Below are 72,089 nucleotides of genomic sequence, written 5' to 3'. Positions count from 1 at the left end.
TAGGGTGCTTCATGTTAACAGATTGAAACCATATGTTGACAGGGCAGACATAGGCTTGCTCATGGCTACTGATGAAGGACACGAGGAAGAGAGTGACCCTGTCCCAGACCTGCTCTCTCAGAACACTGATGATGGATCAGTTGATGGAGTAGCCTTGGCAGGTAGCCTCACTGATCAGCAGCAAACTGATTGCAAACAAGTTCTACAACAGTATAGGCATATGTTTTCACTGACTCCAAGTCAGACTACCTGGGGCACTCATGAAGTGAACACTGGGGACAGTCTGCCTGTTAAAAATATGATTTACAGGCAACCTGATCATGTCAGGGACTGTAACAGGACAGAAGTCAGGAAAATGTTGAATCTGGCAGTGATTGAAACTTCAGATAGCAATTGGGCCAGTCCTGCAGTCCTAGTACCCAAACCTCACACCCAGGGTGGTAAGAGAGAGATGAGGTTTTATGTAGACTACAGATGTCTCAAGGTAGTCACTAGGACTGATGCCCATCCAATTCGTAGAGCAGATGAGCTCATAGATACATTGGCATCTGCCACATTTCTGAGCACATTTGATCTGACAGCTGGCTACTGGCAAATCATACTAGCCAAGGAGGCCAAGCCAAAAACAGCATTTTCAACCCCTAGTGGACATTATCAGTTTGTGGTTATGCACTTTGGTCTGAAAAATGCACCTGCCACATTTCAAAGGTTTGTGAATAAAGTATTATCCGGCCTGGATGCCTAAGCTCAGATTATCTAGATGCTATTGCTGTCTTTAGCTCCACCTGGGAAGGTCACCTGATCCACCTGAAAAATGTGTTTGCCAGATAGGGCAGAGTCAGGTTGTGTACCTGGGCCACCTTGTAGGTGGAGGCCAGGTTCAACCATTGCTGAGCAAAATCCAGACCATAATGGACGGGTTGCTCCAACCACCCAGGCTCAGGTCAGAGCTTTTTTGGGCCTGACTGTATACTATCAGAGATTTGTCAAGAGGTATGGATCCATTGTGACACCCCTGAATGACTTAACTTCTTTTTTATTTTAATTTTAATTTTATTTTTTATCCTCATATACCATTATTGGTAAGTCTTGATGGGAAACTGGTAACCTTCGCGCTGTTTGGTCGTCCTGATCCGGCCCTTGTTGTTATGCTTGACCAAAAGCGGGATAGGTGAACCTAGTCCCTCAAGTAGCCACTGCTTTCCCATCCATACTCCGTTTCACAGTTTAACTGGTGCCCCGTGCTACTTTGGAGTCAAGGGAACCGGCAAGGCTCCAGATAAATCATTGGAAAACCAATCAACTGTGTTGCCATGCCTCGAGGGCCGCCCAAACTTTAACCAAACTTGTAGGATCGCATGCCAAGTCGGACTTACTGGTAAGGATGATTTGTCGTAAGCAGCATGGGAAGGTGGGGGGGGGGCTGTGTCCTTCCAGGCTCTACATATTTCTCACCTTGCAAGGAGGATGACATAAAAGACAAGTTTTGTAGAGGGGTCATTGATGTTATAGCCCATACTTAGCCCCGTCAGGATGGTAGTTATAGTTATTACCAAGGGGATCCCCTAGAACCTCTCCAAAGAAATCGATGATTTTCTCCCAGTAACCTTTCAATTCGGGACAGTCAGCAAACATGTGAACATCGTCAGCTTCCGGATGGCTACATCTCGGGCAACAATGCTCTAGCTTGGTGATCTTCGCTAATTTCTTAGGAGTTATATAAACCCGATACATAGTATATAGATGATTTCTTTTTAACGTTGCGGGTTTAACTACTGAATGTAGAATAGCAAAAGAGTCAAGCCACCAGTCTCTAATGTTAATAATATCCGTGGTTAACTTATTCATCCAGAGTTTTTTCAGTTCAGGTTCAGTTACATCGTCCTCCTCGAGCATCGATGTATACCAGTATGCAATTTTACTCTTCCACCTTCCTCTTCTAGTTACAGCGTCAAATCTTGGGTTTGGGGTTTTGTTACCCTCCCTTCTGGTTGACCACCAACCAGACAGCTGGTAGTACTTGAACCTGGTGAGTGATCCCTCTGTCAAATTGGAAAGAGCGTCCCATGTCAGGAGCTGGGTTCCTTCCTGTAGGTCCCCCCAGTGTTCCAGTCCTGCTGCCTTCAATGGTCGAGACAGTTGGTCGTCAAGACAGGCTGGTGTCCCAGGGGAATCCCATATCGGGGCCTGCGCTGCATAGTAGGGAATGTTAAGCCTCTTCCTGACAAATACCCAGTTTCTAACCACAGTCCCCAGAATCTTAAGCCTGACCTTCTTGAAGAATTTTGGGTCCCCAAACTTAAACAAGAAAGAGTCCTGCCCCTGGGGGATATCCTGCAATAATGCTAGAAATAATAAACCCATGGAAGTTTGGTCAGTTTTGCCGGCCATTAGTCTAAAGTGTTTGAAGTGGAAGGCATGGCAGTAGATGTATAGGTCAGGGAAGGCTAATCCTCCAGTCTTTAAGCTTCTTCTAAGCTTCTTCCAAGCTATTGGAGGGGCTTTCGTGTTCCAGATAAAGGATCCCAATTTCCCTTGTAGCTTCTTAATTGTTATCAAGGGAAAGGATAAGGGTATTGAATTAAATAAAAAGGTGATCTTAGGGAGGATAAGCATCTTGAGTAGGTTCACCCGCCCAAAGATATTTAATGGGAGAGATGACCAGCGATGGAGTAGGGCTGTAGTATCTTTTATAACCCTGTCTAGATTGACTTTTGGGATGTCCTCTATTTTTTTGACTAAGTGTACTCCCAGATACCTCATTTTTGTCCTACAACCTGCCGTAGCTACCACCTGATTCCATTCCATGATCTCAGTGTTATCCTTATTGATTGAATACCCAGAGATCTCACCAAAACTTTCTGCTAGTTGTATTAGTCTAGGTATGGCTACTCCCGGGTTTGAGGTGTACATCAACAGGTCGTCAGCATAAAGTGCAAATTTTAATTCCAGGTCGGCGATCTTAAATGATTTAATGAGGGGGTCCGACCTGAGTGAGCAAACAAAAGGCTCAATATACAAGTCAAATAAAAGAGGGGATAGGGGGCAGCCCTGTCTGGTTCCTCGAGCTATAAATATCTGATCTGTGAGAGAGCCATTGAATAAAATTTTAGCTAGTGGTGCGTGGTATAGGGATTTAATCGCGGTTATAAAATTAATAGGAAAACCAAATTTTGCCAGAGCCAGCCATAGATATTCCCACTCTACCTGGTCGAATGCTTTAGCAGCATCGACAGCTACAATAGTCAGGGGCAGCTTTTTCTCAATGGCGACATCTATTGCAGCAATGACTTGGAAAGTTAATTCATTGAGTTGCCGCTCAGGGATAAACCCCCTTTGGTCACCGTGGACAATAGATTTGATTGCCTTGGCCAGTCTTGTTGCTAATACACCCGCGAAGATCTTATAATCTACATTTAGTAGAGAGATAGGTCTATACGACTCTACCTTGCGAGGATCTTTATTCTGTTCAAGTATTAGAGTGACTGTGGCCTCTGCCCATGACTTAGGAGCCAGCTCTCCCCGTAGCAGGATTTCATTGAATAATATCGTTAAGCTTATAACAATTTGGTCTATAACGGTCCTATATAGCTCTACCGGAAGCCCGTCGGGACCTGCCGCTTTGCCGTTAACCATTTTTAAGATCTGAGCCCTTACCTCTCCTTCCCTTATCTCGGAGCTAAGGAAAGATCTATCTGCCTCTGATAATTCAGGGAGCTGGACTTTACTTAGCCAGTTTCCAGCCTGCCGTCCACTCTGGGGCAGAGTAGTACTATACAGGGATTGCATATGGGTTTTGACTTCCTCTCTAATGAGATCATCATCGTATGTGGTTTCCCCTGTACTAGCCTTGGATAAGCTGTCAATCTGATTCCTAGTTTCCACTTGAGCCTTCCACGCCAGGAGGCGACCACATTTCTCCCCGTATGAGAAGGATTGAAGTTTACTCGCATCCCACCTGTGTTTCAAAATTCTGTCTAGCTCTGCTTGATATTCCGCCCGTAGGATATCAAGTTCTTTTTGTAGAGTGAGTCTAGTCTCTAGCTGGCCTAAGGAAGCCTTCTGGAGTTCCTGTTCCTTTAGTTTAAGTCTCAGGAGTTGGTCTTCCTTCTTCTCTCTTGAAAGCTTATTCCTCCTGATCGTCAGGGTGCTCAACCAGCCTCTTATGAAGACTTTATATGTTTCCCAGACTATCTGTTTGCTTGCTGACCCAACATTAGTCCTAAAAAACTCTTCTGACTGGGTTGCCAGATCTTGCTTAACAGCCTCTTCCAGAAGGAGTGTTCTGTCTAGAGTCCACCTTCTCTGCTGGATCTGCTGTTTAAGTCGAATTACTATCTCGACAGCAGAATGATCGGACAGGATAGCCGGGGCGTAAGATATGGTGTCTACTGCCGAGAAAAGGGTTTTATCGAGTAGAAAGAAATCTATCCTTGAGTGGTGTCCATGCCTTCTGCTATAAAAAGAATATTCCCTTTTCCCTGTGTTTTTGAGCCTCCAGATATCTATGAGGTTAAAATCCCTCATAATGTTCTTAAATTCCAATCTGGACTTTTGGGGAGGAGTGAATCTAACTTTAGAGGTACGATCTAGATCTTTATCAAATATCAGATTAAAATCACCCCCTATAATTACCGATCCGTCCGTCTCTACTAGGCTGTTTTTTAGTTTCGTGAGGGCCCCTGGCGCGTCCTGATTAGGCCCATAATAAACTGCACAAGTGAGGGGAGTTTGTCCTGCTATTAACGAGGCCACCAACCATCTCCCAGAATGGTCCGTTTCGCATTTCGATACCCTAATCCCTGCATTAACTCTGATTAATATGGCCACCCCTCTTGTGCTACCACTTTGTTCAGAACAGAGAATATCCTGGATCCACCTACATTTTTTAAATGCCGTCTTACATTCTGCTTTCTCTAGGTGTGTCTCCTCCAGTAGGCAAATGTGTGCTCCTGAATTGTATAAATAATCTGTTACCCTGTGTACCTTTCTCCTATCCCTCAATCCATTTACATTCCAACTAAAAACTTTTAACTTATGTGTCATATTGGCCATAAGAACCGATTTCTAGAGAAAAAGGCGCGTACCCAGCACCCAGTAAGTATAGTGTATCTGTTATATATATGAGGATTATTTTTTCCATTTTTTAACCTTACCACCCCCCAGCCTCCCACCCACCTCCCCTGAGGAACCCCCCCATACCTGTTTTGGCGATCATGTCGCCATGTGAGCGCTCTCCATACCCAGTCGGATACTCCCTCCAATAAAACGAAAGGTAGGCACCAAAATGTGATTCTACTTTAAATGTATGTACCTATATGGATAAGCTGAGCTTACCCTTTTTTGTGCAAGAATTATATATTTATTTATTTACTTTATTTATAGATTTATTTATTTTTTCCTCCCCCTGCTCCTTTTTTTTTTGCAATCGAGCGCGGCTGTCAGGAGTCGAAAGAGACCGAGGAGACCGGACCTGCATGTGGCAAAAGTCGAGGCGGTTTCTAGCCCGTGTCTGCCTCAGTGCTCCTTTATGTTGTGACTCCAGCAGCAACAGCAACAACAGTAAACGGTCAGTGAAGGGGGCATGGGGACATAAGCTGGGGTCTGAGCTCTTAACTCAAGGAGGTGGCGCTTATCTAGTAAAAGTCAATCCCCCCTGGGTGGTGTCTGGGGTGTCTGGGTGTGCTGGTTGTGCCGATCAAGTGGGTAATGCAGATACTGCCATAGCTACCTGGTACTCGGTGCAGTACGAGGGGAAGGACCTGGGCGCAATTTCCTTCTCTACACAATCACCCCCCCCTTGCCCTCGCCCACAAGCAGATACAGCTGGCAATACAGTGGGAGAGAAGTGCGACACCCGGCTATATACACTCCCTGCACTCCCTGCACCAGCAGCCCAGGTGGCACCTGTTAGGAACAGATACCAGCTCAGGTCCTATCTGGAGCAACAAAAGTCCGAGGGTGGGTACCAGAGTGCGTCTAAAGCAGCAGCAACACCACTTACCCCAAAGAAAAAGGGGAGGAAAGATAAGGAGAAAAGGGACCGACCCGGGAGAACAGGCGAGTCCAAAAAAACAAAACTACCTGGCATGTTTTCGTCAAAACCCGCACCCTCTCTAAAGGCATATTTCAAAATTATGGAGCAAGTTGTCGACCCTAAGGGGAAAAAACCCCCTCTCCCATCCTCTGTCTCCGTGCCCAACAATTTGGTTAGTACCTCAAATGTAAAACCCACTACTCAACTCAATGGGTCTCAGTCGGGCAGCAGGTACACTGTATTAGCTGACATGGAGGATTCAATGGATATAGCGGACATAGAGGACCAGATGGAAAATGAACAAGAAACTCAAAAAACTACGGCGGGGCCGGTTTCTGCTATCAGTCAGGAAGAGATGCCTGTAGTAAGAATGGTGGAAGTGGTGAAAGCTCATGGTTCAGCAGAAGCAGAAGAGGTAACTGGGATTAAGATTCCCGATGGAGGCCTCTCACAGCTTGAGGCACTCCTTTTCAACCTTAGAGGCGATCTACTGTCCAATTTGATACCTCGGAAGCAAATCAAAAGAGCATACAAGATCAGTGCGCTAACTTGGAGACTAAATTAGACGATGTTTGTAAACGGACCACTGTGCTGGAAGAAGATGTCTCTTTGCTCACAGGGGCTTCCAAGAGGCATGAAAGGGACATCGAGACACTTAGAACTCAGAATAGGGCACTCCAGATGGACGTAGAAAGGCTAGAAATCCACTCTAGGAGGAACAACCTGAAGTTCTTAAAGATTCCGGAAGGTGCGGAAAATGGGGACGTAAAGGGCTTGGTGTGTAAGCTCCTCAGGGAGGGAGTGCTCAAAGACGGTCCTGAGATAGACTTAGAATCAGAAATACAGAGGGCGCACAGAGACCCTTTTAGGCGCCACGCTGACAGGGCCGCCCCGAGGAAAATCATAGTTAATTTCCACACATTTACTGTAAAGGAGCTGATTCTGAGCAAGGCACTGTCAGATAAAACCCTCCAAATAGGCTCAGTTCACTACCTCATTCGCTTTGATGTGGGGAGGGTTACGGCCCAACGACAATGGGAACTGGGTAATCGGATGCCAGATTTAAGAAGTATGGGCGCTCAGGTGCAAATGAAATTTCCGGGCCTTCTTGAGGGTGGTATGGAGAAACAAAACACACAACTTCACTTCCCCCGAAGAAGTGGACACCTTCTTAACTTTAATGCGAGATAGTTCCCATTAAGCTCACAAAGGTTATCAAATGTCACAAAGGATCTTAGGGCTCTAAGTATCATGGCTTATTCCTATGGCTCTTGCCCCTATTATCCCTCCCGGAGTAGCATAAAAAAAAAAAGAGAAAAAATATCACACATATTTAAAACCTCACATATATCGGGAGATAGGGAAATTAAAAAAAAATGACTTAACTTCTAAAAGAATGCCTAAGAAAGTTCAGTGGACAGTCAGCTGTCAAAAGGCATTTAATGACCTGAAGCAGGTCATGTGCACTCAACCAATTTTGCAAAGTCCTAAGTACTCCAAAGAATTCATTGTCCAAATAGATGCATCTGAGTAGGAGGTAGGGGCTCTGCTGTCACAATTGAATGAGGAAGGTCAGGACCTGCAAGTAGCTTTTATTAGGAGAAGGCTGACCACTAGAGAGAAACGTTTGTCAGCTATTGAGAGGGAGGCCTTTGCTATAGTTTTGGCTCCGAAGAAGCTGAGACCATACTTGTTTGGCTCTCACTACACAGTTCAGGCAGACCATAAGCCCCTCTTATGGCTAAAACAGATGAAGGGTGAGTACCCCAAACTTTTGAGGTGGTCCATTTCCCTACAGGAGATGGACTATACAGTGGAACATAGACCTGGGAGTAACCATGCCAATGCAGATGGACTCTCCAGATATTTTCACTTAGAACATGAAGACTCAACTTGCCAAGGTTAGTTTAATGTCCCTGCGTTTGGGGGGAGGTTGTGTAGGAGAGTAGGATCTGCTGCGTATGGTTACCCCCACTTTTTGCTGTGTTTCACTGTTTTTTTAACTTTAGTCTGGCTGTGGCCCTGCTAATCAGGACCACAGCCTAGCTGTTCTCTCTCTAAATTGGTTACCTGTACATTAGGCACACTCCAGATTGGTTACTGGGTTACCCTTGTGAGTCCCTAGTATATGGTACCTTAGGTACCAAGGGCATAGGTACCCCAGAGACCTACCAAGGGCTGAAGCATGTATTATGCCTCCCCTCGGAAGCCTTCCAAAATGACACCACTGGTCTGCACTTGCAGCCTGGGTAAGGTGGTATAAGCACCCCTTACTTAGATATAGTATACCTATATCTACATATATATATATATTCACTGAAAAAACCATAGGTTATAGACCATATATAGTTAGGAATTAGCATTTACAAAACCTTGAAAATTCACTGAAAAAAACATAGGTTATAGACCATATATAGTTAGGAATTAGCATTTAAAAAACCTTATTTTACTCACACAAAACCATTGAAATTCCATATATAGTTAGTTGCACTAACTATATATCGCGCACCCGCAATCCACTGCTGATGATGTCACATATTACATCATTCATGACATGGTCAGTGACATCACTGATGACATCACTGATGACATCTCAAATGACATCACTGATGACATCACTGATGACATCATCCAGTGACTGTGTGTTTCTGTAAAGTTTAAATATGTTTTAAATATTGAAGAATGAGTAGATGTATAACTGTCTGGACGAAGGATTTAGTAGGTGCATGACTGAATGTATGAGTGAGTGATTAAATGTGTCTCACTGAGTGCATGGGTTAGTGACTAAACTGTCTTAATTTGTGCATCATTATGTCTGTTGTTCTGTAAACTGCTGCATGTGTTGATCAGTAGCTATATGATTAACTATATGGGTTATTGATTGATTGTCCAAGTATTTGTATGGGAGACTGAGTGTGTGTGTGGCTGGCTGGGAGGTGTGTGACTCTGTGCAGATCAATGTGTACTTGTATCAATGATTGTATAAGAAAGTAAGTATGTGTTAGTATATGTTTGAAAATGTAAGGTGCTCTATGTTTAACTGTATAGACAAGAAAATGGAAGTGTGATTGATTCTTTACAGGACTGACTAGGTGTGTGAGTAACTCCATGGATGAGTGGCAGAGTGTGAGTGTCTGTATAGGTGTATGAGTGCATATGATAGTGTTGTAAAGATGAGTGATTGTATGTATGAATGATTGTATGGGTGAATGAGTGAATGTGTGTGTAGACGTAGGAATCAGTGAGTACGTATGTAGTAACTAGTATTGGTGTGTCAATGGTTTCAAAAATTATACTCTGTATTTAACACTGGGCGAAACAGAGGTTATATTAAAATGTGAGGAGATGCATTGTATTGTCACATGAATGATATCATCAGTGATGTGGTCATTGATGTCAAATGAGATGTCATCAGTGATGTCATCAGTGATGTCATTTGAGATGTCATCAGTGATGTCTTCAGTGATGTCACTGACCATGTCATGAATGATGTAATATGTGACATCATCAGCAGTGGATTGCGGGTGCGCGATATATAGTTAGTGCAACTAACTATATATGGAATTTCAATGGTTTTGTGTGAGTAAAATAAGGTTTTTTAAATGCTAATTCCTAACTATATATGGTCTATAACCTATGGTTTTTTCAGTGAATTTTCAAGGTTTTGTAAATGCTAATTCCTAACTATATATGGTCTATAACCTATGGTTTTTTCAGTGAATTTCAATGGTTTTTTAATAGCAAATATCATAAGCTGTCGAATGTCAAGTACGTGGTAAGTGAAAACATTTTCGTGTTTATGCACACTGATCTGCTTTGAATGGTGCCCCCCCCTCATTTCTAGTAGGAGTACTCTCTCTTTGCACATAGTGAAGGGTAGTTAACGCAGGCCTTTGCCCCCGTTGTAATACGTCGTGCCTGCTTCTCTCTCCATTTGATTGATTGTTATCCAAGTATTTACTGTTTTAGAATTGGTTCTCTTTGGTTCATTCTCTATTTACAAACAAACACAGAGTCGCAATACTCTGTTTAGTCTTTGCAGATAACGAAAAATCGTGTAAAAAAAAAAGAAAGGAATCGAGCAAAATCAGTAGGCCACTAATGGGATCTCTTTTTGACCTCGCTAAAATAGAAACATTAGGAACAACCCCTCATGACAAATACAAAACTAGTGAAATGAACTGAACTCCACACAATGATGGCTGCAAAACAGCTCGGCTCCGCCACCCACCCCGCCCAAAATAACGATAAAGAGCGGCTGCCATGATTGGTTGCGGAATGGCCACGACGGAGCTACGAAATGGTGCTGCTCTCATGCTAACCCCAGCTTCAGTCTGAAACATCCAGAAACACTGTAGACTACCAATTCGATCAGTTCCGGTAGCGCCCCAATGTAACCCGGTAGAGAAGAACTAGCCCTCCCCTCTTTGACTAATGGTTCTTGTTGCCTGTCCCTTCTGTTGTCATTTAACAGAACTGTTTAGCCTGCTGAAAGGGGTTGTGTTCCGACCGCTGGTTGGTGGAGACATTTTGACTATATTCTGGACCTGCGTTGTCGCGTAATGCGTCATATGACGCGCCGCGTTAGCGCATCCGGAAGTCATCCGGGGCGCGCAGCGCGTAACGTAAGCATAACAAGTCATGTGACTTGTTAATAAAACTTTTCATTGGTTCATTTTACTTTTCTTATTCTAATGATGAAAGGCTTGGTCATATGACCTAAAAATTACGCTTTTTATTACTTCCGAACATTATTTTTTCTTAAATATATGTTATAATGTTCCAGGCTAATGTACTTTCCCGGAAAATTTACAACTGTCCTGCAAGTAAAATATATTCTTTTTTCGAGAAAAAGAGCGTTTCTTCGTCCCATGACGGAGCCGTTGAGCAAAAGAGGGTCGACCTGCTGTCTTAGTCGCCGATACGCCTGAATATGAGATTCTTATCGATCACTTTATGTTGCAGGAATAGAAAACACAACAGCCCTTGACCATTTATCTTTACTGCGTTCCTTCGTATTATACCTTTTACCCTTCATGTAATTGGTCTGCTTTATTTCACTTGCCTTTTAATGATTCTAAAACAGTGACTATTATTAAAAACTTTACCAATGTATATACTACTACCATGTTTTCTTTTAAAAACCTTTATTGTGAAAATTTCATTATACAAATACGAGCCTATAACCACGTGGGCCGGCCACGGAGCAAACTGTAATCGTATATGATGAGTAGACATTTACACTGTAGAGGAACGTAACGGGCGGGCCATTAGGTTGCAAGAACTAAGGTGTCTAACAGTTACGGAATAGGTGGACGTACATTTTATAATTAAAATACGACAGGGCCAGTTACAATAAAATTATCTAGATATACAATTGCGGGCAAGTACCATGGGTGACGTTAATTCGAACTTTCAATAGTACAGTAATCAATAACACATCAGAACTTAATATCAATAGGGATGTCGAAATATTCAATCAATTCTCGTCCCCGCCCGCCATGTGCTTCAAAACTGCATACGTATCTCGTGATTTCAAGGTTCTGCAACCAGTACACAACAAGGAGTTACGAGTCCCATTTATTCCGGCGCCATTTTGGGCGAGGACGGGCAGGTCCAGGATATAGTCAAAATGTCTCTACCAACCATCGACTATGATGATGTTCATATGCTGTATTTATTAGAGTAAAACTCATCTGTCCACATGAAATTAATTTGCCACAATCTAAACATGTCATTTTAATCTTTCCAAAGTTCTTCTAAATATTTGGGACCGTTTCCCTTGCCTCTGATGCTGTCAGTGCCACTTCTTTGATGAATGTACTAGCAGGTCAGGGGTTCTCCTCCAAATCTCTCTTTTATGCAGCACTATAATTAATTGGTGCCACCTCTCCATATGACGATGCATGGTATAGTTCATCGTGGCAGATGAAGCGTGTAACGTACCGGGCATTTACCTTTTTTTGCATGTACAGGAAAGGAAAAAAAAAACGAGCGTCCGAGTTCTAAGGTGTCCCAGGGCCATTTTAGTGGACCAGGCCCAAATCCAAAGAACAGGCCGCCATTTTGAGAGTCCTGTTGCAGCCGCCTGTTGCTGTAGCATCAAGAGCAGCCGAAACTCAGCTGAATGGCAACTGAAACGGTAAAGGGGCGCCCCACTACAGCAGACGAGCCTCCACCTAGGAAGGCCCGTTCACGCCGCCCCCCCCCCTTCGGGCACCCCACGCCGTTATTCGGAGCAGTATTGTAGGATGGCCACACCAGTGCGGCAACTTGCTAGACATCACCTCGGTGGTAACCGAATCTCAGCTCCTTTTGGTGTCTTCTCTTCAGAAAATATTGTTGCGCTGCCTTTGGCCCCATTCGCACATCTGTCCGCTACTGACGCCATCTCACAGGCTAATGGGGCGCCCCACGCCGAGTTTCAGCATTGTAGGATGACAACACCAGTACAGCAACTTGCTAGACACCACCTCGGTGCCATCCGGATTTTGGCATCTCAACGCCTAGTGGTGTCTTCTATTCGGAAAATATTGTTGCGCTGCCTTTGGCCCCATTCGCACATCGGTCCGCTACTGACACCATCTCACAGGCCAACAGGGCGCCCCACGCCGACTTTTACCATTGTAGGATGGCCACACCAGTGCCACAACTTGCTAGACACCACCTCGGTGCCATCCGGATCTTGGCATCTCAGCGCCTTGTGGTGTCTTTTATTCAGAAAACATTGTTGCGCTGCCTTTGGCCCCATTCGCACATCGGTCCGCTACTGACGCCATCTCACAGGCCAACGGGGCGCCCCACGCCGACTTTCAACATTGTAGGATGGCCACACCAGTGCACCTTACTAGACACCACCTCGGTGCCATCCGGATCTTGGCGCGTTGTGCTGCCTTCGGCCTATTCGCACATCGGTCCGCTACTGACGCCATCTCACAGGCTAATGGGGCGCCCCACGCCGAGTTTCAGCATTGTAGGATGACCACACCAGTACAGCAACTTGCTAGACATCACCTCGGTGCCATCCGGATCTCGGCGCCCCACTGCAGATGAAGTGCCTCTCAACTATGAAACCACCACGGTGACATCCGGATCGTGGCGCGTTGTGCTGCCTTCGGCCTATTCGCACATCGGTCCGCTACTGACGCCATCTCACAGGCTAATGGGGCGCCCCACGCCGAGTTTCAGCATTGTAGGATGACCACACCAGTACAGCAACTTGCTAGACATCACCTCGGTGCCATCCGGATCTCGGCGCCCCACTGCAGATGAAGTGCCTCTCAACTATGAAACCACCACGGTGACATCCGGATCTTGGCGCCTTGTGCTGGTTCCGGCCTATTCACACATCGGTCCGCTACTGACGCCATCTCACAGGCTAATGGGGCGCCCCACGCCGAGTTTCAGCATTGTAGGATGACCACACCAGTACAGCAACTTGCTAGACATCACCTCGGTGCCATCCGGATCTTGGCATCTCAACGCCTAGTGGTATCTTCCATACAGAAAATATTGTTGCGCTGCCTTTGGCCCCATTCGCACATTGGTCCGCAACTGACACCATCTCACAGGCCAACAGGGCGCCCCACGCCGACTTTTACCATTGTAGGATGGCCACACCAGTACAGCAACTTGCTAGACATCACCTCGGTGCCATCCGGATCTTGGCATCTCAGCGCCTTGTGGTGTCAGTCAGAAAATGTTGTTGCGCTGCCTTTGGCCCCATTCGCACATCAGTCCGCTACTGACACCATCTCACAGGCCAACAGGGCGCCCCACGCCGACTTTTACCATTGTAGGATGGCCACACCAGTGCCACAACTTGCTAGACACCACCTCGGTGCCATCCGGATCTTGGCATCTCAGCGCCTTGTGGTGTCTTCTATTCCGAAAATATTGTTGCGCTGCCTTTGGCCCCATTCGCACATCGGTCCGCTACTGACGCCATCTCACAGGCCAACGGGGCGCCCCACGCCGACTTTCAACATTGTAGGATGGCCACACCAGTGCGGCAACTTACTAGACACCACCTCGGTGCCATCCGGATCTTGGCGCGTTGTGCTGCCTTCGGCCTATTCGCACATCGGTCCGCTACTGACGCAAACTCACAGGCCAATGGGGCGCCCCACGCCGACTTTCAGCATTGTAGGATGGCCACACCAGTGCTGCAACTTGCTGGACACCACCTCGGTGCCATCCGGATCTTGGCGCGTTGTGTTGCCTTCGGCCTATTCGCACATCGGTCCGCTACTGACGCCGCCTCACGTGCCAACGTATTTTCTCCGCATTTTATACCCTATGCCGCATAACAGGTCATGTGACTTGTTTATAAAACTTTTCATTGGTTCATTTTACTTTTGGTTTCCTAATGATGGAAGGCTTGATCATATGACCTAAAAACAACACTTTTCATTGGATGAAAACTTTTTTTTTTCCCCAAACGATGAAAGCCCCACCTTGTTTCTGGATGTTTCAGACTGAAGCTGGCGTCAGCATGAGAGCACCACCATCTCGTAGCTCCGTCGTGGTCATTCCGTGAGCAATCATGGCAGCCGCTCCCCACCAGAAGCCTACAGGAGTCGGGGGCCCCCAAAACTTTTGATGAATCCTCAAGGCGGAGGGGACGCTTTCGAGAATGGGGTCCAAGACCTAGCAGACAAGCGTCCGATTTCCAAGGTGTCCCAGGGCCATTTCAGTTGACCAGGCCCAAAAAGGAAACAGCCTGCCGCCATTTTGAGAGTCCTGTGACAGCCGCCTATCGCTGCACCGCAAGAGTGGGCGCAACTCAGCTGAATTGCGGCTTTTGACACAGTGGACCAAAAACGGACGGAATGGCAACTGAAACGGTAAAGGGGTGCCCCACTACAACAGATGAGACTCCACCTGCAGAGGCCCGTTCACGCCGCCTCCCCCGGGGCGCCCCACGCCGTTATTCGGAGCAGCATTGTAGGATACCAAAACCAGTGCGGCAACTTACTGGACATCACCTTGGTGCCATCGTTCTGCTGCCTTGGAACTATTCGCACAACAGTTTGCTACTGATGACCCACCCCCCGCGACGCCCCACGCCAGAAATCTGGACGTTGTGCTGCGTTGGGACTATTCGCACAGCCGACCGCTACTTCGTTGTTTTTCCCTAAAAATGTTTATATGTTATTACTGTTTTTGTTTTCTTGTATATATTTATAAGTTATTAAAGTTTTATAATCTTACTACTTTGTCGGAGTGCTATATATTTTTAATGTGACACATAATTGTAAAAACTTTGATGTACAAAGAGTCATCCCTGGAATCTTCCGCTTCAGGCTCGGTCCCCTCCCCAATCACAATACAGGATGGTTTTCAGATAATAGGAACGCGTCTGCTGTGACGGATCTCATCGAGTGTGGGCCTTGATCTACTATAACTCCTTTGAAGAGGGGTGATTCTTTACAGCTGGGGACATAAACTACATCTGCAGGGCTAGCTGATACCCTAGGACCGGCCTGGACAATCGGACACAGAGGAAAAGGAGTGTCAGAGGGTGCGGTAGTGAATAGGGCGAAAGGGAGGTGTCGGGCGGGCACAGGGTGTGATTCTCAGGGAAGAGCAGCGCAGATGGGGGGAGATTTATTACCCATGCATAAGACAGAGAGCGGGGGTGACCACTGCCTGGGGGAGATGCTTGCGAGGGTGGGGAGCCATGCTAAGGATCGACACCGTGCACAGAGTGGGTCTGGTCAAGGCATCTAAAATGGCTGCCGTGCACGACAAAAGTGTGGCATTTGAAAAAAGACAAGATGGCGCAGACAATGTTTTTCAACACTTCCTGATTTCCTTCGAATCGAACGTTAACAGACGTTGGGGCATATTACCAAAGTTAAGCGATATTTATCCCTAACGATGCTTAGCAACGATTTTTTTACCGCTAAGCATCGTCAGAAATTATCGCAGATAAACCTTGCTATTATCAAGGTTTATCGCAAATACGATAAAAAACGACCGCAATGCATTAATATCGCTGAAAACTCAGCGATATTCATGCATTACCGAGCTATTGCTCTTAGCCATGTTATCCACCTCCCATTGGATAACATGGCTAAGAACTGCTCAGGGCAGCTGCTAGCTTTTGGAGATATTCGCGCTTATCGCGAATATTTCCAAAAGTTGATAATAGGAGATAGCGATGTTAGCGACTGTTTCCAGTCGCTAACATCTTGGCATGCCCACTTTGCATGTCATTAGTGATAAATATCACTCACATGCAAAGTGGGGCCCAAGATGGTCGCTATCTCCTACTAGCCGTCGCTAACTGGTGTTAGCAACAGCTAGGTAATACAGATATAATTTTATCTCCGCGAAGCGGAGCGCTGTTACAGATATATATCTTGTTTTTGAACGTTAATTTCTCAAAATCCACTGAAGCACATATATTGAGACCTAGCAAAGGCACATCGAGCTACCAGTCCCTACAATTTTGCCAAGTTTCGTGCAAATCCATTCAGCCGTTCGATTATCATTATTATAAATTTTTTTTTTTGCCCCGCGGGGCCCTTTTAAAACCTCCACATCAAACCTAAGAGGTCAAGGAGGATCTACTATGCCCCCTTATGGTCATTTGCCCCTTCGCTTTGGCCTCCTCTTGTCTCTCGATCCTACCGAGAGACAAGATGGCGGCCGCTACGGACTGTTTGCAATGTTTACAGACGCCGGAGAACCAATCAGCTTCGCAAACCTCCGTTACGCGAAGCGGAGCGCTGTTACAGATATATATCTTTTTTTGAACGTTAATTTCTCAAAATCCACTGGAGCACATATATTGAGACCTAGCAAAGGCACATCGGGCTACCAGTCCCTAATATTTTACCAAGTTTCGTGCAAATCCATTCAGCCGTTCGATTATTATTATTATTTTTTTTTTTTGCCCCGCGGGGCCCTTTTAAAACCTCCACATCAAACCTAAGGGGTCAGCGAGGATCTACTATGCCCCCTTATGGTCATTTGCCCCTTCGCTTTGGCCTCCTCTTGTCTCTCGATCCTCCGGAGAGACAAGATGGCGGCTGCTACGGACTGTTTGGAATGTTCACAGACGCCGGAGAACCAATCAGCTTCGCCTCACAAAGCTCCGTACCGCGAAAAGTCCGCGAACCGGAGCGCTGCCCGGTCCGCTGTTACAGATATATATCTTTTTTTGAACGTTAATTTCTCAAAATCCACTGGAGCACATATATTGAGACCTAGCAAAGGCACATCGGGCTACCAGTCCCTACAATTTTGCCAAGTTTCGTGCAAATCCATTCAGCCGTTCGGGCTAAAAGTGAGGCCAACCGCCCTATGGAAAACTCAATGTTAAAAACACGTTTTGGGACCCCCTTTTTTCTCGGCCCCCCCTTGATGAACCCCCCCCAAATTTTCAAGGGCTGCTCAGAAACAAAATGTGCCATTTTCCTTAAAATTTCAGCCAATTCCGTCCACAAACGCCAAAGTTATTAGACATAGAATTTTCAAAAATCCCATAGAGAAAAAATCCTAACTATATATACCTACTGGCGACCGCCAGTAGGTAATATATATATATATATATATATATATATACACATATTAACCTATAAGTCACTCCTATGGCAGGCCTTGACAATCCTGGAAGCAGAGTGCTTCGTTTTGTGTGATAGGGTGCACTAGCATGAGCCGAGCCCCTCTGCAGCTTTTGGAATCCCATCCTTATAGCTGTTCTATGATATAGCCATACCATATACTCTTAAGTGCATTATAATACACACAGTTAATGCTACCTTTGGAATGGCTTTATCAAAACACAAAATGGATGCTGCTGCCACAGGCACAAGTGTGACCTCCTGCTGCTGAATTAAACTCTGGCAAGGGAGGCCTGGACAATATGTTTCCAGTCCAGTTAGGTGCCAGTGCCTCCCCAGACAGGCTTTAGTGGTGGGTTGCATTCAGTGAATGCTTTTCAGACACTGCCTGGGTCACACAAGGTGTCTCATGCATTTCCCAGCTCAAACCGGTTGCTGGGGTACTCTGCCCCAGCTCTGGCACGAAACTGGACAAAGGGGAAGGGGTGTAAGCACCCCCTCCCATAGGTCCTCCCATAGGTGGGACCCTAGAGTTAGTCCAACCCCTAAACTTGGAATAAGTATAGGAACCCAGTCACTAGGACTTTAGATTACCCTGGATGAAACTCTGAAACATAAATGTTGGACCTTCGACATTCTATATTGACTGAAAGATGGAAGAAATCTCCCTTGGGGTCAAGGAGTGACTCCCCTCTTCAAACAGGCATCAAAGAAGCATCTAGCCGGTCTGCATTTTCGAGGCACCCGCCAGATCCCAAAGAATCTGCAGGCTGACATGAGTCCCCAGCGAAGCTGAGACCTGTAGCTATCACGAGAGACTTGGGACCGGAACTCCTGGACATCCTGCACGTTTGCTAGTGCATCAACTTCCCGAGCTTTCCTGAAGTTGTGCATTGGACTACTTGTAGTACAAGCCCTGAGCACCTTTTGCATTGAAGATTGTGGGCCTACACTCCGCTAGTGTACCTTGGGCCCGCTTTCAGCATTGCAGCTTGAGGCGCCTTTGTGATCCCTAGTCCATTGGCTAGTGGGTCCCCATGAAGGAATCTACTTTGTTTCTTGGGCTTTTCTTGTTGCTCCAGATTTGCCCTGATTCCCTTCCAAAGGGTGAGTTCCTCAGACCTTGCTGCTCTGCACCGAAGCCAATCTTGTCATCTTCCATGGGTTGTTTTTGCCAGGGCTTTTTAGGTCCAATTCGGATACCGACACTGCAGCACTCAACATTTCACAATGTACAGCTCGAATCCATCTCCTGGTTTTCAGCAACACCTCCTGGAACTCGTGGCTGAAGAGTGAAGCTTCACCCACTTCACCTAAAAGCCCCCAACATCTGCTGGCATCTTCCTGTCACCATCCTGGTCACTGGCTAGTGACCCAGAATCTGTCCCTCTGCTTTCAGGTTCTTCAGATCTCCGATCCACCCTTGGATCCATCCGGACACTTCTCCTGGACACCTGCAGCACTTCTTTGCAGCTCTCCTTTGGAATCGACGGCGAAACCCGACATGAAAAGACACCTATGCAACCGGCTTCCCTGGGTCAGGTAACAAGAGTACTTTGGTGCTCCCATGAGTCATGACTCTTGAAGTGTCCAGTACTGAAAGGGTTTCACGGTAGTCCACTCCTCAGTGTCCTTAAACTTTAACTTTTGCTATAGAAGTCAATGGTGATTCGTGGCTGTGTTTAGACACTGCACGCGTCCCTCGTGGGTCTCCTGTGTCCCTACCTTGGGTGGTTCCTGGTTGCCCCAGAGGTTCTACAGGCCCTAGGCCTAACTTCTATCCCTCACATGGTTCTTATACCACTTTCTTAGTATATGATTTGTGAGGCCCCTAGGGCAAAACGTATACTGTGCTAATTTACTGTGTGCTATTTAAGTTCTTGTATTGTACTTTTGCCTCTAGACTCATAAAGAGACTAGAGGGGTTGTGTTTAGAATAAATACATATATTTTATATATATACCTGGTGTGGTGCTCTTTCAGTTGATCATTCAAGAGATTATAGATTGGTAAAACAAGCTGCTTTACATTCCTTGAAGACTTAGCCTGAAGGCTCCTCTCCACAGCTACCACTAGGACAGCTTTCTAAAAAGGTTGTCTACACCTACAATCAATAAAGGTCTTTTGGACTGGTGCAAGGTGCCCACTAGAATAGTGGACATCATATGCCAGGCCAACTTCTCACACAGTGTAATCATAATGTGAGGTAGTGCAGTGAAGATTTACAACAATAACTTGAATGTGTTTCATGTATATTGGACAGTGTTCCACGCACATAAAAGGATATCAACTGCCTCCTAATTGTGCATACTGCAAATACCTGAGGAGTTTATTGCTGTATAAACAGATATAGGTGGAGACTAAGGGGCAGTTTTAGTGAGGACTTGTGTTGCCCTTGCATGATGAAAGTTGTCCAAAGCAAGGCAAGTCCTTATCTGGGATTTACTAAGCTACACACAACTACATTGTGTTATTTAGTAAGCTCTGCCTTGCTTTAATTTATGTTGGGTAGGCATTACATGGGTGGAGCATGGCCATTCCCGTTCATCCATCAATCTATTTTGAAGTAAACCCATATTTACAAACACTTTTAAACCTCGGTTTGCACAAAAATAATGTGCCAACCCAACAAAGGCATAAAGAGAAGAATTTGGAGAAATATCTTTAGTTCTCATCATTAATTCCTCTTTCTACATGTGCTGCATTCTGAAGCACACAAAGAAAGACAAAATAAGCCTCTATGGATTGCTTTTGTGCAAAGATGAATATGCCTCTAAGTATTGCCTTTGTGCACAAAAGTAGGCCTTCCAGCACAAAAGCAATCTAGCCAGTAAAGCAGACACCCTTGCACTATGGTGCAAGGTTGCCTGCATTGGGGCTAGGTAGCACGCTGTGCGCCACCATAAAGAGAGAGAAGAAATGCTCCATATCTTTGTAAATATAGATCATTTATGCACTCTCCTTTTTACACAATGCAACGCAATTGTGATGTTTGAAAGACTATTAAATCTGCCCTCAAGTTTTCTTATTAGGTCATGGAGCTCTGAGTTAACTGAAATAGCTGATTTATGAACATATGTAAGTAAGTGATGCCCTTCATGCAGTGGCAGCAGCTTCAAACAAAAAGTGGAGATTGGGGGGGGGGGAGTGGGAGGTATTAGGGCACGAAAGGGGGATCACAGGGAGGGAGTTTAATACAAATAATTAAAAAACGTATCTGCAGCTGCCTTTCCGCCTCCCACGTCACGCCTCAGTTTTCCTGATCTTAGCCATAACTTGGATAATATCACACACTCCCTGTGCAATCCCAGCGCTACTCTCACACTATGAGAGCAGTGTTCGGATTGGCTTGCGCCGGCTGAAATGACGCTCAGCTCAGGACAGTCTATGCTGTCTCTTGGGCATGGCTGTTCAATTTAGTGAATTACTAAGGTTTTTAAAAGCAAATTCCTAACTATAACTTTCCTGAAACCTCTGTATTATCAGTGAATTCGTAAGGTTTTTAAAATGCTAATTTTTAACTATGCCTACTTAAGTAGGACATGTACAGAAAGAGGAAGAAAGGCACAGAAAGAAGCAGGAGAAGTGCAGAAAGATGCAACAAAGGTGCAGAAAGAGGAACAAATGTGCAGAAATAGCAAGAAAATTTCAATGAGGCATGATCCAATTGACATTTTGAATAATTTTTGGTACAGTCCAAAAAATCAATTTTCTGATGAAAAACGATGACTCCGGACCTGTCGAACGTTCCCAAAATGGTCAATATGGATGAAATTTTAACATTTATTCTTTTGACTCTAAATGACTGATAGCAAGAAAAATGTAGAAAGAAGCAACAGAAGTCCAGAAAAAGGAAGAAATATGCAGAAAGAAGCAATAGAAGTGAGAAAATAAGCAACAGGGGTACAGAAAGAGGCCTACTTGAACAGTACCTTTCCAGAGACTCATTCAAAGTAGCCTAATCACTAATCCTTCTCCCAAGATGTCTTAAACCTCACTTTTCCCCTTGGAGGTTCACTATTCATCATCTGCTCAAAATGTTAGGCCTTCCAAATGTAAAACAGCAATCCTAACTTGTCACTATTGTAAATCTCGCCAAGTTTGTTAAGGTGCATAACTCATGTAAGAAAACATGTACAAGTAGTCATATACCTCAGACACAAGACCATGCAGACTTTTAAACTTGACAGCTTGCACTTCCTATTTGAGTGCAGAAAGAGGCAAGAGAAGCTCAGAAATAAGCAAGAGAGTTACAGAAACAGGCAACAGAGGTGCAGAAAGAGGGAACAAGGGGTAGAGACAAAGAAGAGCAGTGCAGAAAGAACCAACAGAGGTGCAGAAGGAGGCAAGAGGGATGCAGAAAGAGTCAAGTGTAAAAATGTACAAGAAGGTACAGAAAGAAGCAGTGCAGAAAGAAACACCTGAGGTGCAGAAGAGGCAAGAGTGTCAAAGAAAGTGGCAAGATTGGTGCACAAAGAGGGGAAAAGGGTACAGAAAGAGGCAAGAGGGATGCAGAAAGAAGCAGGAGAGGTACATAAAGAAGCAACAGAGGTATAAAAAGAGGCAAGAGAAGTACATAAAGAGGCTAGAGAGTTGCAGAAACAGACAAAGGCGGTGCAGAAAGAGGGAACGGGGTGCAGACAGAGGCAAGAGAAGTACAGAAAGAGGGAAGAGTAGTACAGAAAGAGGCAAGAGGTATGCAGAAAGAGGGAAGGATAGTGCAGAAAGAAGCAACAGAGATGCAAAAAGAGGCAAGAGAACTACAGAAAGAGACAAGAGAGATGCATAAACAGGTAAAAGAGGTGGCAAAAGAGGGAACAGGGGTGCAGACAGAGGCAAGAGAGATACAGAAAGAGGGAAGAGGGGTGCACAAAGAGACATGAGAGCTAGATAAATGTGCACAAGAGGTGCAGAAAGAAGCAAAAGCAGCACAGAAAAAAAAGAGGCAAGAGTGGTATAGACATTTGCAAAAGAGGTGCAGAAAGAAGCAAGAGTTGTACAGAAAGAACCAACACAGGTGTAGAAGGAGGCAAGAGGGGTACAGAAAGAGGCAAGAAGGATGCGGGTATTTGCAAAAGAGGTGCAAAAAGAAGTAAGAGCAGTGCAGAAAGAAAGCAACAGAGGTACATAAGGAGGCAACAGAACTGCAGAAAGAGGCAAAAAAGTTGCAGAAACAGGGAAGTCAGTTCCAGAAAAAGGGAACAGGGGTGCAGAACGAAGCAGCAGAAGTGAAGAAATGAGCAATAGAGGTGCAGCAATTGGCAAGAGGGGTGCAGAAAGAGGCAAGAGAAGTCCAGAAAGAAGCAAGAGAGGTGAAGAAAGAGGAAAGAGAAGTGCAGAAAGAAGCAAGACATGCGTACAAACAGTCAAAAGAGGTGCAGAAAGAGGGAACAGGGGTGCAGACAGAAAGGACGCTCTGCTCAGGACAGTCTATGCTGTATCTTGAGCCTGGCTGTTCAATTTAGTGTATTACTAAGGTTTTTAAAAGCAAGTTCCTAACTATAACGTTCCTGAAACCTCTGTATTATCAGTCAATTTCTAAGGTTTTTAAAATGCTAATTTTTAACTCTGCCTACTTAAGTAGGACATGTACAGAAAGAGGGCGAAAGGCACAGAAAGAAGCAGGAGAAGTGCAGAAAAATGCAACAAAGGTACAGAAAGAGGAAGAAATGTGAAGAAATAGCAAGAAAAATATAGAAAGAAGCAACAGAAGTCCAGAAAAAGGAAGAAAGATGCAGAAAGAAGCAAGAGAAGTGAGAAAATAAGCAACAGGGGTACAGAAAGAGACCTACTTGAACAGTACCTTTCCAGAGACTCATACAAAGTAGCCTAATCACTAATCCTTCTCCCAAGATGTCTTAAACCTCAATTTTCCCCTTGGAGGTTCACTATTCATCATCTGCTCAAAACGTTAGGCCTTTCAAATGTAAAACAGCAATCCTAACTTGTCACTATTGTAAATCTCACCAAGTTTGTTAAGGTATGCATGCATGTGTCGCTGCTTTTACCAAGTAATATGTTACATAAAAATAAACATACAAATACTTGAATACCTGTGCTTTAAACGCCATACTCTGTAAATTTGTGAACAAAACGGTACATGCATTTCTTTCTGCTTATGATACTGGGCACATGGGTATTTAATAGTATATTTGAGGGGCTCTATAGCACCTATATACATAAGACATGTCTGCCTGTGTAACCGAATGACAGAGCAGATCTGATAATATTTGACCACCTTTAAGAGAAGCTACCCACTTTTTAAGCTACCATCTTCAGATGCATAACTTATGTAAGAAAACATGTACAAGTAGTCATATACCTCGGACACAAGACCATGCAGACTTTTAAACTTGAGAGCTTGCACTTCCTATTTGAGTGCAGAAAGAGGCAAGAGAAGCTCAGAAGGAAGCAAGAGAGTTGCAGAAATAGGCAACAGAGGTGCAGAAAGAGGGAACAAGGGTGCAGACAGAGGCAAAAGAGGGGTAGAGACAAAGAAGAGCAGAGCAGAAAGAACCAAAATAGGTGCAGAAGGAGGCAAAATGGGTGCAAAAAGAACCAACAGAGGTGCAGAAGGAGGCAAGAAGGATGCAGAAAGAGTCAAGTGCATTCATTTACAAGAGATGTACAGAAAGAAGCAGTGCAGAAAGAAACACCTGAGGTGCAGAAGAGACAAGAGTGTCAAAGAAAGTGGCAAGATTGGTGCATAAAGAGGGGGAAAGGGTACAGAAAGAGGCAAGAGGGATACAGAAAGAAGCAGGAGAGGTACAGAAAGAAGCAACAGAGGTATAAAAAGAGGCAAGAGAAGTACAGAAAGAGGCTAGAGAGTTGCAGAAACAGGCAAAGGAGGTGCAGAAAGAGGGAACGGGGTGCAGACAGAGGCAAGAGAGGTACAGAAAGAGGGAAGAGTAGTGCAGAAAGAGGCAAGAGGTATGCAGAAAGAGGGATGGATAGTGCAGAAAGAAGCAACAGAGATGCAAAAAGAGGCAAGAGAAATACAGAAGGAGAAAAGAGAGATGCATAAACATGTAAAAGAGGTGCCAAAAGAGGGAACAGGGGTGCAGACAGAGGCAAGAGAGGTACAGAAATAGGGAAGAGGGGTGCACAAAGAGACATGAGGGCTAGAGAAATGTGCATGAGAGGTGCAGAAAGAAGCAAAAGCAGCACAGAAAATAAACAAGAGGCAAGAGTGGTATAGACATTTGCAAAAGAGGTGCAGAAAGAAGCAAGAGTTGTACAGAAAGAACCAACACAGGTGTAGAAGGAGGCAAGAGGGGTACAGAAAGAGGCAAGAAGGATGCGGTTATTTGCAAAAGAGGTGCAAAAAGAAGTAAGAGCAGTGCAGAAAGAACCAACAGATATGTAGAAACAGACAAGAGGGATGCATAAAAAGGCAAGAGAAGTGCAGAAGAAAGCAACAGAGGTACATAAGGAGGCAACAGAACTGCAGAAAGAGGCAAAAAAGTTGCAGAAACAGGGAAGTCAGTTCCAGAAAAAGGGAACAGGGGTGCAGAACGAAGCAGGAGAAGTGCAGAAATGAGCAATAGAGGTGCAGCAATTGGCAAGAGGGGTGCAGAAAGAGGCAAAAATGTCCAGAAAGAAGCAAGAGAGGTGAAGAAAGAGGAAAGAGAAGTGCAGAAAGAGGCAAGACATGCGTACAAACAGTCAAGAGAGGTGCAGAAAGAGGGAACAGGGGTGCAGACAGAAATGACGCTCGGCTCAGGACAGTCTATGCTGTATCTTGAGCCTGGATGTTCAATTTAGTGTATTACTAAGGTTTTTAAAAGCAAGTTCCTAACTATAACGTTCCTGAAACCTCTGTATTATCAGTGAATTTCTAAGGTTTTTAAAATGCTAATTTTTAACTCTGCCTACTTAAGTAGGAGATATACAGAAAGAGGACGAAAGGCACAGAAAGAAGCAGGAGAAGTGCAGAAAGATGCAACAAAGGTACAGAAAGAGGAAGAAATGTGCAGAAATAGCAAGAAAAATATAGAAAGAAGCAACAGAAGTCCAGAAAAAGGAAGAAAGATGCAGAAAGAAGCAAGAGAAGTGAGAAAATAAGCAACAGGGGTACAGAAAGAGACCTACTTGAACAGTACCTTTCCAGAGACTCATACAAAGTAGCCTAATCACTAATCCTTCTCCCAAGATGTCTTAAACCTCACTTTTCCCCTTGGAGGTTCACTATTCATCATCTGCTCAAAATGTTAGGCCTTTCAAATGTAAAACAGCAATCCTAACTTGTCACTATTGTAAATCTCACCAAGTTTGTTAAGGTATGCATGCATGTGTCGCTGCTTTTACCAAGTAATATGTTACATAAAAATAAACATACAAATACTTGAATACCTGTGCTTTAAACACCATACTCTGTAAATTTGTGAACAAAAAGGTACATGCATTTCTTTCTGCTCATGATACAGGGCACATGGGTATTCAATAGTATATTTGAGGTGCTCTATAGCACCTATATACATAAGACATGTCTGCCTGTGTAACCGAATGACAGAGCAGATCTGATAATATTTGACCACCTTTAAGAGAAGCTACCCGTTTTTTAAGCTATCATCTTCAAATGCATAACTTATGTAAGAAAACATGTACAAGTAGCCATATACCTCAGACACAAGACCATGCAGACTTTTAAACTTGAGAGCTTGCACTTCCTATTTGAGTGCAGAAAGAGGCAAGAGAAGCTCAGAAAGAAGCAAGAGAGTTGCAGAAATAGGCAACAGAGGTGCAGAAAGAGGGAACAAGGGTGCAGACAGAGGCAAAAGAGGGGTAGAGACAAAGAAGAGCAGAGCAGAAAGAACCAAAATAGGTGCAGAAGGAGGCAAAATGGGTGCAAAAAGAACCAACAGAGGTGCAGAAGGAGGCAAGAGGGGTGCAGAAAGAGTCAAGAGGGATACAGAAAGAGTCAAGTGCAGACATTTACAAGAGATGTACAGAAAGAAGCAGTGCAGAAAGAAACACCTGAGGTGCAGAAGAGACAAGAGGGGCACAGAAAGAGGCAAGATTGGTGGACAAAGAGGGAAAAAGGGTACAGAAAGTGGCAATATGGATGCAGAAAGAAGCAGGAGAGGTACACAAAGAAGCAACAGAGGTATACAAAGAGGCAAGAGAAGTAGAGAAATAGGCTAGAGAGTTGCAGAAACAGGTAAAGGAGTTGCAGAAAGAGGGAACGGGTGCAGACAGAGGCAAGAGAGGAACAGAAAGAGGGAAGAGTAGTGCAGAAAGAGGCAAGAGGTATGCAGAAAGAGGGAAGGATAGTGCAGAAAGAAGCAACAGATGTGCAAAAAGAGGCATGAGAAGTACAGAAAGTGACAAGAGAGATGCATAAACAGGCAACAGAGGTGCCGACAGAGGGAACAGGGGTGCAGACAGAGGCAAGAGAGGTATAGAAAGAGGGAAGAGGGGTGCAGAAAGAGACATGAGGGCTAGAGAAATGTGCAAGAGAGATGCAGAAAGAAGCAAAATCAGCACAGAAATAAACAACAGGCAAGAGTGGTATAGACATTTGCAAAAGATGGTGCAGAAAGAAGCAAGAGTGGTGCAGAAAGAACTAACAGAGGTGTAGAAGGAGGCAAGAGGGGTACAGAAATAGGCAAGAAGGATGCCGTTATTTGCAAAAGAGGTGCAAAAAGAAGTAAGAGCAGTGCAGAAAGAACCAACAGATATGTAGAAACGGACAAGAGGGATGCATAAGGAGGCAAGAGAAGTGCAGAAGAAAGCAACAGAGGTACATAAGGAGGCAACAGAACTGCAGAAAGAGGCAAAGAAGTTGCAGAAACAGGGAAGTGAGTTCCAGAAAAAGGGAACAGGGGTGCAGAACGAAGCAGGAGAAGTGCAGAAACAAGCAATAGAGGTGCAGCAATTGGCAAGAGGGGTGCAGAAAGAGGCAAGAGAAGTCTAGAAAGAAGCAGGAGAGGTGAAGAAAGAGGAAAGAGAAGTGCAGAAAGAGGCAAGACTTGCATACATACAGGCAAGAGATGTGCAGAAAGAGGGAACAGGGGTGCAGACAGAGGCAAGAGAGGTGCAGAAAAAGGAAAGAGGAGTACAGGAAGAGGGGTACAGAAATAGGCAAGAGGGTTGCAGACATTTGCAAGAGAGGTACAGAAAGAATCAAGAGGAGTGCAGAAAGAACCAACAGAGGTGCAGAAGGAGGCAAGAGGGGTGCACAAAGAGGCAAATGGGATGCGGAAATCTGCAAGAGAGGTGTAGAAAAAAGTAAGAGCAGTGCAGAAAGAACCAACAGATATGCAGAAACAGACAAAAGGGATGCATAAATAGGCAAGAGTATTGCAGAAAGAATCAACAGAGTTGCATAAGGAGGCAACACATCTGCAGAAATAGGCAAGAAAGTTGCAGCAACAGGGTAGTGAGTTCCAGATAAAGGGAACTGGGATGCAGAACGAGACAAGAGACCTGTGGAAACAAGCAATAGAGGTGCAGAAATTAGCAAGAGCGGTGCAGAAAGAGGCAAGAGAAGTCCAGATAGAAACAACAGAGATGCAGAAGGAGGCAAGTGGGGTGCGGAAAGAGGCCAGAGAAGCACAGAAAGAAGCAAACGAGGTACAGAAAGAGGCAAGAGAAGTGCAGACAGAAGCAAAAGAGTTACAGAAAGAGGCAAGAGGGGTGTAGAAAGAAGCAGGAGAGGTGCGGAAAGAGGCAACAGAGGTGCGACAAAGAGGGAAGAAGGGTGCAGAATGAAGCAAAATGGGTGCAGAGAGTAGAAAGAGAGGTGAAGAAAGAGGCAAGAAAAGTGCATAAACAAGCAACAGAGGTGTAGACAAAGACAAGAGGGCTACAGAAAGAGGCAGGAAAAGTCCAGAAAGAAGCAAGAGAGGTGGAGAAAGAGGCAAGAGAGGTGCAGAAAGAAGAAACAGTTTGCAGACAGAGGCGAGAGAGGTGCAGAAAAAAAGGAAGAGGGGTACAGAAATAGGCAAGAGGGGAACAGACATTTGCAATAGAGGTGCAGAAAGAGTCAAGAGCAGTGCAGAAAGAACCAACAGAGGAGCAGGACGAGGCAAGAGGGGTACAGAAAGAGGCGAGAGGGATGCAGAAATCTGCAAGAGAGGTACAGAAAAAAGTAAGAGCAGTGCAGAAAGAACCAACAGATATGCAGAAACAGACAAGAGGGGTGCATAAATAGGCAAGAGAATTGCAGAAAGAGACAAGACGGGTACAAAAAGAGGCAAGAGAAGTGCAGAAAGAAGCAACAGAGGTACAGAAAGAAGCAAGAGAAATGCAAAAAGAGGCAAGAGATTTGCAGAAACAGGCAAAAGAGGTGCAAAAGAGGGAACAAGGGTGCAGACAGAGGCAAGACGGGTACAGAAAATTGCAAGAGAGATGCAGAAAGAAGCAAGAGCAGTGCAGAAAGAACCAACAGACGTGCAGAAAGAGTAAAGATGGGTGAAGAAAGAGGCAAGAGAAGTGCAGAAAGAAGCAAAAGATATGCAGAAAGAGGCAAGAAGGGTGAAGACAGAGGCAACAGAAGTTCAGAAGAGGCAAGAGGTATGCAGAAATTTGCAAGAGAGGAACAGAAAGAGGAAACACGGATGCAGAAAGAGGAACAAGAGGTACAGAAAGAGGGAAGTGAGGTGTTGAAACAGGCTAGAGAGGTGCCGAAACAGGAAAGAGGGGTGCAGAAAGAGAGAAGAGGGGTATAGAAAAAAGAAAGAGAGGTGCAGAAAAAAGCAAGTGATGTGTAGAAAGAAGCAAGTGAGGTACAGAAAGAGGCAAGAGATGCGCAGAAAGACACACAAGAGGTACAGAAAGAGGCAAGGGAGGTACAGAAAGAAGGAAGAAGTTATAGAAAGAGGCAAGAGAAGTACAGAAAAATCAACAAGGTGCTGATTTGGGCCCAGTGTCCCATCCCCCGGAGCCAGACAAAAACTTTGTTATGGAAAGGGAGCCATGTTGCCCAGCCTCTTAAAAAAAATCATCTAAAAGGGGATGGGGCTGAGTGGACTCCTCCCAGGCAATTTTTGGACCTGGGTACCCCATCCCCAAGGCCTGGCATCAAGTTGGGGACCACACTGCCAGCTCTCTACCTCCTTCCGGAGCAGGCATTGCTTTTGGACAAAGGGATATGGTAACATGCAGCTACTTTTGCCTGAAAGCAAATCTGCTTCACTTATGGAAGTGCGAGCAATTTTCCTGCTCTCGCTTCCATCAAGCGAAGCATGAGTTTGGTATGCTCCCGCCTTGCAATAGCAAACTGCAATGCCCTAGGGTTGGCACTCCAGGACATCGCTGGTGCCCGGTGGTGGTGATTCCCAGGGCCAAGGAAGGTTCCTGCAGGGGGGCCATGCGGTTCCCCTCCCAATGTATTTAAAGTCCCGGGGAGGTGGTGGTCCCTTTGGCGGGGGTCCCTACAAGCCCCTGTATGATAATTAATAAATGCCCCTGGGAGGTGGTGGTCCTCTGGGCAATATGGGGGGCAGGAGCACCCACATACACCTTTTTAATAAAAAAAAGGACCAGGAGGTGGCGGTCCCCAGGGCAGCATGGTGGGTCAAGAGCCCACACATGCATTTTGTTTTAAAACAAAGTTGGCAGTTGATGGTAATTGTGGTTTCCTAAATTCACAGTTTATATTTAGGAAAGGCTTCATACATGTGGACTAGGGATTCTAAAATCATGATTCCCTATTTACATTAGCAATTTAGGTAATCGCAAACAATTTGTGAATCAAAAAGCCTTTCATACATAAGGACAGGCCATTTTGCATTTGCAAATGTCTGGAATTTGCATTTTTCACAGTGCTTTTTATATGTCTGGCCCTTACTGCTGTAAAGAGAGGGATTCAGTGTGTTTTCAGGTTGTCAGTAGGTATGATATGGACCCACTCTAATTCATGGGAATGGATGTGAAAGGGGTTCCCAACAATCAAGACATGGTTCAATAGAGAAAATACTTTAAAAAAGATATTCTCCAATTGTATATGTATTTAAAAGGTTAATCTGCAGAAAGATACATATGTTAAATTTCCAATTGAGGGAGCACTTATGTCTTGAAGACACAGGAATACCCACCAGATGTGAAGATATTCTTTCACAATTCAAAATAAACCTATTTATTTACTCCAGATGCACAAGTAATAATGCAGAGTACACTTTTGACTTTTCTCATCTGTTTATAGTTCAACTGCCTTAAACTTATAAGATTTGACTTCTCTTCACACAACATCTTTAAACTGTATGACCTTTTGTGGCTTATCATCTTTTTGCTACTTTCCTTCTCTAAACCTCTTAATACTAAAATTCTGACACCTTTCTTCTTGTAGGCAGAGCCTGGAGAATATGATTTGATTGGCCAGGAGTTGTGTGCTTCCAGTGAAAAAGTGTCTTCCCACCACACAGCTGTGATCATTTTGTTTATTTATACAGCTGTCTCAGCTTGAATTTTCAGGGGCTCACACATGACTTTGTAAAGCTACTAAAGTGTCTTAGATAACTGGTTAACTGATGGCGTTTTCTCTGGCAGCAGCACAAATAGGAGGAAGGCATCATTAACCTACATGAACTTTGATGAAGGGTTAAAATCACGATCTACCATCTGATCAATAAAAAGAGAACTTCTTATCTACCTAGGTAGTATAAAAGTCACGTATGGCCCTACCAGAGAGAATCTGAAAATATGCTTTAAAAACCCTCAATTTTGCCATATATAATCAGCTAATGAAACCCCACCTATTCCCTGAATCCTGGGTTTATAGACCCAAGCCAGAGTCTAAAAAGACATGCCTTAGGGTCACAAAATCCATTAGGCCCTAAATAATGTTAAATGTGCATTTTCTGTTGTACTGAAAACAACAAGGTAAAATTGCCCCACCACGAAGTGCAGTACAGTAATTTTCCACAGCATCAAGACCAACACCCACACACACGTACACAAACCCAGCTGGTACACAATTGACACATATTGGGACTTTCCACTGAAACATTGTTTTGAAACTTAGCTGCCAAAATGAAAGCCACAACATCTTGCAACCCTAACACCTGGCATAAGTTCCGCTCTCACATACAGTTTTAGAAATATGTACAGAACAAAATGATCTTTGTTTATGTTCTGCAGTCAAGCATGGCCAACCAACCGTTGGGACACCTGACCACCCCCGCTGTCCTGGGACAACGCGGTCAGGCCACCTGCGTCAGAAAATACGTCAGGACAGTGTCAGTTCTGTAATTTTAGGTATAAAAGATTCACCATCAAAATCAGAAGCCAGAACTCTCCAAGCTGTCTTTTGATGGTTCTCCGGTCGACCGCATATCTGATTTGGGACTGCCAAAGCCTACTTCAATCAGGTGATGCCTTCCTGAATAAGATAGCATTCTAAACTCTCTTAATTATCTCAACTTGCCACGTGCTTTTTCATCCATACCCAATTCCTTGCATTTAAGGTATCTTTTAGCATTAGATCCTCTAGGGTTCTTCTCCCTAGGTAGGTGCTTCAAGGCACTAGGCCTGATAGAAATGTACTCTGTATAATCCAGTTAAAATTCAAGTTTGCCTTTTTAAGAATCTTAGCCTCTGATATTTTATTCTTGCTAAAAATGCTTAAACCTGCAATGATGGTTCTCTTCAGGAAAGTTGTGTGAAAACAAAGTATTTTCTTGAACAGGGTTAATGTCTTCTTAAAGCTTCCATTTTACACTGAAAGTCATATAGTAGTAGATAGTCACTTCTGCCTGCATCACAATATTTAGAAACAATTGATATCTCACATATTCTTCTGGCAGAGTGAAGCCAGATTTTCTTAAAGAACGTTTTTTAGCAATATGCCTTATTGAAATACATATGTTTGTGAAAATAAACGTGCCACTCCAACGTGAAAAGTTGTCATCTCACTTTATTGATCCTCCCTTCTATCAGTGCCTGATTGAGATGGTTCTCCTGATCACAGTGAACGTTGCCACACCCTCAAGGGGGCTCGAAAGGGCTCCCATTTACCCTCTCTCAGCTGGCGACTACTGATCCATCCCGCAAAGACGATTTTTACCGGTGGTGGGTCTGGAGTACTGCCACAGAGTGTGCCACAGAGTCCGGTCTCCTCTGCTAACCACGGGGTAAGACAGGGATATTTTTGGTTTTTTCCTTGAATTGCCCTTGGTGTGTGATTGGAGGCGGGATCTCTGGGGCCTCTCTGCTGCCTCTTGACCCGCTGTCAGCAGTCTGTCTGGCCAGGTTTAGTACCCTCTCTCTCTCTCTTTCTCTCCCTCTTTGTGGTCACGATTTTGCTCGTCTTTACTCGTCCTTTTACATACAATGAGCCGCCTCTCGATTGCTCCCTTGTGTTTCCTGTGGCTTCAAATACAGTGACTTTTGTGGTTTTTCGGTCCTGCCCCTGCCGGTTGTAAGCCGGGAGGGGAGGATTCAGACAAAGGCAGTGACTTTTGTGGTTTTTCTGGTTTGCCCTTGCCGGTTGTAAGCCCGGAGGGGATGATTCAGACGTTAGAAAGGTCCTAGGGTCCTATATTTTTGCTCCCTCCACATTACTGATCACTGCATGGGCTCGGAGTTGCAGTCTCCGAGGGAATCTAGGTTTGGTCCCTCAGCATGCATGGAGTCAAGGTTTAATTCCTCGACAAACTCTAGAATCATCTTCCCTCAGCAGTTCAGGTTGTGCATGGGGTCCGGGTTCCATTCCCTGACAGATACTACTATTCAGCTCTCTTCTCGTTGATTTTGAGGGTTGATTTTGTCTTCTATTGTTTCATTTTGCAAACACTCCTGTTCTGTGTCTCTTATTACGAATATTAGTCACTGCATTTCCTTGTCTTGCATTTGGGTTTGACAGGCTTTCATATTATATAAGGCTCTCATTTACTGTTTTTATTATGAGTTGTTATATAAGGATGACATTTACTGTCTTCCTCATGATTTAAAATTGTACATTGCACTTCCATCTCATATTCTTTTTTACTCTGCACATTGCTCCTTGGAGCCTCTCGCCCCTGCCAACTCATTTATGAGGACTGCCTTTCCGGTCTTCACTTCTTCCCTTCCTCCTCTTCATGATTTATTTCTGCAAGGAATGGGTATTATTGTTTATCTTGCGCTTCCACTTCTGATTCGGCAGTACCGATCGCCTTTGACAGCTTGCCCTGTGCGCGCACAAAAAGAGGAAGTGGTTTGTGCTATTTTCAGAACAAGACCTGCCACCATCACTCATTACATCCCACGGCACCTCATCCCTCCCTCTTCCTCCGAAGCATATGAGAGCTTGCCTCGCGCACTCCCCACCTCCTGACCACCTTCCTCCGCTGCTTCCTCATCCCTCTCTACTCTCTCTCCGTCTCTCTCTCTCTCTCCCCGCCCCAACACCCATCCCTCTCTACTCTCTCTCTGTCTCTCCCTCTCTCTCTCTCTCCCCGCCCCAACACCCCCCCACCCCCTCTCCATTCTGTATTGGCACACTTGTCTCACTACCACGTCTCTTACTTCCCTTCTGGGTCCTACCCTGCCTGCTTCATTTGTTCCTTCACTACCGCATCTACATCATTCTGTTTCTTTTTTACATATCACGTCCATTTCCTTCCTCCTTTTTGAGATGAATGCTCTTTACCTGATCAGTATTTATTGCGCCATCTGTATTTGTGGTTAAAATACATTCTTTGCTGTTTTTGTTTTCTGTCCCGTGTTCATTTGTCGTGCTTCATGTCATCAGTCTCATTGCTTGTGCTTTTGATAACATTGCTTGTGCCTTGATAGCATCTGCACCATTGCCACACACCTTGAACAACCTCCTTCTTCACAGCCCCCCCCGATGTCTGGGTTGCATACTCACTGCCATCTCCTTTTATTTGCTTCCCTGCTAAGTAGTCCAGCCCTCCCCTGCCCCATTGCCTACTGTTGCATCACGTTTCCTCAATTCCAATACACAGTTTTGTCTCTCATTTGCTCGTGCAATTGAGTGACAAAAGAGGGGGAAAAAACTTATATTTTCTCCCGCCCCTTGCCTCCTTCTTTCTGCATCCCCCCACCAGTTATGTCCTGCCTCCCCTTATATCCGTGATGTCCAACGCCCCACCACGCCTAATCCATTGTAATATCCAGTTGATTAACGGCATCCCTCAGGCCATTCATAATACCACCACTGACCGAATTGCTACCCTTTACGACGGCCGCCGAGAACTACTGACAGCCACCTGGGCACTTCTAGGCATCAACTTCACTCAAAACACCCAAGTTCACATTTCTGCGATTTCTCTGAACGACATATATAACGCCCTCCCAGATATATCTCTCACCCCGCCATCTCCAGACACTACCCGCCCTGACCTGCTGTACGCAGAAGAAGCCTCCAATTCCTCCACCCTATCTGCCCCCTTTCTACCCCGTGAATACCTAGGATACCCTCACCATCCCGCCAACTCACCCATCTTTATCACTGACGAAGAGTCCTCAGTAGATTCCATACGATCAGTTGCCCCATCTGAAGCGGCGTCCATCCCACCCCTGGAAGGTGAAGGTCCTGACTCCCCTCCACCCTCCGTCTCAGATGCCAATTCCTTCCACTCACAGTCTGAGGATGATACAACACCTCTGTTAAGAGCACTATTGTCCGATTATTTGCAAAATCCCACAGGCCCTGCATCCCTACCTGACATCGACAACTTACCCCACTGTTCCAATTTTATGTAAGGTAATGACCGATAATACTCGTGATAATATTACAATATTTCTAATCAACGATAACGTCGTGGGTATTTCAGACGGAGGCCCGTCTTGTTTTATCCACGTGACACCTCTCACCAGCACGGTTCTTCTCACAATCCTTCAAGCACTCAACATTGACTATAGCCACACCAGAAAAATTACTCTATCTATTGCACCAGCATTTTCGTGCCCCCTTGAGGCGGCACCAAACGCCTTCAAACACAGACGCAAATAGTACACCTTTACATAGGACACAACTATCAATTACAAGCTTAATGCAAGCACTTCGGGCACTATTTGACAAAAGGATAATAAGCGTATCATCGCTCAAAACTCCCGAGTGGATCCACATACATGTCCGCCTAGTATCTCCAGGCTTAGAAATACCCACCACTTTCACTTCTTCCTGGCCCCGAAACCCTATACAGAGTAAAATAATACTAGCCCTTGCTCGCTATAACCTTGAATTCCCTGACTTCTCAGGTACAGGTGTATATCGGGGACCCGACGAATTGGACTTAAGGCTAATACTTATGCACATTGTTTTCTGTGAAGTAGGAGACAAACTCATAAAAGATCAATTCCCCAACTTTCCCATCGTCTAGGGCAGAAATACATAGGTGAGGCACACCCGCCCTCCTGTGCAGAACACACCACATCACCAATACGTTAGTATCCCCATGAACAGGATACTGAGTTCCACTATATACCAAACACCTGCTGGCTTTTATATATATTTTATCCTAGACCTTGAAGGGTGGGGAGGACCGACTGTCCTATCAAGCGTTTTTCCCAGACACCCACACCACTCTAAAATAGCTGACGCTTGCTTTGGGGGCCAGATTCTTTTCCCTGGGTGCACTCCCTTCCAGAATACTGAATTACAGAACGCCATATATGACCGCATCCTTGAGGCAGTAGCAGGTGAACTCATACCTGATCTCTAGGACCGCACAGACCGCACCATCCCCCATTGCAGAGTCTAATTTCCTTCCACACAAATATCCCATCATGGCGACACCGCTCCAACATGTCCTGAAAATGTTTAGTGGGCAGGAACAACGTATACTCAAACATTGGGGGGAACTCCACAAGTTAGCAAGAAATATGAATTATCCATGGCCCTCAGAAGGAAGTTTTGATGTAAATATCCTTGAGCACGCCACCACCTTCCTAAACACCAAATATTCCGGCACCAAATTACAAAAAAGGAAGGCCACCTTAGATCTCTGGCATATCTTTAAAGAAGACAATACGCAAGAACACACTGCCACCCGGCCCACTGCCCCTTCGGCGCCCCCACCGTACAAGGCCAATGGCATGTATACCGCAATAGCATCCGCCGAAAATAAAGAACTAGACCTACAGTGTACAACTAATAATATAACTGTGGGGTACAGTCAACTCCCAAGTTACCCCGCCTGAACACCCTCAACTCATCCCTGACGATAGCACTGCCCTGTCGGCACCACCCGGCACCAGCAGTGGCCCGCCGATGCCCATCGCACTGCCAGCCCCTCCCATCCCCATGCCTGTAACACCCGTAACAGGTGGTGGTCCAACGCTGCACGCCACAGTGCCAGGATTGCCAGAACAAATAAATGCGCAATTTTCGCTCCAACGGAATCCCACTTCCATCATACCCCTACCTGTTGAGGAGGACGAGGACAATGCTGACAATGTGTCCCTAGCACCATCAATCTACTCACGCATGTCATCTCACCACTCATCCACCTCGCCTCGCCATGCGCTACCCCTCTACCCCGATCTCAACAACCTCAGTGACGCCAATGCTCCACATCTACAGGAGCAGGAGGCCGCCCTCCGAGACCACATGCCATTTTGTGGCACAAACACGGGCGAACAACTGATCACATTCTCCTCTGTCCAACAACAGAATAAGGATAGAGAGCTACAGGGCACGCCGACACCATATCTAGTCCATTATGACACATGGAGAACGGCCGCAGAATTCAATAAAAGTTTAGAGTGCAGTCCCAATGGGGAGGCCTGAACTGATATGTTCATCAGAGAAAGGCCACACAGCCCCGAACATGGCCACATCTCCCAGGTAGTCCGACGTGCCTCATTAAAGTTAGAACAAATAAGTGACAGATTATGCGAGACCCTCAAGATTGCCCACTTTAACTCACCAAATACTAAAGCAACAATGGACACTTCACGACAACTGAACAGGCGGACCCCTTTGAAAGTACGGAAGGGACTGGGGAACTAGACCGTAGTAAACAGCATTCAGCCCACTTCTCATCCACACCTTTGCCGAGCGCGGGTCCCTCTCGGGACATAAGAGACTACGAAGGACTGCCTGAAGTACTGTACCATAGGTCCCCTCCCCTTGCCATCAGACAACTGCGCCAGACAACACACGCATGACTGCCGAGACAACACAGGTCCACTCCACACCCCCAGACGTACCACTACGACATACGGCACCTGTAGTAGATCCGTTTTCCCAACCACCCGCCATGGCCATGTTAAATTCCTCCAGCCAGCCACACGCCACAAATGTGACAAACACATCGACAAACCCATTCTACCAACATCAGGAATTCCCAAATTCAGGGGATGCAGGCGGGAGACGGAGGACTAGGACCACAGAGGTAGAAAATATTAGAGTATTAGGAACACACGGACGCCCATGGGACATCAAGTATGATGTCACTGGCACCGATTCTATGCGCAACACTCAAGCAAACAAAGGTAATGGCATGTTCCTCAGCAGACCATGCACCCTGCAAGACGAGGGCCTGATTCCCAACGAAATAGTGACAATAGGAGTGGAGTCAGACTATGCTGTCAACCCTTTCACAGACGATCTGGCCGGATGGACAGAGTCTTTGGCTCCGCAGATGCTCCCCTGGCCAGGAGAAGGGTCCTTCGAACCTCAGCACATGGCCACAGCAGTAGAATGTATCCTGCAGGGTGTAGGGGATGAGGATTGGGACTATGCCTACATGCGGGCCAGTATCAAAATTTGGCAGAAGTATGCCAGACAATACGACCTCACCAGACCAAAGCATCAAGGTGCAGGAATTACCCGCCAGATACCACTTTTGTACAAAACAGCCAGAGAACCCCCAGTTTATAACTGCTGGTCTTACGCAGAGAAGGAAGCCATCAAGAAGAGCCTCCCGCCCCTCACGGAGGGTGCAAGCAAATGGATAGTGGCCCTAGAGAAAAATACTACAGGCACCACCATAGGGATAGGCGATATGAAAAGTTTGCTTATCTCCCTCATGGGAGGGGAAGCAGAAGAAATTTTCAAAAGTATCAGTAGAGGGTTATTAACTATGAACGACACCCAGTACGATGGAGAACCATTTGATAAAATAAGGGCCGCTGTCTGGACTAAATTGCGGCTAAAGTACCCTGATGTTCCAGATATTGGGTCTCTCATGTCACTGACAATGCAAAAAAATGAGGACCCGATTACCTTTATTTCCAGGATGAAAGAAAAATAGCACCAGGAGTTAGGTGGCTCCTGGAATACAACTGGAGGAAACAGCAGGCTTTTTCACCACATGGTAAAAAGAGGACTGCCAGAAGAAGTGAAGGACAAATTAGATGGAGTAGTAGCCATGGAGGCCAAACCATGGCCTGAGATCCAAGACCACATCATACATTTCTGCAAAAAGAAAATAGAACAGGAGAAAAGTAGACAGCAAGCTATAGAGAATGCAGCTGCAAAATTAGTACAGCAGAAGCTTAATAAGAAAAAAGACGCCCTAGACACTGTCATGTTGGCAGCACCTGTCAGCCAAATGACAACAGTCACTACCTTTCCACAGGCCGCTCAAAATGCCCTCGCCACCACTACCCAGTCTACCCCGCAGCAAGTGCAGCTGCCTGCCATACAATATGTGCAGGCACAGGCACAACAACAAACACAGACAATAGTACAGTGCGTGCAGACCCCACCCCAACCAGCAATACAGTATGCACAGGCCCAACCACAGCCAGCAGTACAGTATGTACAGGCCCAACAACAACCCACAGTGCAGTACGTGCAACAACAGCCTCCTGTGCAGTACGTGGCACCACTACTTGCATACGGGAATGATCAACAACAGTATTACAGCAATGACAGAAATAACTCAAACAGAAACACAAGCATGCAGGGACGAGGAAATGAAATGGGGCAACAAAGGGCCCAACTACAGGCAGGGACAGGCACCTGCTTATATTGTCACAAACAAGGCCACATGCTAAGAGAATGTCGTACTAGACTTCGAGAGCAAGGCCAACAACCCATGGGCCCCATCCAACCAGTACCCATCCAACAAGTGCCGCAACAATTACAACAACAACGACAGACGTATTCCCAACAGCCCCAGATATTGTATGCCTATGCCCAACCTGCCCAACCGCAAAACATGCAGCCCCAGCAGATGCAAGTCCCCATGCAGCCCCAGCAGATGCAAGTCCCTATGCAGCCCCAGCAGATGCAAGCTCCCATGCAGCCGCAACAGCAAGTATCCACGTACCAAATGGTGTCCCAAGCCCAAAACACTACACCCCAAGGAGGAGTGGTGATTACTCCCAACGATCCTTTCACACAGGGCACCATCCAACAATACCAAGCTAGAGGATACACTTGCTAGGACAGCCCACAGACAACTCTTGTGTGCCCTGTTTTATCATGCATCATGAGCGGTGAAGATGACCCCACCGTCCTGGTCACGATAAATAACAAAACATATAGCTTCCTCATTGACACAGGCGCCACGTACTCCTGCATTACAGGTGGACACCTGCCTATTTCTGATCAAGTAGCGGACACACAGGGATTCTCTGGGGCAATAGCAAGGGTACCATTCACCAAGCCAGTACCCCTACAAATAGGAAATCGTGTGCTGGAGCAACAACTGCTTTACTCGCCACACTCTCCGGTTAACCTTTTAGGGAGAGACCTCATGGCAAAATTGAACATGACCATTCACTTCCACGAGAACGGAACAATGGTTTGTTCTATACCAGGCACACCCCTAGCACGGATGATGGCACTCACTGTTGACTCTTATTTTGAAGGATCAAATAAGAGCTCGCCCTGTGGATGAGCAAGCGTTCTCCACCGTGGTGCACATCGGTATAGCCACACACCTGAACTGCACCAGCGCACTGTCCAGCTCCCGAAGGAATTTCTCTTTCGCCCACAGTCCCAGCACTACCAGATATTGGACAAAAGCATGATCCTAGGCATAGTCGCTCTTCACATTACACCTACTTACGGGGCATTCATAGCAGGAGACGACAATATGGGCACCTGGACCTGTGTAATTTTCATCGAGCCCGGACACCAAGTGAGAGACATCCCAGATGCACAACTCTTTGGTGATCCTGATGAATATCCGATCACAGAGATACTCTATCAGTATGAGGTACCCCTCTCGGTGACAGTGGAAAAAGGAACACCCGCTGCCCCACCGAAATATGATTCAGTGCGTGAAGCCGACTTGGCTCAAGTCCCGCCGCATCTGTGGACTACTGATCCCAATGATGTAGGCCTCATCCGTTCTGCCACTCCATTTAAAATAACACTGAAACCAGGCGTAATTCTACACAGAATTAAACAGTCCCCACTTTCTAAAGGAAGCAGAGGAAGGCATTGCCCCCACTATACAGGCCCTGCTAGATCAGGGAGTCATATACCCCTGTGTATCCCCCTGTAACACGTGCCTTTTTCCGGTTCGGAAAAATAAGACCAATCAATGGCGTTTGGTTCATGACCTGTGTTCGGTCAATAACATAGTGGTACCAGAGTTTCCCATCGTCCCAGACCCTTCTGTCATCCTCACCAATGTTCCCCTGAATGCACAATACTTTTCCGTGATCGACTTGAAAAATGCATTTTTCAGTGTCCCCCTTCACCCAGACAGCCAGTACCTATTGGCTTTCTGCTTTAAAGGGGTGCAGATGACATACACCAGACTACCTATGGGATACTGTGAGTCCCCCAGCGTCTTCAACAGAGTTGTCAAAGAAGACTTATCAAACTTCCAATGTGACAGCACTCTGCTGCAATATGTCGATGACATTTTGCTCTGCAGCACCACAGAACAGCAGCGCAGAACAGACACCATCTCTCTGCTTACCATCCTAGCTCACAGAGGCTATAAAGTGGACAAGTACAAGCTTCAGTACTGCCAAACAGAGGTACACTATCTAGGCCAGGTACTATCAGCATCAGGGAGAAGAGTCACACCAGACAGAGTTGAGGCCATAAGAAACACCCCAGAGCCCCAAACTGTGAAGGGGATGCAAAAATTCCTCGGGCTTGTGAATTATGTCCGTCAATGGATCTTTGACTTCTCCACAAAAACTGCGCCCTTGCTGAAAGCAGTTAAAGCAGCTAAAGACAGACGCAACAGACTAGACTGGACACCTGAAATGACAGCTTCCTTCAAACAGCTCAAAGATGAGATAACTAATGCACCAGTGTTAGGGACACCTGATTACACAAAAGAAAAATATCTGTTCACCCACTGCAATGGTCAGGTCATGACTGCTGTCCTTACTCAGAAATACCCCATGGGCCACAAGCCAATTGCCTACTTCAGTGGCTTGCTAGACGCAGTTATGAGAGGGCATTATCCTTGCGAACAGGCTCTCACTGCTGCAGCCTTTGCTGTGGATAAAAGCACCCCCATTGTCATGGGGTCCTCGCTGACAATGTACAGAGAGCATGCTGTCTTTGCTATAATTCAGAAAGCCAAGACAACATTGACTACACAGAGAGTGTCAGGTTACAAAGTCATCCTGTCACTGCCCTCCCTGAAAGTTGTCAAGTGTCACACAGTCAATCCTGCCACATTCTTTGCCCATCCCATTGCAGCCGCAGATGACGACAGTCATGACTGTGCCACACACTCTCCTGACGAGTCAGGAGCAGCAAAGGAGGACCACCTGCCAGACATCACTGTGTATTTTGTTGATGGGTCCTCCACAATTGATCAAGAAACAGGGATTAGGCACACAGGAGCTGCAGTGGTCAGGGCCCAGCATGGGTCCTCTAATTCCCTAGACATTGTACAGCAAATTACATTGCCTCCACACTACTCAGCCCAAGCTGCCGAATTAGTGGCACTGATTTCCGCCTTGTACAATGGGACGGGTGACCGCATCACAGTGTATTCACACTCTGCTTATGTCACGACAACAACACACTCAAGCCTCCTGTGCTGGAAAAGGCGCGGCTTTCTCAAATCAGATGGAACACCTGTGTGCCACAAACAATTGCTGGAACACTTAATTGAGGCCCTTACACTTCCAACTGAGGTGGCGGTTGTCAAATGTGCAGCGCACACTAATGGACAGGACTTCGTCTCCAGAGATAACGCTCTGGCAGATTGGGCATCCAAAGAGGCAGCCAGGCCCCCGTGCCTTTCCCTGCTCCCGAGGACTTTCTCGCCAGAGATGACGCTCCGGCACATAGGATCGCCAAAGCTGCAGACAGACCCCCCTTCCATTTCAACACGCCAGATCCCTAGAACGCCCCAATATTATTTGCCCAAACTGTCGCTCCAGCACAGCGCACAGACAAGAACAATGACATTCTTGACACAAATGCTCCCTGCCCCTTAGATGACGCGCAACAATACGATTCCCTTGCCCAACTGCACCTCAGAGAAATACAAGAAAGTGCCCCACATCAAGAGAAAGAGCTATGGAAGAAGAGGGGAGTACAGCAGGACCCTGCTGATTTTATCTACAGACAGACCATGTCTGGGAAACCTGTCATGCCACAAGCCTTACTGCAGTTGGCACTGGACCAACTCCACCATCCCGCACACGTCTCCCGAGATAACATGTCCACAACACTGCAAGCAGATTGGTTCATTCCCAATGCCCACAAACTAATACAACTCTTTGTTAATAATTGCCTCATCTACCAACAGTATTCACCAAATCCAACGCTCAAAACAGTTGCGTCCACCATCCCCAAACCCTCAGGCCCCTTCAAAGAACTCCACCTCGACTATGTTGATATGATCGATCGGTGCCAAAACTACCGATATCTCATTGTGGTGGTATGCCCATTCTCGCGATGGATCGAAGCTGGACCATGCATCCACTGCGATGCCAAAGCAGCAGCCACATTCCTACTGCGTGACGTCATCTCACGCTTTGGAATTCCCGCCGCCATACGAACTGACAACGGAAGCCATTTTTCAAATGCTATCTTCTCCTCCCTGACCACAATGCTAGGCATCAGACACAAACTAACATCTGCCTACCATCCCCAAAGCAATGGTTTTTGCGAGTGCCTCAAGGGTCTGCTCAAAAATAAAATAAGCAAAATCAGCGCCACCATCGGTAAGAAATGGCTCTACTGCCTTCCACTTGCCCTCTACTCACTAACAAACTCCCCAAGCTCGGATCACCACCTCACGCCCACCAACTTGTCATCGGACGATCCATAAATGTAACTGTCCCCTCCACCAGGCCCAAAACTGACAGTGAGTCATCCTCTGAAATTGTCAAAGCTGAGCTATAGGAATTTGTGTGCACACTAACCCGCGCTACGCAGTTCCTTTCTGCCCAGGTGTCCAAAAGGAAGGAGAAGAGCTCCAAAGATCCAGAACTGCCACCTATTTGTCCTGGGACTCTGATCTTCGTCCGGAGGCACGTCAGGAAGTGAAAAGACCCCAAATTCGACGGTACCTTTGCAGTGACTGATTCATCTCCAACTGCCGTCCGGATAGCTGAGTGCAAGGCATTGATCCACCGACGAGACGTCCGGCTCGATCCTGCGCCTCCACAGCAATAGACAATGGACTGAGAGAGGGGAGCGACATGCCCATGGTCCCCCTGAATGAGGACAGCGGTTTCCTGTCCACTGCCGAAGAAGAAGAAGGCACCCCCGTGCTGTTCCAGGAATACAGCAGCCGTGATGCAAAGTTACGTACTCTTGTCACATTCATGTTTTGTATCATTGTTGGAGTGGCACTAATATCGTTCAATTGGTGTGTCTATTTTCTTGCTGTAAAAAGTTTTAATGAGATAGGTAACAAAAATGCCTTAGCATCCACTGTTTCAGCCACGGTACCAGCGGTTATACTCAAGCAGCAGAAAGCAACACGCAGCACACTAGGTCCTGAACATCCCAGAAAATAGCACTGCCAGCAACACGCACACTAGTGGGCATCTCGAACTCTCACCCTTCACCCCAGGGGAAAGGAATAGTTCGTGGAAAATAGCTACAAACGTCACCGAACAAGTATCCCGCCATCGCTTTCCAGACCACCATAGAACACGCAGATTTGCCTTCGCCATCCCCCCTACTTAACAAAGTCAAAGCCCTGTGTCCCTTCCCCATTCGTCCCTGGTTCCCATATAGAAAGTTGAAATAAGTCTAAAGGATACCCATCCAAAACATTCCAACATCTTGTAGAGATACAAGAAGGCCTAGGGCCTATGCTAGACCTACAACTATCAGTAAGAGATCACTCAGTCCACTCTTCCCTAGTAGACAATTCCTGGTATAGGGACATGACAGCAGTAGGGAAATCAAGAACAAACGATTCCTGTTATGTATGCTCATACATCCCCCATGCAGTAGGGGCCGACAGAATAACATTTCCTAAAGAAGTTCGCCCACATATTGTCATGTGTCTATTACACCTGTATCTTTGCCGCATGGAGGGACCGGTCCAAGTAAGTGGGGTTGAAATATGGATCGGAGTTGTAAATATAGCGGAATGGGACTACAACAACGTTATATTCAGGATCGTTTCTGACAGGTCAGAAATAGAGAAGCATATAAAGGCAATGCGAAAGAGGGGTTCACCTAATATGGATTACCGGGCACCGATAATAAGACAATTAGGATACATCGTGCAATCAACCCCCATAGCAGCATGTGACCATGTAAAGCACCAGGCTCCTCATTCCTCCAGTGAGTGCTTATGCCAAAATAGAACATTACTGAGGCTGCGGGCACGAGTCTATTACAACAATGAGTGGCATGAACCTGTACTGCAAAGCAGCATCTCTAGGCCCCCCTTGGGCAGGTGAAACAGACTGGGAAGAAAACATTAACTGGGATGTCGAGGATAACTGTGAACAAATTTGGAATGAGGCAGGAAGCAGATACACCTGGGGTGGGGAAAGAAGGTATGAACATAAAAAAGCATTTAAACTAAAAAAACCCTCTCCTTGCTTCATAGGTAATGGCTCCGTCTCTGTTGGGCATAACACAGACTGCAACTCGACCATTTTTAATTTCGATATGCAGTACGGCACCTCCACCTTGATGGACTACTATTGGGCTTGTGGAGAACACCTATATCTCCACCTACCTCCTCAGTGGCTCGGACTGTGCTCTTTGGTGACTTTGCATGAAGTACATCTGGTTGTGCCGGCATCAAATGCCTCCCACATACTGTCACACCCTATGTCCGGCGACGTGACATTCCTCCACCGTCACCGGCGAACAGCGGAGTACTTCGCAGCAGAGGCCCTTGGTAAAGTCCCAGAAGAATTCCGCCTCTTCAATGCGGCCCAGCTTTTCTTCGGAGGGGTAATGCCAATCTTCCAAACGAATGCAAATGCCCGTTGGCTGGAAGTGACCCGATATGAGGTCATGAAAGCAATAAACAGCACCAGAGACGGACTAAATGCAATAAGGGAAGAACTGCGCCCATTGAGACTAATTAGAAATGAGCGAGATAGATGCACCTGGCGCCCACTATGGCATACCAACTGCTCCCCCACTTTCCCCCAGGTAGGGACACCCTGAGCAAAAGCCCTACAGCAGCCCAATATGAACGCCTGCTTAATGACCGAGATGCAGAATATGTCAAAATACTCCTTAGGCCAGATGGAGAAAAAGCCATCAACAAGGAAATGCTCCAAGGCAGCCTTAAGTGTTATGTTAACGACATGCCCTGGGTACCGCCACTAGCTGAAGGGTCACCAAGATACTCAGTAAAGAGTGTGTTCATAAATGAACAAGACGGGGGTCATGATGAAGGGTTAAAATCACGATCTACCATCTGATCAATAAAAAGAGCACTTCTTATCTACCTAGGTAGTATAAAAGTCACGTATGGCCCTACCAGAGAGAATCTGAAAATATGCTTTAAAAACCCTCAATTTTGCCATATATAATCAGCTAATGAAACCCCACCTATTCCCTGAATCCCGGGTTTATAGACCCAAGCCAGAAGCTAAAAAGACATGCCTTAGGGTCACAAAATCCACTAGGCCCTAAATAATGTTAAATGTGCATTTTCTGTTGTACTGAAAACAACAAGGTAAAATTGCCCCACCACGAAGTGCAGTACAGTAATTTTCCACAGCATCAAGACCAACGCCCACACACAAGTACACAAACCCAGCTGGTACACGATTGACACATATTGGGACTTTCCACTGAAACATTGTTTTGAAACTTAGCTGCCGAAATGAAAGCCACAACATCTTGCAACCCTAGCACCTGGCTTAAGTTCCGCTCTCACATACAGTTTTAGAAATATGTACAGAACAAAATGATCTTTGTTTATGTTCTGAGGTCAAGCATGGCCAACCAACTGTTAGGACACCTGACCACCCCCGCTGTCCTGGGACAATGCGGTCAGGCCACCTGCGTCAGAAAATACGTCAGGACAAAGTCAGTTCTGTAGTTTTAGGTATAAAAGATTCACCATCAAAATCAGAAGCCAGAACTCTCCAAACTGTCTTTTGGTGGTTCTCCGGTCGACTGCATATCTGATTTGGGACTGCCAAAGCTTACTTCTATCAGGTGATGCCTTCCTGAATAAGATAGCATTCTAAACTCTCTTAATTATCTCAACTTGCCACATGCTTTTTCATCCATACCCAATTCCTTGCATTTAAGGTATCTTTTTAGCATTAGATCCTCTAGGGTTCTTCTCCCTATGTAGGTGCTTCAAGGCACTAGGCCTGATAGAAATGTACTCTGTATAATCCAGTTAAAATTCAATTATGCCTTTTTAAGAATCTTAGCCTCTGATATTTTATTCTTGCTAAAAATGCTTAAACCTGCAATGATGGTTCTCTTCAGGAAAGTTGTGTGAAAACAAAGTATTTTCTTGAACAGGGTTAATGTCTTCTTAAAGCTTCCATTTTACACTGAACGTCATATAGTAGTAGATAGTCACTTCTGCTTCCATCACAATATTTAGAAACAATTGATATCACGCATATTCTTCTGGCAGAGTGAAGCCAGATTTTCTTAAAGAACGTTTTTTAGCAATATGCCTTATTAATATACATATGTATGTGAAAATAAACGTGCCACTCCAACGTGAAAAGTTGTCATCTCACTTTATTGTTCCTACCTTCTATCAGTGCCTGATTGAGACGGTTCTCCTGATCACAGTGAAAGTGGCCACACCCTCAAGGGGGCTCGAAAGGGCTCCCATTTACCCTCTCTCAACTTCGAGAACTGGCTTGACAGTGCAACTGTCACCTGACTTTTTAGCTATCAATCAATCAATCAATCAGGTCATTTATAGAGCGTGCTACTCACCCGTAGGGTCTCAAGGCGCTGGGTTGGGGGGGGGGGTGCCGTTACTGCTCGAACAGCCAGGTCTTGAGCTTCTTCCTGAAGGAGAGGTGGTCTTGGGTCAGGCGCAGGTCGGTTGGGAGTGAGTTCCAGGTCTTGGCGGCCAGGTAGGAGAAGGACCTTCCTCCTGTTGTCGCTCTTCGGATGCGGGGGACGGTGGCGAGGGCGTGGCTGGTTGATCTGAGGAGGCGCTTGGGGGTGTAGAAGTTGATCCGGTTGTTGAGGTAGCTCGGGCCTTGGCCGTGTAGGGCTTTGTGCGTGTGGGTGAGGAGACGGAAGGTGATTCTCTTGTTGACCGGGAGCCAATGCAGATCTCTCAGGTGTCCGGAGATGTGGCTGCGTCTGGGGATGTCGAGGATGAGTCTGGCCGAGGCGTTCTGGATCCGCTGGAGTCTCTTCTGGAGCTTGGCGGTGGTTCCGGCATAGAGGGCGTTGCCGTAGTCCAGTCGGCTGGCGACGAGGGCCTGGGTGACTGTCTTCCTCGTCTCGGTGGGGATCCACCGGAAGATCTTACGTAGCATGCGCAGGATGTTGAAGCAAGACGAGGAGACGGCGTTTACTTGTCTGGTCATGGAGAGGGAGGAGTCCAGGATGAAGCCCAGGTTGCGTGCGTGGTCCGTCGGTTTGGGTGCGGTGCCCAGGGCGGGGGGCCACCAGGAGTCGTCCCAGGCGGAGGGCGAGGAGCCCAGGATGAGGACCTCCGTCTTGTCCGAGTTCAGTTTCAGGCGGCTGGTCGTCATCCATTCGGCTACCTCTCTCATCCCTTCGTGCAGGTTGGCTCTGGCGGTGGCGGGGTCGTTGGTCAGGGAGAGGATCAGCTGGGTGTCGTCGGCGTAGGAGATTATGTTGAGGTTGTGTTGGCGTGCGATGGCCGCGAGGGGGCTCATGTAGACGTTGAAGAGGGTGGGGCTCAGTGAGGATCCTTGAGGGACGCCGCAGATGACTTTGGTGGCCTCTGACTTGTACGGTGGTAGGCGGACTACACCAATATTTTTCTACAGATCTTTGTTTCACGCAAATACACATCCATTACGATACTATCTATTTGAAATACTTTACATTACTATGCAATATTCCTTCAAAGCTAGACCTATTGGCATTGCTATTGCTTGTTTTGATATTTAGGCTACTACAAACGTATTATTGCATAACTTTTTGCACAAAAGGTATCCATGCTAAACTTGCTTCTTTTTTCCCAACATCTTGAGGATTCCAAAGGAACCCAGGGATTGAGGATTACCCTTGATGGTAGTGAGAAAACTATATTTGGATTGTTGGGGAACATTTGAGAAATATGCTATACAAGAAAGTGTAGATTTTCTTTCTAAAAAACTGCATCAATGAAAGGTTTGCCATGCTAGTTTCACCATCTTCCCATCTTTCCGAAACAAGCTGAGTTGTATCAAAAACAACTTTTACCATAGTGTTTGAATTTGCTTCAGAGATAGTCAAGTTTTTATAATTTTTGTGGTTTCATCCTACTTGCAGTTTGTGGTCAAAGGTAACACACTCTGTGAATCATTGATTAAATGCCCTACCCTTTCTCTTTAAAATGAACAAGTCACTTATTGCTTCACGGTTTCTTCAGGGAGAATGTTTTTGGCCTACTCCAGTAACTTCTGTAGTGATACACTAGTTTAAGAAAGACAGAAATGGGGGCTGACATTGTCTTCCTTTTGAGGTTATGGGTAGTGCAGAATCATCATGTTTCATCATCTGAGATAAATACAAACCCCATATTTCAGCAAGTTTTTATGTCTCCTTTTTTAAAGTGAGGCTAGCTTTCCTCTGTCGTGGCCCTAGTTCTTCTTATCAACAACAAGTCACCTGCCAATACTGATATTTCTTCCATTAAACATTCATCTGGGTACAAGTAATCCACTCAATGTGACCTGAATATCTCTACTTCAATATTTTTATTCATGTTTTTGATACATTTGTGCAACTTTCACATATACATCCTCAACACCACCTTCACAATTTCTAAAAAATATACAAACACTATTTTAACCAGAACAGGATTTTTTTGTGTTCAAAACATACAAATCATAGAACATTTACAGAAAACAAATCATACATATAATAAGGGACAAAACACAATACACTTTACACTTACAACATACACATCACAAGCCAAACTTTCCCAGACGGGTTTGACATTATTTTAAGATTTTCACCCGTTAATGTGGCAAGACCAAAGAGTGTATAGTTTCAAAAAATCCTTCTGCTGTTTAAACAATAGATGTTCTAAGTTTCTAATTCTAATCACATAACCAGATAGGGATACAACATTATTATGACACATGTTTTGATGAACCAAGGTCGACATGTTTCAAACCTCAACCTTGATATCTTGGGGTTCTCTTAAGGACCAAGAGCTTAAAAAAGAAAAGAGAATTAAGCTCTCATGATCATATATGTCAAAGAGATTTCATAAACAACCCCTCTGCCTGTCTAACAGATATTAAAGCTGCTTTTCCTATTAATCGAGATCAACCGATCTTATCTGAAACAAATCAATTACCCTCTTCAAAATTCTAATCGAAAGGGAAAGAAAAAGAAGAAAACAAATAAAAAGTGAAAAATCTGTCTTTTTGTCAGTCATAGAACAGCCTCCCTGTTCTTTGAAAAAGCCTTGACTTATTTCTAAGCCCTGTTACCTCCTAATAAGTCTTAATAGGTCATTGACTCAGGGATCATAATGGCTGTCCATAATAGCATAACTTATTAGTTATTTTTAGAAAGATGCAGTCATATGTTTTTGTGCTTCAATGCATGTGCGAAGTGTAGGCGGGAGTCACTGTAACTATGTTAGAGGATACAGAGTAGAGTGGCAGCAATTGCTGGATCCCTCATTCGAATGTTTGTTTTTCGCACAGACGTTCGAATTGAAAAAGCAGCAGCGTCCATCTGATTACAAGGAAAAAAGAACTAGTAAGGTATGCTATCATGGACAGCCATTATAATCACTCAGTCAGTGACGTATTGAGGCTTTTATCTAATGTTTCGATCCTTTACCTTCTCCCTCCAAGTTTTTTGTCCGTGAACCAACACTTTCACGAGGGACTGCAGGCCTCACCGCCGTGTGGCATTCAAGTACGTCAAGGCTTCTTCAAAGAACTAAGAGGCTGTTCTATGACTGGAAAAAAAGACTGATAGTTCGCTTTTTGTTAGTATTCTTCTTTTTATTTCCCTTTCGATTACAATTTTGAAGAGGGTAATTGATTCGTTTCAGATGAGATCGGCTGATCTCGATTAATAGGTAAGGTGGCTTTAATCTCTGTTAGACAGTCAGAGGGGTTGTTTATGAAATCTATTTAACATATAGGGGCATGAGAGCTTAATTCTCTTTTCTGTTTTCAGCTCTTGGTCCTGAAGAGAACCCCGAAATATCAAATTTGGGGTTTTAAATGCGTCGACCGTGGTTCATCCAAACAAGTGTCATAATAATGTTGTATCCCTATCTGGTTATGTGATTAGAATTAGAAACTTAGAGCATCTATTGTTTAAACGGCATAGGGATTTTTTGAACCTATACACTGTTTAGTCTTGCCCCATTGTAGGGTGAAAAACATAATGTCAAACCTGTCTGGGCAAGTTTGTCTTGTGATGTGTATGTTGTAAGTGTTAACGGGCAGATTTATGAAGGCCTTGCGCCACGTTTACGCCGCTGTTGCGTCACGCAAGGTGGCGTAAACGTGGCGCATCCCTACGAACGATTTACAACGTGACGCATCTAGGCAGATGCGTCACGTTGTAAAGCCCTGCGCCGCTTGTGGGCGTTCCGTCGCAGGGTGGGCGTTCCGGGGCAGGTGCGCCTCGCAAAAGTCACGCATCTGTGCCGTTTTTGCCCCATGGTGCGCCGCATTTACAATGCGGCGCACCATGGGTGGCAGAGCTGTGGCGCACATTAACTGGCGCATCCCTGGGGATGCGCCAGTTAACATAAATCTGCCCCTAAGTGTATTGTGTTTGTTCCCTATTATATGTATGATTTGTTTTTTGTAAATGTTGTATGATTTGTATGTTTTGAAAAAAAGAAAATACTTGTTCTGGTTAAAATAGGGATTGTATATTTTTTAGAAATCGTGGATGTGGTGTTGAGGATGTATATGTGAAAATTGCACAAATCCATTAAAAACAAAAGAGACAGAAATAAATATTTTTTTTAATGAATAAAAATATTGAAGTAGAGATATTCGGGTCACAATGAGTGGATTACTTGTGCCCAGATGAATGTTTAATGGAAGAAATATCAGTATTGGCAAGTGACTTATTGTTCATCTGATTATTGGGCTCAGCCTTAATAAGAAGAGCCAAAACCCGTAGTTGTTTCATGTTATGCTATGTTATGTTAAAAGGATTTGTAAAGTACGTGTACACCAAACGGTTTCATGGCGCTAGTTTCATAGTTCTTCTTAGGCTTAACTGTTTCTTTTCATTTAAACTGCGTTAATTTAACTTGCTATACAAGCTTGCATTTTGTGAAATATTCCCATAATCCTGAACTTGTTACATTATTTTTGTATCATTAATTAGCAGTAACATGTTATCACTTGTCACTTTTTGATACAATGCTGGGTTTCCTGCAACACCAGACATTATCTGTTTGATGTTCACTGACGAAGTCAAATCCACAAACACTTCTAATCTCCACTTAGAAAGTGGTTCCCACTTGTACAATATGACTTTGTCTCCCAAAAATGATATTAACAGCAGTATTTGTGTATTCAGAATTTCTTGCCTCTGCTAACCTCTTGACCGCTGGGCATTATGCCCCCCACTCACCCGATGTTGAGCCCTTTTTTATGTTTAATGTAGCTGGTGCTCAAACCTTTATAACTTTAGTCCAAAAAAGGTATGTACTCCAAATCAACATAATTTTTTCCAACATCCTGGGGATTTTAAAAGTATCTGAGTTTCTAGATTCTGTTAGAGGGAACCGTGAAAATAACCAAAATGTAGGTACATTTTGTTTTTATATAGGAAAAATTGGGAAATATGCTGTGCTAGAAAGCATGTGTGTTTCTAAAAATAGCATCAACAAAAGGTTTGCTGTGCTACAATCAACATCTTCGTAGATTTCAAGTACAAGCCGAGTTGTATTAAAAAAACAATTTTTTTACCACAGGGTTTGCATTTTTTCAAGAATTAAGTGGATTTTTCACACTGTTCTCATTGTGTACTGATTATGCAGCAATTCATATGGTGAATTAATGAAACATGGGTATGAAAGAAACCTATGTATTTCTGAAATGTGCACAAGAGACTGAGATTAGGAAAAGTGGTTATTTGTACACCTTTGAATTTAGGTTATCCCTGCTATCATGTGAATCAGGGCAATTTGCAAAATGTGTCCTTTCTTGCACCTTCGCTTACATTTATAAACAAAAAAGGCAGAGAAGTCCAATTAATAATAACAAATGTTGTACTATTATGTATTCCCACTCATCTCTTGATCAAAACAACCTCTTGAATGGCAGGGCCTAGCACCCCAAAATAAACCTCGAGACATCACATTTCACCTAACAAAATCAATGCTTTTTTAACAAGGTGGGTTGCGTCAGAATTAGGGCCCAAACTGAGCCATCACCCTAAAAAACTCAGACATTTTTGGGAAACTAAACAAAAAAAGTCCAATGTGTTATTCCTTGTAGGGCTCTGATGAAGGTTTCTACACATAAGGCCCCGCAAATCTCATATCTTTGCTAAAAACACCCATTTTCCTCACATTTCTTTGAAAAAATGTTGTGGAAGCTTCAGTGATCTGCAAAATTCCTACCGCCCAGCATTTCCACACTTGGCTTGATAAAATTGGTATCCCACTTGTGAAGCTAAGCCTAGTGCCCACAATACAAAATGCCCAAAAGCAAAACATGGAAAACAAATGTAAGACAAATATGACACGGTTTGGTGATGAGCTTAGCTGCAAAATGCAGACCCAGCTGCCACCCAGGGAAACACAACAAACGCAGATATTTCTATATACTAGACACCTCGGGGAGTCCAGAGTGGTTAACTAGCAGGCATCTCACTGCTTTTTTATTACCCATATGACCTTGCAGATCTCAAATTTTGGCTAAAAAGGACCATACCATGCATTTCTGCCCAAAAAAGTTCAGGAATATATGGGGAGCTACACATTTTCTATCACCCAATGTCTCCATGGTTAAAACCAGAGACAATGAAGTCCTTGTAAAGAACTGAAAGAATATAATCAGTCAGGGTTTCTAGTTTGATAATAATGTTTTTGATGCCTTAGATACAGGCATTATGCAGTTCATGTACCTTGCATTTCAAAATGTTAAGAATATTACAATTTGCCTGACATCCATAGGGTGTAGAGGTGCCTAAAAGTCAAGGGTTGAATGGTGGTCTGAAGAGTCCCATCCTGAATTGCCTAAATATAGGGCAACTACTTTCAGAAGGGATGTATGACATTACAACGCATGCTTTTACATCGCATGCTTTTACAACGCGAGTTTTACAACGCATACCATTACAACGCATAGTGCTTTGGGGCGCTGGATAGTGAATAGTTTAATTTACTATTCCAAATCCAGTCCCCGTGGATAGTAGGGAAGGTGTTGGACAGTAAATTAAACCTATTCCCTATCCTAGAGCGCCCCCCAGCGCAATGCGTTGTAATGGTTTGCGTTGTAAAAGTTGCGTCGTAAAGGCACTGCGTGGTAAAAGTTGCGTTGTAAAGGTTGTTTCCCTTCAGAAGCCATGATGTGAATCTACATAGAATTATACAAATGAAAAGTGTTAAGTGCCTCTTTAAGAGTGTCAGAGTTAGGACAGCAAAATCCACATAGGGCGATAAAACAGCTGTAGTAATCTTATAAGTCTTGATTGAAGGTACAGCTCAATAATGAAGAGATTAGTTACGCATCACAAGTCCTGTTGGAAAGAGAAAGGAGCTTGCAGAATCCAGAGGTAGAATCCAGTAAACGACTGTGAGAGGTTGGCCTGGTATATGATTGTTCACTATTCTAGTGAGCACCTTGCACCAGTCCAAACACCCCTTATGTGATGGTTGTAAAGTCAACCTTATAGACCAGCTATCCTAAGGGTAGCATGGACAAAAGCCGTCTTAGGCTAAACTCAAGAGGGCATGTGAAGCCAGCTGTTTTACCATATGCAATCCTGGAATATCAAATGAAAGGACACCACACAGGTTACATATTCAAAATATATATGTATTTATTTCTAAATAAATCCCCTTAACTCTTTATGAGCACAGGAGCACAAGCGTATAACAAATTACTTAATATAACATACAAAAGTTGCACAAATATGGATAGGCCCTGGTGGCCCGTAAAACCATATATTAAAATAGTGGTATAAGAACCACGTCACGAACAATGGTAAGGCCTAGGGCCTTGGAAATCGCTGGGGCTACACTGGACTAACAGCAGTTAGGACGTAGGAGGCCCACAGGATGCGGGTGCAGTGTCTAAATGCACACGCGTGCACCAATAGAAGTCAATGGGTGCGTAAAAGTTAAAAAGGTAAAGATTTGGAAGTCTTCCGACTGGACTAGAACTTAACCACTTAAAACTAGGACACTAGGGATGTAAATCTCTACAGGAGCACCGCAGTACTCGCGTTACCTCACAGCAGGAAGCGGGTGCATAGGTGTCAAAGTGTGTCGGGTTTAGTCGCGGAGTTCCATGGAGCCTTGGAGAAAAGATGCTGCAGGCGACCAGGAGAAAAGAGTCCGGTTGGATCCAAGGGTGGATCGAAGATGTAGATTACCTTAAAGCAGAGGGGACAGAGTCTGGGTCACTAGCCAGTGACCAGGAAGGAACAAGGAAGGAACCAGGCGATGTCAGACGCAATCAGGTGGTTGTTGCAAAGCTTGTCTCCGCTGCCACATGGACCAGGAGGTATCGACAATCACCAGGAGCTGGATACGGACTGTCCCACAAAGGTTCTCGCTGTCGGCGGTGTCGGTTCTCAAATCGGAGTCAACAGGCCTTGGCAAATGCAACCCACGCAGGAATCAAAGATGGCTTCTTACTCAGACCAGCAAGGTCTGAGGGGCTGCTCCTTATCAGGGGAGCGAGGACCAGTTTGTAGCAACCAAACCAGCAGTGCAGTGCAAAGGTTTTGTCGTCACAGAGGCCACTAGCCAATGGGCAAGTGACTGGACAGACGCATCAAACAGGAAAATGCAAAAGGGCCCCACGCAGCACTCGGTGAGTGTGGAGAGGTGATCTTCTGTGAAAAGGATGCTCGGGGCAGGGGCTTCTCAATCCGCAATGCACAGCTTTGAGGGTGCCTCGGGAGCTGCACAGAAAGCACTTTCCAAGATGGCCAGTCCCACGTCTCACGTCGCCTCCACGGGTCTCAGCTTTGCTGTTGCTGTGGATCGGGCTGTTGGATGTCTGGAAATCTGGTTCTTGTCAGGCTCTGTCATTGGAGCTCCGGCAGGAGCGACAACAAAGCAAACTGTTGAGCGCTTGATGGTGCCTGCTTGCACAGGGTGGTCACTCCTTGACCACAAGGAAGATTCTTCAGTCTTCTATGTCGAGTAGGATGTCGAGGGGGCCAGAGTTTCATTTCAAAGTTTCAGTCAGGATGATCGAAAGTCTAAGGGCACAGCTCCTACCTTTATTCCAAATCAAGGGGCTGGATCACCTGCTAGATCCCTCCTATGGGTGGGACCAGGGAAGGGGGTGGTTACACCCCTTTCCCTTTGTCCAGTGTTGCGCCAGAGCTGGGGCTGGAGTGCCCCAGCACCGGTTTGAACCGGGCTATGCATGGGACACCTTGTGTGCCCCAGGCAGTGTGTAGTTTCATTCAGCCCTCCCTGCCCAAATCCACTATCTTCTGTCTGGGGTGGTGCTAGCACCTCCCTGTGACAGGAAACCTATTGTCCAGGCTTCCCCTGCCGGAGTTTCATCGAGCAGCAGGAGGCCAGACTTGTGTCTGTGACAGCAGCATCCATTTTGTGATGCTGAGGCTCTAGTTAACTTTAACCGGGATTAAGGAAAGTAACATGTCTTCTCCCTCCAGAAGGGTGGAATGCTACCCCCGTCTCCAGGACTGGTGAGAGAGTAGTATTCCAAAGCGTATGACACCTTACACAACATGTTTTGATAAAGCCAAACCAGAGATAGCATTTAACCGCGAGGTTCGTGATGCACTTAAGAGTATATGGTATGGCAATATCCCAAAACAGCTATAAGGGCATGGTTCGGAAAGCTGCAGACAGGCTCAGCTCATGCTAGAGCACTATCTCACATAAAACCAAGCACTCTGCCTTCAGGATTGTTAAGGTCTGCCTTAGGAGTGACTTATAGGGGCATATGTGTCCAGATTATAAGGTTAGACATAGGTGTACTATATCTAAGCAAGGGGTGATTACACGACCTTGCCCCAGCTGAGTGATCAGCCAGTTGTGTCAGTTTGGATGGCCAGCCAGGGGTTGCAAAAGATATGCTGCAGCCCCTGGTAGGCCTTGGGTGCACCTATGCCCTGGGTACCTATAGTACGCTATACAGGGGCTGATAAGGTGACTCAATATCCAATTAGTTATGTACCTAGGGTACATGGAGTCCATTTTACAGAGAGAGCAGATAGCCTGGGGCCCTGATTAGGAGGATACCAGGCCAACTAAGTCGAAAACCAGTTGAACACAAGGCAAAAATCTGGGGTAACCATAGTCAGATATCCATCCTCCTACAACGACCAAAATGAGAGCAGCTAAAATCAGGAACAAAGATTAAAGCAAGTGAGCAAATGGATTGCCACATACCTTTCTCCAGTAGAGCCTCAATGTATATGTTTCAGAAAGGATAGGTTTCTGCTTAACCTTGCATTGAGAAGATCAGTTAACATACGATCCAAAGCAGAGCTGATTAAAAGGCTCATGCCCCAATCTGAAATTCATCGCATCTACTACATAAACAAAGAAGAACTCCAAGCTTAACATCTTTGCCTCAGCAACAAATTCTACAATTCTAACCCCTGCTATTCCTATTCTGCACATAAATAACTTGCGGAGCACCCCTGAGGTTGACTGATAGAACAGAAAACCTCAGAAGAGACCATACAACGTGGATCCTAAGAAACATGTTGAACACTGTGTTAGAAATCGGGTTCTTGGATTATTGGGGTGTGAGCCCTGGTCAAGCAACAGCCATAATCCTTTGCAGGGTGAACCACAAAAGTCACTAAAATTAACCTGTGCCTAACCCTGGGTAGCTTGGCAAAAAAACAGTCAGGCTTAACTTTGAGTCAATGTGTTAAGTATTTATGCAGCTCACAAATAGTAATAATTTAGAACCACAAAACAAGAAATAGCCTACACCAATTTAGACAAATAGGGTACATTCAATACATTATTTGACAACACAACAACAAGAATCTAATCAGTAGATTTGGAGTTATGATTTTTTAAAGTTTTTAGTAAAAAATAGCGCCTACAGGATCAAAGCACAAATTGCGGACATCTAGTGATGAGAGAACACTTGAAAGTCGAAAAATATGTCTGGCCTCGAAAAGGCACAGTTTGGATACAAGAAGTGGATTGGGCCTGGTCAGCGCTTACCAGCGGAGTTAAAAAACACTCTTGAGAAAAAAGTATCTTAGAATGTACATTTCTGCAGGGCAAGGCTGCATGAGGTATCTGATGAGGGAGTGTTGCCTCCGGATAGCTTTGGATCGAAGCTGTGGTGAAGTATTCTCTGTTCGGAATTAGTCGTGGAAATGGAACTTCAAAATCTCCACTGGGACAAGGCAGAGGGCTGTAGCTGAAGACAATTCCATTAGGTCGAATTTACCTTTGGCAAAGGGCAGCTAAAATGGATTTGCTGTTTTGGAGAGGAATGTTGTGGGATAAGCCGCGAAGCCAATCTGATTAGCGATGCACCTCTGGCAAATAGGTGAACAGGTTGGTCCCGGTATCTTCCTGGTTCTCACTACTCGAGTAGTTTCTAACCAAAAATGTACATACTTTAATTTATTGGGCTATCTGGGCACCTTTGGCACCACGTCCAAGGATCCAGGGCTTGAGGGGCACAACTTGAAGAGTCATGATTCACTCAGGCTCGGTCGAGGTGCAGGTTCAAGATGGAGGAAGCCTTTTTTTGTCTCTGATGCCCTGAAGAGGAGGCCAGCAAACTAGACCCTATGAGTCACTCTGGAGGTCCTTGGACAGTTGAAGATCAAATCCTTGTCCCCAGGCAGCAGGTAGCGGAGCAGCAGGAAAAATAGGGAAGCAATCCAGTCTTGCAGAACAGCAGTCAAGCAGAGTGGCAATCCTTCCAGCCGTAGAGCAATCCTTCTTTCTGGCAGAGTATCCACAGGTCTAAAAGAATACTGAAGAGTTGTTGTCCAAGGTTCTACATTTATACCCTGTTGCCCTGGTTCTGGTAAGTAATAGAAGCTTCTAGACAGTGGCTTTTAAGTACATGACATTTCTTGACTCTCCTGTCCTGGCTCCAAACTAGCTGCAGTGACAATGCAGAGTAGTTAGACCTTTGTTTTTTAGGCAGAGTACAGGCTAATAGTTTTAGGTGGGGCTGTGGTCATCTTGACCCCCATCCTGCCAACAGATGGCCCATTGAGGGACACCTAATCCCTCGACTATGTGACTGTCTGGGAATAATTCACAAAGTCTAACTGTCAGTTACACTTATTCGTGTGATCCAGAGCAGGCTTCAGGTACAAAAGTGCTTAGGGCAGAAAAATGGCAACTTTCTAAAAGTGCCATTTTAAAAATTGTAATCAAACGTCTGACTTTAACATAAAAAAGGGTTCTTGGGGCATGGTCAAGATGGCAGCCGGATAAGACGAGTTTTACGGTCTCTCCGGTTCCGCTGAACAATCGCATTGTAATTGCCTACTCTACGCTATAGCCACTGGTCTGAAAGGCAAGGACTGGGCTCCGGAAGACAATCAGCCCTTCTGGAGGTGCGGAGAGTCTCGAGATCCAGAGTGGTGGACCCCGAAAGAGGAGAGTGGGTTGCAACCTACCTGGAGTAAAGCGTGGATGGCGGTCTTCTACATGACTATATGGGCCGTAGCAACAGCTGAAAGTAGCCCTCAACCCCACTGTGCTGGGTCTACTCCTGCAGGGTAGGAGGTGCCAAGATCAAGACGGTCACTGCTGCAGGGATTGGACCCGAGCTGACCAACGGTGAGGAGGACCAGGGCATCCGGTGCCTTGGAGGAAGAGCCATGGCTCTCGAGCCTACGAACACTGGAACTGGGTGCCTCATGGCCCTGAACTGAGTATAATTTTGAGAAAAATTTCCTAGGCAACAAATATCCTGAGCGTGCTCAGGTAACCAGTTCAATAGTACATATATTGGAACCTCAATGCACTGACTTAACCACAAGTTATTTAAAAATATATATTTATTCAGAAATATTTCATACACCAAAAACACATTTGAATTGTTAAAATAGGTGGCCCCAAAATAGAGCTAGGTGGCCCCTAGTTTAGTTAAAATGAATTAATATACACAAGCAAACATAAAATAAAGTTTGTATTAATTGAAGCAATATACACATGTCAAGAAATCAATTTTTCAGTTAAACCATATATAAATAATCATCATCATCTGTCTCTACGCGCGCTTCGGCAAACAGTTGCCTTCTTCAGGAGAGTCACACGATTTTCTAAAAAACAACAATGTACATTTTAGTATTTTTAACAACAGTGCCTTGAGGTTAAGATGGCAACATGTTATAGTGCCACGGTACATATGCGGTTCGGAATTATGATAACATCCACAGATCAGAAAGAATAAAGAGTAAACAAAAAATAAAAAGTAAAGAATTTAAGATCTTGGGTGAAAGGAAATGCGAACAGGGACAGGTAGCGAGATAGACCAAGGCCAACTAGCTGTGTGTCATAACAGTCCATTATATAAAGAGAATGCACAGTCTAAGATAATTCTGGTGACTTGATTCAAAACTAGCCACTGAGTATATAACACGCAGAGCGTCTAATGCTCTTACCAATTGTTAATGTTATTATTGCGCTTCACTTTTGGCGAAATGGACCCAGGATGTGTGAAGAAACTATTCCTACTGAGAGAACACAGAATAGAGGCAAACACATTATTATTCTTATAGAAAACGGCTGTAGGTCGTAGGATATTGCTATTGAATGATGTCAAAATTTATGGCAAATTACCTGATACTGTATACATTTATTGCCTTGAAAGCTGCAGTCGCCACCTTTTCACAAATTGAGTACCACAGAAAGATGATACTTCTTAGATCTATAAAGAATATATATCGAATTTTGAGACCTAGAATACGAGTTTTAATTATAGTTCTACCTGATAGATGTAAATTGAAATTATTACCTTGATGGCGCTGCCCAGCATAATTACAGATGAATTTAAAACTTTTCGTGTTATTCCCAGTTAAGGTAACATTGGGCAATCTCAATAATAGGTTTGATGAATCTAAAACAGATAAAGATTCAGAATAATATGCGGTTAAACTACTTGTGTGGTCCGCTTTCTTACTGTGAGATTAGTGGTCATGCGATTTATTACCTTAATGACTTTGAAAATTATGTTCTATATGGAGAAGCGATGTTGTCCATGGTAAGGTTAAAAGTATCAGGAAAACCTATACAAATAAAAATAAAACAGAGATTGAAATTCCGGACTCACAGGGGAGACCTGACTAACGTTAGTTGTAGATTATCTGCGAACCAGGTTATGACTTAGGGACTTTAGATAGGGTGAGCACACTCAATTTATTAAAAATCCGTCGTATTGTAGAGGTACTGCAAAGATATATGTGACCCCGTTTAGTTGAGGATGTTCGATTATAATAGCGGTGAGGCGCAAAAGTAGTGAAATGCAAAAAAACACAAGCAACACCGGGGATAGTAATTAACGCGGTAATCCAAAATTTCAATTTAGCCGCTACATTTAATTTCGAGGCAACAAAGGCCTCTCTAGGTAAAAATGTGCACTGATCAACCGTTGACCAGCGCCTCTTCTGTACTTACTCGTAGTTCGGATGAATGTCATCCACGCGCTCTCTTCTTGATGCCAAATGCTAGTATGGTGGTCACGGAGTAAATAAAGCCTAACTTAAAATTTGAGCGTGATGACGTTACCTATTTCCAGAGCGGGTGAGTGCTAGAGCGCTAACCCTCTTAATCGCCTTCCGGGTTTGCTGCACTAAGGAAATAAACGATAGACTAGAATATTCCAAGCGTATCAACTAAAATATAAAGTGTAAAACCTGCTTTGGTGGTGCCATCACTCAAAATGAATGAAAGTAATCGGCCTATCTAATTAAATATATTAAAATTATTTTGTGGACAAGTTCACTCTAAATCACTATCTAAAGCCTATGAAGTTTAACTGATATCATCAGTGTTTTATAGGGTAGATGTACTCTATAACAGTTGGTTTCAGGACATAACCTAATCTTGTCTGCATATTTACTTCATGTTGTATTTTATTGCATTTTCCCAAGGGATTTCGTTGTTTAGTCCTCGTGCATGTGAGGACAACGTGAAGATCCAAAAAACTTCACGTTTTTTTCCTATAGTCATCAGTATTCTTGTTGAGGTGATTGTCCAAATTTTCCAAAATGTACCATTTAAGGTCATTGGGGAATAACACGAAAAGTTTTAAATTCATCTGTAATTATGCTGGGCAGCGCCATCAAGGTAATAATTTCAATTTACAGCTATCAGGTAGCTCTAAAATTAAAACTCGAATTCTAGGTCTCAAAACTCCATATATATTCTTTATAGATCTAAGAAGTATCATCTTTCTGTGGTACTCAATTCGTGAAAAGGTGGCGACTGCAGCTTTCAAGGCAATACATTTATACAGTATCAGGTAATTTGCCATAAATTTTGACATCATTCAATAGCAATATCCTACGGCCTACAGCCGTTTTCTACAAAGAATAATAATGTGTTTGCCTCTATTCTGTGTTCTCTCAGTAGGAATAGTTTCTTCACACATCCTGGGTCCATTTCGCCAAAAGTGAAGCGCAATAATAACATTAACTGTTGGTAAGAGCATTAGACGCTCTGCGTGTTCTATACTTAGGGGCTAGTTTTGAATCAAGTCACCAGAATCATCTTAGACTGTACATTCTCTTTAAATAATGGACTCTTATGACACACAGCTAGTTGGCCTTGGTCTATCTCGCTACCTGTCCCTGTTCGCATTTCCTTCCACCACAGATCTTAAATTCTTTACTTTTAATTTTTTGTTTACTCTTTATTCTTTCTGATCTGTGGATGTTATCATAATTCTGAACCGCATACGTACCGTGGCACTATAACATGTTGCCATCTTAACCTCAATGCACTGTTGTTAAAACTGTTGTTAAAAATACAAAAATGTACATTGTTGTTTTTCAGAAAATCGAGTGACTCTCCTGAAGAAGGCAACTGTTTGCCCAAACGCGCGTAGAGACAGATGATGATGAATATTTATATATGGTTTAACTGAAAAATTGATTTCTTGACATGTGTATATTGCTTCAATTCATACAAAATTATTTTTTGTTTGCTTGTGTATATTAATTCATTTTAACTGAACTAGGGGCCACCTAGCTCTCTTTTGGGGACACCTATTTAAACAATTCAACTGTGTTTTTGGTGTATGAAATAATTCTGAATAAATATATATTTTTAAATAGCTTGTGGTTAAGTCAGTGCATTGAGGTTTCAATATATGTACTATTGAACTGGTTACCTGAGCACGCTCAGGACATTAGTTGCCTAGGACATTTTTCTCAAAATTGTATTAGCCCTGTCCTAGGAACATTATCCGAATTCAGGGGGTCCTTGTTTTACTACAAATTTACCCTGAACTGAGTATACCCATGAGGGCCCCAGCACATGCAGAGCAGGAGACCGGGAGTGAGCAGAGGAGCTCCATGACAGTGCCCGAGTGAGGCCATGACCTTGCGTGAAAGCAGAGACAATGGAGCACTGATGCCGGCTCTGCTGCACAGAGGAGCCGGAGCTCCTACAAGTTGTGAGTTTGTGGCCACAGGTGGCATGGCAGGAGGTTTGCAAGGATACATCACCAGATCCCCCCTGGCACCAGCCTCAAGGAGTAAGCGAGTGAATAGACGGTGGGTGCAGGGCACGGGGTGAGTCCGTGGAGTACCGCTGGGGCATGGGTCCTCCTTGGTGCGGAGATCTGGTGGTCATCATACAGCACGCATGGAGGTGGGGATGGAGTCCGGACCCCTGGATGCAGAGTAGCGGTGCATAGATGCTGCAGGTACCTCCAGCATGCTGATTCAACTCAGGCCTGAACGTACTGACTCGGGGAGAAGATACCCACTACCGGTAAGCAGGGTCAGCTGAGGATGCCCCCATTGAAGGCACTAGTGTGCAGACTTGCAGGAAGCACCCTGACCATACAGCCCACCTAACTATGTGGCTCTGCCCCCACCCCTGGAAGTGAACAGGGCCTTTCACTGGCAGAAGGCCCTTCTCCAAGCAACTCAAGATCTAAGCACTGGTGAGTGGGGGCGGGATTCCTCTGGGTCATACTTGGGTGGTGCCAAAGTCTCACAAATCATCTGTCCTTGAACAGCTCACACCCGGTCAAGTACACTGTGAGGTCCCCCACATCAGGCCAACACAGCGTAGACAAGAGCCAGGGAATCAACGGCGCCAGAAGCAGAGCTGTAATGGGAGCAATGATGAGGGCCCGACTGAAAATAGAGCGTTATGTCAAAGAGATGCTCAAGAGCAGTCCACACTAGGAGCCACCGGGTGTATGGGCAGACATGGGGAGGGGCTGCAAAGAGGCCAGGAGGGAGCTAATGCCCCAACCATGAAAGCCTTAATGACTGCGCTATTCACATCCTTGCATGAAGACCTACAAGAACTCAAGGGGCAACTCAGCCTAACTCAGAGAAGTAAACCGCAATGTTGAAGAAATAGGTGGCTGTGTAGCGACTTTTGAAGAACACAAATCCAGAAGGGACAAAGAGCTGGAAATGATGCAGCAAAAAATCCTCCAGCTCAAGGATTAGCATGTTTAGCTAATGAGTCACTCGGAAGACCCAGAAAACTTCTCCTGCCGCAACAATGTGTGCATCAGAGGTGTGAAATCAGGCACAGAGAAAGAGACATTAGGGCGTTTGATTTGGCCCTCTTTTGCCAGGTGTTGGATGACGACCACACGGCCAACCCAGATTGATAGGGCCCACCGGGTGGGGTTGCCAAGAAGTGTCAAGGCTCCGCCACCAGACATCTTGGTGTGTGTGCACAAATTTCAGCTGAAGGAACTGATTATTAAAAAGGCAAGAGACACACACCTGTTGAAATGTTGCGGTCACTCTCTACATTTTTCCAAGACCTGTCGTTTACGACCCTGTTCAAACAACTTGCATTTTGACCAATTGCACTGCAGCTGAAAGAGAAAGGAATAGGATATTCCTGGGGTCATCTTTTTCGTATCATCTTCCGCTATGAGGGCAAGATTCGACAGATACGTTCACTTCAGGAGGCCTGGGAAGGCCTGGGAATCGCAAAACCCACGTCACAAGAGATACACGCAAGTCCCTAGAGGGTTCAAGACATACCCAGCCCCGCTGGCAGAAAGTGGGGAAACCCTCCTTCCACAAACCGGACACAGCATTTATAGTAACGGAATGAGACAGTCATTTCCTCACTGACCATTAGCTCAGTCTAAATATCCTCCAGCTGAATGCATAGAGAATGCATGATGAGCAAAATCATGGGGCGGAGACAGAGACCGCCCTCACCTCCCTTTGAAGGACTGCCTTGGGCTTTTGCCTCTCAAACAAGTCTATTTAGACACACTTTTGTCTCAAAGGACTCTTGTTCTTGTTCCATCATGTTTGATGGGAGAGTTTATAATGTTGATTTGCTTGAGGTTTATTTTTTTTGTGTAACCTGCACACGTTATAGGGAGGCAAGATATGCGAAGGCATTGCTACACACTCTCAGGCCCACCCCACTTCACCCACCCTATTATGAGCACGCCCCTCTGCATTACTTAACATCAGCTAAACCCCATGAGTTAGGATCTCAAGGTTTTAAGCCTCAACTTACGGGGCCTCATCACACAGTAAAATGATCTGCCATCCTCTCCCTGCTAGAGATTGCTGGCAGTGATATTTTCATGTTGCAAGAAACCCACCTATTATCTAGAGACACAGCCCGCATGGGTACCCGCCGATTCCCACACCATTGACTGGAGCAAAATTCAAGGGGAAGGTACTCTCAACTCTAAATTAGGTGAAAGGGAGGGTTCTCGCACTTAGAACTAGATGGGGTTCCACTCCTTTTACTTTAATCAACATCTACATGCCAAACATGCATCAAGAACCCTTCATTGTTAAGAGCCTCTCAGAAAGGATAGCATCTCTTGATGCTGCGATTCTGATGGGAGGTTGTTTCAATTTAGTGCTGGATAATGCCAAGGATCAATCGTGCCAGAGATCTGCACAAAGAGGGACATTCTCTCCATAGGGTAAATGATGGTTCAAAGACAATGTGCCCAGAGACAAAGGCCTAAACACACTACTCAGCTGCACACCAATCTTATGTGCACCTAGACCACTTCCTGGCCTCCACAGCACTTCTGCCTAGGGTACGGAAGGCAACTATAGAGCTACGATCCCTGTTGGATCTTGCACTATCACAGTCACCATTCAACCAGATGAGGCCAGACACAAATTCACAAGATGGCCCCTACGTGAGGGCCTGCTGCAATCACTGAATGCGGTGAAGGAGATACGAACACAAGTTGTAGAATACATACAACACAATGTAGGGAGGACAAATCGCTGGCTGCGATTTGGGAGACTCTGAGATCTGTAAAGAGGGTTGAATTTATGGCTATATTATCCGCTGACAATAGTGTTATGTTCCATATAGGTACCCTAATATGGGCATGGGTAACACCATCGCCCTTTATCTAAATTACCTCTCCTATACTACACAGTAACAAGCCTTTTAGGATTGTATCTTTACCCAGTTCTAGTCCTGGGCACAGAAGGAGGGATTCCCTGAACAGTAACGTTCTATGACTTCATCTTTACACTGACACAGTATGGATGAATATTAATAAGGGTTCTTGGAAACCAAGCAGGGGCTACACCCACCTGCATAATATCTACATACAAGGTTCGTACCGTTTGCCATCCTAAAATCCAATGTAGTGTAGTTCCTATATCCCCAAAAGGCTCTGCACATTGGAATAATATGTTCTATAGATTTGACATAGGAATTATGTCGACTAGGTCTCTATCGAATATATTAAACTTAATTGTGAGTGCCAGCTAGCTAGCTCAGAGGTCACTAGAAACTTTCTCGAATAAACAAGAAGGGATTAGTTTCTGACAACCGCATAAACATGACAACTTTGTTTCCCCAAGAATAAACGTATCTTCAGAGTCGTGGAAACAATAGATAAATATTTTACTCAGTCAATCGTGTATTCTTCGTTTCATCAGAGGTACAGAGAAATAGGGAGACGGTCAATTTCAATGAAAGGTTTATTGAACAGTTTTCTTTCTCATGCAAGTAAAGTGAACTGCTACAATCGTAATACAGGCTGCAAAGTATAATGCGTACAGCATGAAGAGTATTATAAAATGATACTGTAAAAGCATTATATGGTTTCTAAAGCATAGATAAATACATACATAAATAACGAAGGCTAAAAGTACTCAACTGGAGCTTCTAAAATTCGCCTACCCCGATGTACCTAACCTAAGTCTAGTACGAGCGAAGAAGTAAGTGTGGTGTAGCATAGGTTTAGTTTTCTTTGCCAAGAATCTATCCAAGATTTCTCTTAGGCTCTAATCAACTCTGTACCTTGGTTTTAGAATGAAGGAGGTCTGGTATCTCGGGCTCGGGACTCGATTTCCCAACACCCCGCGAGGGGAGCTTGGGAACACTAGAGCTGGATTCTCAGCAAGAGAAAGGACTGCTTCTTGATCAGTGCATCAGCTGGAGGGTAGGCTTCCTTCGGCACTTGCTGTAGCGAGCTGCGTCGGGCAAGTAGATAATCGAGCTGCTCCGAACCACCGTGTGTTTGCTAGGGCAAGTGTAGGCATATTTATACCTTGAAGGTGCCTATTTTGACAAAAAGTCGGGCATAATAACGTCATCAAAGAACCTCAAGGGAATGGTAGTACTTTGAAAACTCCATGAGTTCTTGGACAAACCAAAATTCAAGCAAGGGGATGTCCCTGACTACTTAAGCCAATTTTTCCAAGAAATCGTTGTGGCTTTTTGGAACGAGTGGAAGTAGCCATGCCTGTATTTGGACTGCATGGGCTATGTCTAAATAAGGTTATGATTTCTATGCCTATATAAGGGCAATGTGAATTGTACCTATATAAGGGCAATAATCAAGACATTTTGCTCGGATCCTAAAATGCCATACAACACCCACTCCTCTTTATTATGTTCGACATTACTAAATTCTAAGTATTTAAACATATCTAAAGCATGATGTGTAAAACCCCACCCAAAAAAATACATAAAATGCATTCAAAATGGTTATACACAAAAATGAGTATTTGTGCTGCACGCATTTAAAAAAAAAGATTTTCATTCAAAGCATACAGTATGATATTGGAAATGCTCTCCCAATAAAGCATGAAATTACATTTATGAAATGGCTCTTAAATACAGAAGAAAAAAATCAAGACCATTCCATATCAGGATTTATAAATTGTTTTGGTTGTGGACAAGGTCAAATATTGTCTCTTGGAAGTATTCAAAGAATTCTTGTTCTCTATGAATAGTTCTACTTTAAGCAGATTACTTTGTGCCCAAAAAAAAGTTCTAATTTGGATGAAAGTCAAATCGTAGAAAAATAGTGTTCTAAAGTTAGAGGTTTTGTTTTGAAAAGTGAATTTCGAATAGATAGTCCCATAGAACGCTGTGTGCTAATTTCAAAAGTCATTCCCGTTGTTTGGAGAAAACATTAAATCTTCTAAGCTGGTGAAGAATTTGTCTACCACAGTAGGTGAAAGTTGGTCTACTTTATGAAGTAGACCGATTGCACAAAAATGTGAAGCATCGCCGACGGCGTCAGCCGCATTACCAATGTTTAATGGAGATGGAGATGGTACCTGGGTGCCTGTCGATCCACGTATCTCACCGGCAGCAGATTGCGTCTGTGAGACCTCAACGAATGTCGTCATCAGGATAAGCAGCCGCTGGAGACAACACAATGCATGAGCCGTTACCGAACCAAGCAAAGTTTCAACATCCGTTGGCAGGACTGATGGGAGTGTTAGACAGATGTCCAACACGCATTCTTCTCCACATAGCAGGCATCGTAGAACAGGTAAGATGCAATCTTGCCAGATTGGTCGAAACGATAGAAACCACGTGGTATTCAGATCTCTCAAATGAGCCAAGCTCAGAATCTGTATCATGCGCTCACGACACTTCATTGCCAGGAGAGTGTTCTCTATGGTAATCTGGATGTCACTCTTGACCGGACTTGACATATCGGAGCAGAAGGAACAAGAATAGTGTTCCTGCTACAAATCTCAAAATGAGAAGCAGGCCACCGAACACAGAGTGCACGAAATTTGGAAATATGCGAGGACTGCTTCAAAAGGTGCTAACAGTCCCGAAAAAACTTTCTTAAATACATGTACAATACCACTGGTATCAGACATGTTTAAGATACGACCTAACATTTCTACAAAAAGTACAGGGCAGTTTGTCGATAATAGGGCATGTATCTCTGAAGAGGACTTTGCAAATTGGAGTTCATACGTCTCTTTGGACGAGGTCAGTGGCAGAGTTTTTTGTAAAAGAATGGCTTTCATTCTGCTTAAAGTATCAATTCGTATAGAAGAGATGTTCAGTGAAGGCCATGGCGGCGACTCCCCGTCTGTCTTAGTTTTAGGAAACAATACTTGCAGACAATAAGTCACCCTGGCCGACACAGTTACGAGATAAGCTATTCCTGGCACCATGCCACAGCAGCTGTGATCATTCAACATAATATAGCTTCCGTTAGAAAGCTGCCTAAAAATTGGATCTATCATTACAGCAGGCGAACCTTGCAGGTGGCAGGATAAGTTGGCCGAAGAACCGTCGCAGGCTCCGTGTAAGTTAATACCTTGACATAAAAGTGTACCGCTTAGTGCACTTATGCAGTTTGTACCACTAAGAAATACTTATTTTCCCCCACTCCAACATCTGTGTGTATATGGTAATTCCCAGGTTGACCTAATGTATTTTTTACCCAACCTTTCATACACGCCAGATGGTATATGTTTCAGACAATATTAAAAAGGGAAAATTGTGACCGGCAGAGTGATTGTCCCATGTATTAGCCATTTTATTGCAGGTTTTTCTGAAACAGTTAATGGTAATCTTTCTAGTTTCTCAATGCTCAGCACCGTATAGTCTGCTCCTCTTTGTGCCAAAGTGATTTGTTTATCTGTAAGGTTAAATACAGAAAACAATGACATGGTGTTGATTAGACACCATGGCAACGTCCAGCCTAAAAGCATTATAGAACACAATTGTGACTGTCCATGCTGTAGCACGAGCAAGTCCTGTTCCATTATGTCTATCGCAGAGGATACTATGCTGTCCAAAGAATAAATTCTGGATGACAGAGTCGTTAATCCATTGTCAAGTACAGAGAGAGCTTTCTCTAAATTAATATTATCAATTTCTCAAATTTGTTCTGCAGTCTCTGCTTGTGTCGCTTTCCAAGCTTCATTATAAATGCCATATATACCAACGTTTATAAAATGTTTATGATGTTGTTTCTCAGGACCCTGTAAGAAGTCCCTTAATTCAACACCATCTTTAAGTAAAGATAAGTGTAGTTACTGTCCCTGGATGTTTTCTCTGGACATATCTTGGATCTGGCCTAGTGAGTGTAAATCATTGTGTCTTATTCAGGAATCTATCTTGACAGTTGTTTGTGTCTGTGGGCCAGATCAACCATTTCTTCCAATCAGGATCAGTTCTGTTTTTAATTAAAATAGTTTTTACGTCGACCCCTCCTTCTGTAGTGTTCTTACTATCAAGTGTAGGTGTAGGTATGGACAGTTTGTTCAAATCTTTTATCTTGGCTAAACCAAGACAGGATGTCTGTTGCACAGTATCGTTCAAAAACATTATTTGTTCAGGGATAATGCAGGCTTGAAATAAAGCTTCTATACCCTGTACTTGCCAGTCTTTTGAACCCCAGACAGTTTTTGTTTCTATGTTGTTACTCCAAAAGTCAAAACCTAACGAGGACAGCTGGGCATAAAAAGCTGCAGAATAAATTTGCTTAGTATTAGTCAACATACTTTTCATTCCTGTCTTATTAACATTTTTAAAGTAAAATGTTTCTGAATTTGAGACATTAAAACCTGAGAAGTATGGACATTTTTCATAGAATGTTTTTGAGCTACCTTTTGGTGGCGTTGGACAATGTACCCATTGATTGTAAGTATACACATTTATAGGGTTTGCAGATTTGTGCAAATAATGATGACCATAGTGATTATAACAGTACATTTGTTCATAATCTGATGAACCTTCTAAGTAATCATGTTTTGTAAATTTTGCAGACATCTCTAAGTCTGACATCAAATTATTAGCAGTCTCAAAGTCCCAATCATCAGAAAATGTGCTGGGTGAAACAAAGTCACTCAAGGAAACCTTGAATTGATGTGGAATCTTCAATCTTCAACCGCTCTGCAGGCCCAAAGATGTCATAATCAGTTCTGTCCCATGCTATATCACCAGGTATAGGCACAGCTGTGATGTTCACTGATGTCAAGTCTCTTTGTTCATGATGAGATGATTTGTGTGGCTTGAGGAGTAAGTTGATGTTCTTACTTGCTTTGTCCATTTTACTATGTCTTCCATTTATCAGCATTGCCAAACTTAATACAAGAATTAGCCAAAGTAAGAGAAAAGTATGCCTAGCAAAATCAAAAGTTCAACCCATGGTGAAACCAGATACATTTTTTCAAGTTTCTGAAAAAGTTCTATTACTTGTTCTTTAAAAGTTATTTTTGTTGGCGTTGTTTCAGGCTCACTGTGATCCTTGGAAAATGTATCAAAGTTAATGAAATAGCCAGATGCAGTTCTGTCAATTGTAGGTATTGCATCAGGATTACTTGAAATCACTGGAGCTACTTGATCCTTTGTCATATTAGTATAGTCAGATGCTACATCATTGTAGACAGGAGTTTCTTGACAAACTGTTATTTGGGTCTCAAGAGGCACAAGTTCCATGGCTTTATTGTTTAGTCCTTCCTTTCGCACTGCAGA

Source organism: Lissotriton helveticus, chromosome 6 (assembly GCF_964261635.1).
Source record: "Lissotriton helveticus chromosome 6, aLisHel1.1, whole genome shotgun sequence".
Lineage (NCBI taxonomy): Eukaryota > Metazoa > Chordata > Amphibia > Caudata > Salamandridae > Lissotriton > Lissotriton helveticus.
This window is presented reverse-complemented; position numbering follows the sequence as displayed.